At 42.0% G+C, this 72,089-nt stretch overlaps 2 long non-coding RNA genes and 1 pseudogene across 2 annotated transcripts; 1 reads left to right on the top strand and 2 right to left on the bottom strand.

Annotated features, from left to right (window-relative positions):
* Positions 1 to 19,356: 19,356 nt before the first annotated feature.
* On the top strand, positions 19,357 to 21,734 carry LOC128575828 (uncharacterized). Its single transcript, XR_008377178.1, has 3 exons — positions 19,357 to 19,379; positions 21,334 to 21,400; positions 21,536 to 21,734. It is a non-coding gene; the product is annotated as an uncharacterized LOC128575828 (long non-coding RNA).
* Positions 21,735 to 27,149: 5,415 nt separating this feature from the next.
* LOC128575846 (uncharacterized) lies at positions 27,150 to 29,831 on the bottom strand. Its single transcript, XR_008377184.1, has 2 exons — positions 29,735 to 29,831; positions 27,150 to 27,276 (listed from the first exon to the last, which is right to left on the bottom strand). It is a non-coding gene; the product is annotated as an uncharacterized LOC128575846 (long non-coding RNA).
* A 3,417-nt stretch (positions 29,832 to 33,248) lies between these two features.
* LOC128575876 (voltage-dependent anion-selective channel protein 3-like) lies at positions 33,249 to 41,007 on the bottom strand (annotated as a pseudogene).
* Positions 41,008 to 72,089: the final 31,082 nt, after the last annotated feature.

Here is a 72,089-nt window from a genome sequence, read left to right as displayed (position 1 = left end):
TAACTGGAACTGTGGAAAGAGAAACCATAGATAAATATGGTATTTAGGAACTATGGTATTTGGGAAGACATTAGACTGGTCCGTGTCATCAACAGATGCCATTGAACTAGATATTGTCAAAGATTTGCTTGGAACAAATGACAACTATATTAACTATTAAAGTTTAAAATGTGTACAGCATCACTCTGCTGCCAGTGTGATTAGGGCAACATGAACCACGTCTCACTGGCCTGGGCCACGAGCAGAGACAACCAACAGAAATTTACCAATCTAGATGCCACTTCCTGGACCCACTCTTCTGAAGGACTTTCCAGATAGGGGTTTAATTCTTCTGGAACCAGAATACTAGAAAAACAGACTAACCAACTTAAGTCAGGGCTACGTGCAGGGGCAACTTCATGGTCAACGTTTTGAAATTTTAAATAATTTTTTAATAAGGAGCCCTGCATTGTCATTTCACTGGGCCCTGCAAATTATGTAGCTAGTCCTATTAAGACATCTGATTAGAGTGTTGGGTGGGGGAAGACAAAAGAATAAAGAAACACAAACTGAAGTTGCCAGTTGAGATCTCTACAAGCCTCCTCTATTTCTCAAGTTCTCAAATTTAACATCCATGACCTTCAATGGACAGAATCGTCTTCTTAGGCTGTGTCACCATCTTGAAAGAATTAAGAGTGTGAACTCAGCCGAGGGCAGTGGCTCACACCTGTAATCCTGGCACTCTGGGAGGCCAAGACGGTGGATTGTGTGAGCTCAGGAGATGGAGAACAGCCTGACCCCATCTCTACTAAAAATAGAAAAAGTAGCCGTGCGGCATAGTGGTGCACACCTATAGTCCCAGCTGCTTGGGAGGCTGAGGCAAGAGGATTGCTCAAGCCCAAGAGTTTGAGGTTGCTGTGAGCTAGAACACCACAACAGCCTGTACTCAGGGCGACAGAGTAAGACTCTGTCTCCAAACAAACAAAGAGAGTGTGAATTCAGAGAGGCCTAGAGCCAGAAGATCTCAGTAAAACCTAAGTCTATGGTGGAAAAGCCTGGTGACTCTGGCCACATTTCCCAACTGCTTTATGCCTCTACTTGCTCATCTATAAAATGGTAAAACAAGACACATGCCTCTTACCAGGCTCCAGAAGGCTAGTATAAAAATTAAGCAAGGAAGTGAGTAAACAGTGCTCAGCTGAACATCCTGTATGCTGTCAGTACTTGGTGAAAGACAACTTGAAATATGTAAGATTAATTACTCTTTTTGCTGGAGGGTCTTTGAATAGAATATGACAAGTGCAGAAAACTTGTTTCAAATTATAAAAAAGACCCTGGTGGCTTTGACTTTTCCATCCCAGAGAAGGATCTGTGAGGGGTGGACTGACCTTCTTCTGACCTCAGATGCTACTGCCCCTTTCAACGTTTTGTTGTTGTTTTATATTGTGAATCTGAGCTTTTGATCTTTCATTCAAAATGACCAGAAAGGGCAGGTAGGGCTGCTGGAAAGGATCTACAAAGGGAGCCAGGTAGGCCCAGCTCTGCCCCGACTTAGTTGTGCAGGATCTGGGCCCACAGTTTTGTCCATCTTTATCGTTTCTATTGTCTTTCTAGGGAGACAATTCTGGGGAGAGGTTGGAGTGTATATCTTTGTTTGCTCTGTAAAGTTTGCAGTGGATAGAGATTTGCCTTTTCTTGGACTGAGATGGCTGAGATGTCATGGGAGCCCAGCAGGTAGAAAAACGGATGGCATTTATTGTCATCTTCTGCCCCTACCATCACCAGCCATCACCTCCTCCTTTGCACCTGGAGGGAGAAAGGGATAGGCCAGCTGGAAGGATGCATGAGATCTTCTCCCAGGGAGATATTTATCTCCATTCATTAACAAATATCTATGTCAAATAACGTTTTTCAATTCTTCAATTTTAGGTGGGATGGAGGGATGAACAGTCAGAGCACAGAGGAATTTTAAGGCAGCAAAATTATTCCATATCATGCTGGGATAGAGGGTATGCATCATTACACATTAGTCAAAACCATTAGGGTACACACTCAGAGTCACCCTAAAGTAAACTATAAGCTTTGCGTGATAATGTGTCATCCTGGGTTGAGCAATGCAACAAGTGTACCCCTCTAGTGTGGGGTGTGGGTGGGAGGGGAGGCTGGACACACATCAGGATGAGGAAATATAAGAATGCTTTGTACCTTTTTTGTTTTGTTTTGTTTGAGATGGAGTCTTACTTTGTTGCCCTGGGTAGAGTGCCGTGGCATCATAGCTCATAGCAATCTTTGGGTACAAACTCTTGGGTGCAAACAATCCTCTTGCCTCAGCCTTCTAAGTTGCTGGAACTACAAGTGCAAGTCACAACGCCCAGCTACTTTTTCTATACTTACTATAGATCAGGTCTTTCTCTTGCTTAGACTGGTCTTGAACTCCTGAATTCAAGGGACCCTCCTGCCTTGGCCTCCCAAAGTGCTGTGATTACAGGCACGAACCACCAGGCCCAGCCCTTCTCTGTGCTTTTTTGTTCTACTTTGCTGTGAATCTAAAACTACTTTAAAGAAATAGTTGATTAACTAAAAATAATAATCCTCCACTCCCCCGGCATAGTAGGGCTTAAGTTCTGAGGATCCCTTGGTGTCATCCTCTTTGGCAGGGAAAATTCTCAGGCAGTTCACCGGCCATTGGAGGGTATTAATGCTGCTCTCTCCCCGAAAGTCGTCTGAAGAGTCAGGCTGATGAAGCTCCAGATGAGCTGGGAGGCCGCACGTTGAGCTTGTTAATCGTGTTATTCATGGTGAGACTCCAAGGATATTCGTGTGGATGACATGCCTAATACTGATACCATCTGGAGAGATTTGTTGAGAACATTTTAAAAAGCACCATAAAGCTTTTTAGACATAATTATAGCCAGTTCCTTAGAGCACCCAAACTGCTAACTAGTACTCTGACAGTGGAGGTTTCAAAGGTATCCAAATTAAAAGATCCAAGTGATCATTAATTGGTGCTAAAGGGAAAAATGACCAGTTAACACCCTGATTCTGACAGTTGGAAATTTTAGTGATGTAGCTTCCTCGTCCCTGGGCACCCCGGGCACTATCTACAGAAGATGTGACTCAGAGCCTGTTCTGCCAAATCCTGATTCATGGCCCTCCTTCTCCGACTCCATCCATAGGCCCCCAAAAGACAAAAACTCAAAATGTCCCTAAGCAGCATAACCATAGCCCAACCCCTGGGGAACAAAAAACGTCAGCCCTGTCTAAATAAGCCATGGCTTATTTCCAGCCCCATTGGAGCTAATGGGTCTCCCAGATGAGCTTAGATAGTTCCCTGAGACATGCTGTGAAAAAAGGAACCAGTGAACACAAAGTCACTTGGAGACATCTATGCCAGACAGGAGAAAAAATACATACACAGACACACATTCAGTCCCACACTGAGAGTTGCATCTTATCCTCAACCCAAATCAGGTGGACCTCACTGGTCAGTTGGTTGTATTTTTTTCCGTATTTTATATTTTTAATAACCATTATTGCACAAATACAGCACATACTTTATACACATATTGTAAACTTCATTTTCAATTTTTCAGCATTTAAATTTCTGGACTTTGGCATTATATTATGGACTTGGCAGCTTGAATGGGCATGGTTTAAGATAGACATGGGTTCAAAACTTGGCTCTGCCATTTACCAGCTATAAAGACCTTGGGCAAACTTCTAATTCTCTAACCTCAATTTGCATATCTTCCACTAACCCATGCTTCATATTGATTTTGTGAAAATTAGATGACGAAATGAATATAAAGTGATAAATACAATGCAGAGCCCCAAAATACATGAAGCAAACACTGATAGAACTGAAAGAAAAAAAAAGATGAATCTACTATTATAGTTGGAGACTTCAGCACCTCTCTGTCAGTAATTGACAGATCCAGCAGGCAGAAAAATCAGTAAGAATAGAGTTGGCCTGAACAGAACTATCAATCAACTTGATCTAATTGACATTTATAGAATATTCTATTCAACAGCTGCAGGATACACATTCTTCTCATGGAACATGTGCTAAGATGGACCACATTCTGGGCCATAAAGAGATGATTATGATACCTATTGCATAGTAAGTGCTTGAACATTTTTGGCCCAAACTACAGTAGAACCTCTCTAGTTGACCACCCTCCTATACTGACTACCTCCTTAAATTGACCTAATTTTCATAGACTGAACATGCACCACATGGACATGTCAGTCCAGTAGTCCTAGTTTCTTATGTTGACCACCTCCATATGTTAAACAGTTATGGCCCCTTGGGCGGTCAATTTACAGAGATTCTACTGCACTTGGTCACTGAAATATTCTGTGCTGGTCATTGTTGTTGAGTGAGAGAACAGAAAAAATACTTGGAGGGTTTTTTTCCCACTCACAGGTAGTACATATGAACAACGGACCATTACTCAGCCATAAATGAGAATGAAAGTCTGTTATTTGTACAGAAAATACAACCTCTATGGTACTGTATAGTACAGTGAAACCCTTGTAAGTTGACCCCCAAGCGACTCTAACAAACTGGTTGACATACAGAGATGGTCAGCATGAGGAACTAGACCTCCTGTACTGGTAAGTACAGGTGGTGATGTCCAGTCTATGAAAATTAGGTCAACTTAGGGTGTGGTCAGTGTAGGGAAGTGTTCAACTGTGGAGGTTCTACTGTATATATAAAATTATATCAAGTATTTTTCAAAATCTATAGAGACTCTTCTCTGCATTTGACATAGATTAGCTCTGGTCCTTTAAACAGCCCTTGTAAGGTAAATATTACATGTCCTCCTTGTTTCCCATATTCAATATTAAGGATTTAGCTGCAGTGGACTGTGACAACATTTCAATAAGCTATATTTGGTAATGACTATAATAACAATAACAACATTATTGTTACAATAAATACATTAATAAATGTTAAGATTTAGTTACCACTTATTATGTGCCAGGCACTATTATATTATAAGAACTTACATAAATTAGTCCTTTAATCCTCACACTACCTCTATGAATTAAGTACTATTATTATCCCCATCTCACCAATGAGGAAACTGAGGCTCAGAGAGATTAATTAGCTGGTAAATGGCAATGCTGGATTCCAACCCAGGAAGTCTGACTCCTGACTCGGTGCCCTTCATCTGAATGGAGGAAAACCAGAAGCATATTTTCGTTTCCTTTGGCCACAATGCTGCTTTGCTGGATGAAAATTTTACTCACATGTTGGGGAAAAACAGATCTTTCCTGGATCTTTTGCTTCTGAAAGCCAAGATTCCTCAAGGATAGGCTCTATTTATTTATTCTCAGATTGCTTTCTAATGTTTTCATTACTGCTTTTCAGCCTGTGTGTGTGTGTGTGTGTGTATTCCTACAGAAAAACATGGAAACTTCAGAAAAATGTAACAAATAAGTTCCTACTCCATATCCCACTCATAGCTAACATTTCGGTGAGCCTCTTCATTCTATGCATGTTGTTTTACCAAGTTGGCGTCATGTATAATATTCTATACGTTTAAAGCCAGACCTGTGACCAGTAGCCATTCCTGATTTACATCCGTATTCACAGCACTTGGCTTGCAGACACTTTCCTAAGTTGGCACGGAGAACATTAGGAGTGGGTGAAGTCCCATGAGACCCACCCAAATTGTCCTGCTCCCCTCCCTCCCTTTTCAACTGACAGCCATTTCTGTTTGCTCACTTTCTGTGGTGACATGTTTAATGGGAGCTGAATGGCTGTGCCTTGCAGTGCCGAGTCAGAGCAGACAGACTCCATCTAGAAAGAAATGGCACAAAGAAAACCTGTTAAAACCAACCTCCCAGGGCAGCAGGTGCCCTCCCAGCCCCTCCCCTCCCTCGGGGCTTGGCACACATTGTAAATTGCTGAAATCTCAATCTCTATTTCTCTTGAGTTCCTACACTGCCTCGGGACCTTGGCTACATTTGTTTACATTTACCGAGAGGCAGGTTATAAAGTGATGAACACTTATTTTTTATTTTGGGCATTTGTTTGGCACGGGATCACCCCCAATCTTGTTTTTCCACAAACACGTAGTAGAATCACTAATTAATTATCCCACTGAGGCAAGAATAATATGAGAAAGATGTATTTAGATTCAGCAGATAATCAAACCAGATTAGATTTAATGCTGCCTAGATTTCTTTTCATACAGTGCTTGAGTCTAATTCAGGCCTCAGAACAAGCCATAAAACAGGTCACGTAAACACGTTTTAAAAAAAGAGAGAACAATTAATATATTACACACCGTTTGTGTGGCATGATGTGAGTAGTAAAATGTTGATTCAATTTGGGGCAGACCAGGGTCACAATTTTCAGCAAAGTCAAACGTGCCAGCTCTTGGTCTCCCATGGAAGGGCTGCAGCCACCCCTGGCTGGTGGCGGTGACAAGGAGCAGGTAAGCACCTTTCATAAATGCTGACTGATGGCCCTGAGTCCTACTCTTGTAAATTGGAAGCTAATTGTCAGGTACCCTGTATGTGGCTCCCAGACTGCTTCACTTTGCTCAAAGTTGAGTCACCCAGCCAGAGTAATTGAGTGGTGTGCAGCCAAGCCAATGGAAAACCTTGCATTGAAGAAGAGATGGTTACCACGAGGCCAGCCCGGCCCCCACCCCAGCTCCAGGCCAGGGTTGGTCTCAGCCCCACCTAATCAAGCTACTGAGTGTCTTCAGGGAGGGACTCCAAGAACGCTGTGCCAAGGTGTCCTGTCAGGACTTGTCACTCCTGGAACGAAGCTGGCACTGCCGGGGCTTGTCTCTTGAGGCTAAAGGGTACAATTAATTGCAACAGCCGTGCCTTAATGTGCCCCTAAGCACCTGGTTGATCTTGATGGTAATGATAACAATGGAAAAAAATAATATCAATATACCTGAAATGTTCAAGGATGTTTCCCTAAGGTTCAGCAGGGTGTGATTTTTACCTGCTGGGATCACAGGAAAACCATGGCGGTTAATTTTTAAACATCAACAAGGACAGTTGATAATAATAAGTGTCTATCAGGAACTATATGTGTTTCTGAGCATTATTTACTTATTCTTTTTAAAATTAAGCTTATAATTTCTACAACTCCTAATGTTGAATGCAAGTGACAGCCTTGAACTTCAAATATTACATTGATATGTTTCTTACAGTTGTATGTATTTCTGAGGTCTTATTTGATGAGTCAGATAATCCAGAGGAGTTTTGAATGTTTGAACAGTTATCACAAAATTTAAAAGTAGCTGGCTCATCGGTAAAACCTCTAAAAGCACCCAGGAAAAAAAAAAAAAAGAAAGAAAGAAAGAAAACTCGTGCTGAGACATTAGAGGAAAGAGCAAATGGATTCTGACTGAAATGCAAGTCTGCAAAGTGGAGGCAGAGAACTAGGAAGAAAAGATGGAGTAACTAGAAATAACAATGGGAGAGAAGGATTCTGATTAAATAGGAATAAGAAACACTAATACTTCACTAATCAGTGAGGAAGAACATACCATAAGCAAAGTCTTTTATAAACAGTGACAAGATATTGGATAGTCACCAAAAAAAGAACATTCAGTTCTGACATGATGGAAAAGTTCCTCTCAATCCACTATATGTCAGAAACCAGTCAGACGCCCACTGACCTGTTTTATTCTTCCTCCTAGACCAGTGTTTTTCAATCTTTTTTTTTTTATCTCATGGCACACCGAATTATGTTGATCCAAAAAAAAAAAAGAATATACTTCACTGTGCTTTGATCTTCTTTTGAAAATGATTTAATTGATGATCTTTATATTTTTTCACGGCACACCTAAGATCCTTTCACAGCACACAGGTTTAAAATCACTGTCCCAGATGAGATCAGGTATGTTCAGGGTGGTTTGGCCAAAGACAAATCACTGTCCCAGACTCCTTTACAGCTAGCCACTGGTGTGCCTAAGTTCTAGTAAGGAGATGTGGGTCAGAAGCAATGTTGGCACCTCTACACCTGGCCCAGCAGCTTCCCATCCAATGCTCCATGATCTTTCTCTCTTCTCTTATCTGCTAGCCAAATGCTGACCCTCTAGTGCAGGGTTTCAAGGCTTAAAGGTATGTTGGAGTTGCCATAGAAGGAGTATGCCTCCCTGCCATGCTGGACTGCAGTATAAATGAGATAATTCTCTAACTCTACTGACAGATGGGGCTTATTGATTAACCTGGCTAAGAGTCACCTCTTAGATTGCAAGTATGGGGCACACCAAAGCAACTCAATAGTGTCTGTATAACAGGGTACAACTCTGTCACCATCCACGGTTCAGGATGACTTCCTCTGTTATATTTATGCACCCAGGAACAATTTTAGGTTATTCTTTTAGAGGTTTAGTTACTGGGCCCTTTAACATCTTGTACTGCCAAAGAACAAGAGTATGGTGTTTAGAATAAACTGTATAAACAAATGAACAAATAGATGTGTGGCCATTTTATTGATAAGAGTTAACACATACTAAGTAAAGTTGTAAGTTTTTGTTTTAAGTTCCAAGAAAACATTTTATCTCATATCCAGCAAGACAGAAACACCACATGTTGTGGTACAACATCTTTTTTGCCAACCTCTACATTATCTTCTATGGAAATTATCTGCATAGCTCTTGACTTCAATTACAGTCTATGTGTTGGTGACACTCAAATCTCTACTTCCAGCCCAGATCTTTATCTCTAGCCCAGACTCTTTTCAAGATTTGAAACATGTATCTAACTGCTTCCTGGGAATTTTCACTTGGGTGCAGCAGCTTAAGAGGGACCCAGATAAATGACTCATTGAGATACAAGGGACTAGCAGAAATTACCTTTCCTGGATACTGTAGGTGACTTTCTTAGAATCAACTCCCCTTCCATCCCTTTTCCTTCCAAAGAAGACCAGATTTGGTTCATGTGTCTATGCTTCCCCACCCAAGCAATGTCCTAATGGAAGCTGACCCACTCTTGACCCAGGGGTGTTCAGAAGCAGGCATGTGCCAAAGATTGTCTTATCTGCTCTCAAGGTTCTGGGAAACAATTCTGTAGTCCTTAGAGAGAACTATAAGAAAATACAGAAAGGTGAGGGAAAGGCCATGAGGAAAAGCAGGTATAGAATGTGGCTCTCAGAGATTCAGCACACAGATTTCTGTGCCAGATGGCCTGGATTTGAATCTATCACTTACGAATGATGCAACCTTCAGCAAACGGCTTCCTCTTCCAGCGCCTTGGTTTTCTCTTTTGTAAAAAGAGTTAGAGGGAGGAAAACGAGCTAATATATAAAAAATGCTGCCACACAGCAAGTACTTTAGAACTATTGCTTATTATTATGTTGCTTTAGATGCTGTTTGCTTGCACCTGCTAAGACCACCTTGCTATCAGCCTGAGCATTAAATGAACTTCAAGAATGCAAAGGAATCTGAAGCACAGTTCTTCAAAATCCATTGAAGTAAAGAAATCAAAAGAACCAGAGTCTTCTGTGACATGTTTGAACTTTGGAATCATTCAACCCTCTGCTCTCTGAATATCCTGTTAGATGAGATAATAAACTCCCCTGCTGTTTAGGCCTTATCGTTTGGATCAGGTTTTCTGTTATTTCCAATCAAATTCATCAATTTGACACATTAGCCAGCACAGGGCTCTCCGCGCTTTCTGCTGAAATCATAAAACCTTTAAACAAATTGATAACGTGAGCGATTAAAACTAAAATTTTCTTCTTTTTTTTCTCCTACTGACCTTTCAGGTCTCCCCCTAAAGACAGATAACGTTATCCATACATGCCATCAGGGTTAAAACCAGATGAGATAGGATTCTGTAGAATACAAAGATTACTGGGGAGCTGCCAGGATGAACCAGGTCGCTAAAATTCTCTTCTTAAAGAAAGAAATCATTTTAGATGAGGTTAAAGTCCTTTCTGATCAACCATCTCCCAGCCCCACCCGCCTTTTCCCCAGGTAGCCACAGTTATGCCTTTCGTAGCTGCTCCCTTCTAAATTTTTCTCATCTATTTATATAAAGATACCTGCATCCAAAGAAAACACACAGCACTGTTTTCTATGTGTGCCAGTGTAGGGGGTTTATACCATTGAACTCATCTTTCTGCAAAGTGGCTTCTTCAATCCGCAGTGTATTTTAGACAACTATTTATATTACTCTCTGTACTGACTTCTGTAGTTCCATGGTGAGCCCTCAGGACTCTGAATACCGCTGTGTATTAATTTCATTCTTTGTAACTGTTACAAAGTATTAATATTCCCCCATTTATTTAGCCAACCCCCAGTGGATGAGCTCTTAGGGTCTTTTCATTTTATTGTATGTTTTGTAACCACCGACAATGCTACAAGACCTACCTGCTTGTCAAAGCTGTATCATTGGGTGGCACCTGTGGCTCAGTCAGTAGGGCGTCGGCCCCATATACCGAGGGTGGCAGGTTCAAACCCAGCCCCGGCTGAACTGCAACAAAAAATAGCCGGGCGTTGTGGCGGGCGCCTGTAGTCCCAGCTACTCGGGAGGCTGAGGCAAGAGAATCACTTAAGCCCAGGAGTTGGAGGTTGCTGTGAGCTGTGTGAGGCCACGGCACTCTACCGAGGGCAGTACAGTGAGACTCTGTCTCTACAAAAAATAAAAAATAAAAAACGTACTTTAAAAAAAGAAAAAGCTGTATCGTCAGGTGTACAGAAGCTCATGATGTCGTGTACTTTTCAGTGAACTGTTACTTGTCAGTCTGAAACGCCCCTTTAATCCCTCACTACAGCTTGCATTTGTCTGATATTAACATCACCATACTCTTTTTTTTTTAGCATTTGCTTAGTCAGATTTTTCCAGCCCTATATGTTCAACATTTCTGTGTGATTTTGCTTTTAGAGTTATTATAAAAATCAATAGCTGAATTGTTTTAATCCAATCTGACTGTATCTGATGTTCAATGCAGTTATGTCCGTCTTTAAAATACACTTGTACCAATTATATGGGCTTGGGATGAAAGAGGAAGATGCTGCAGGCCTCAGTTCACCATCTTGAAACTAGAAATTTGTTTAAAATGTTTCTGTAAACTTGATTTAGTGTTATAATAGTAGGTGTGTGTATTAAAATGGATTATTAATGAAACTATCCAGATGGTGACATCGGTGTGACAGCCTTGGTGGTTATAGTAAGATTGCCTCTTTTTTAGGTTAGTAAATTAAACCCTTAATTTCATAGATTTTAATGAAATGAAACCACTAGTGAAGGAAAATTATTAATTTACCACAGATGAAATTTAACAAAAGATTAAAAAAAATGAATCTTCACTTTCCTCATACTTTAGAACTCTTAGTAACACATGTACAACTAACAAGTGAATATAACAATGCTATTGGACAATACGAAAAAAGATAGAACTTGAGTTCAGAAATAACACAAGCTCACAAACTTGAACCAGGAAAAGAATTCAGCAATTTCACAAAACCTGCAAGGCCTAACTTCAATTTGAAAAAACCTCCACGTGTGGCTGGGCATGGTGGCTCATGCCTATAGTACTCTGGGAGGCCAAGGAGGTTAGATTGCTTGAGCTCAGGGCGTCTCGGGAGGCTGAGAGGCAGGAGGATCACTTGAGCCCAAGAGTTTGAGGTTGCTGTGACTGTGAAGCAAGGCACAGAGTGAGATTCTATCGAAGAAGGAAGGGAAGGGAGGGGAGGGAAGGGGAGGGGAAACCTTTAAGCATTCACAGCTTTGATGGAACAATTAGGAAACTATTGGTTTTAATTATTTTCAAACTACTTTTCGCAGGGTCTCTTATATTTGGGGCCGCTTTGGAAGACAGCTCTCACTTCAACCCAAACGTCCCATTTCATGTGGTTTATGAAGTTTCACTTGAAAAAATAGTTCTGCTAACCCAAAACAGACGTGATCTGATGTGCCATTTCTCTCTCCTAAGTCCTTCACAGGCAGGCATATAAAATGTGTCCTCTTTCAAACAGCTTCAGAAAGGGGGGTTTTCAGGTCTCAGAGATGCTCACATCCTAATGAGGAAATCTTCAGTGTCTCCAGCCCACTCCCTTTAAGCTCACTTTCCACGGCCCGGCATCTATTTCATAACAGATGATTATTCAGCTATCTCTCACTTAGCTGTCCCTACTTCAGGTCAAATTAATTCTCCTTCTTTTTTTTTTTTTTTGTAGAGACAGAGTCTCACTTTATCAGCCACAGTAGACTGCTGTTGTGTCACAGCTCAGGGCAACCTCCAACTCCTGGGCTTAGGCCATTCTCTTGCCTCAGCCTCCCAAGTAGCTGGGACTACAGGCGTCTGCCAGAATGCCCGGCTATTTTTTTGTTGCAGTTTGGCCAGGGCTGGATTCAAACCCGCCACCCTCGGTATATGGGGCCAGAGCCCTACTGACTGAGCCACAGGCGCTGCCCTAATTCTCCTTCTTTTAATCCTCCTATACAGATCCTACTTCCCAACATTTAAATCATCTCTCCAAAGTCCTCTCTCCTCTCTTTGAAACCTCTCCAAACTTCTCATATCCCTCTCCAGTTACTGAAGCAAAAACTAAATACCATAAAGCTGAGCACTGTAAAAGAAAACCATCCCTTTTCATCATTCCTTTGGGTTTAATTTGGTTCTTCTTCTGTCCATCGAGATAACGTTGATGATGGTGGTGGATTAAAGATGGCAACCAACTCTGACATTCTTCCCATCAAGAAGTGTGGTTAATTTCACCTCCTCTGAAATCTGGGCTGGCCCGTGACCAAGGCAGAATGGCAGAAATGATAACAGGGCTGGAACTTCCACCTTGGCTTCTTAGAACACTTGCTCTGGCAGAAGCTGGTCACCATGTAAAACTCAGGCTACTCTGAGTTCTCCATGCTGTGAGGAAGCCCAAGCTAGCTGTGTGGCAAAGCCATGTGGAGAAAGATGCCCCCCAGCTCCTAGATATTCCAGCTGTGTTAACATAACTATCATGAGATAATACTGAATTAGAGTGTTGCATCCCAACTTTTCAGGTGGTTTACTATACAGGTGTTTTGTTTCGTTGTGTTGTGTTGTGTTTTTGACTCTGTGATTTGTTCTCCTTTCTCCCTCCCAGGGATCTTTCTGGACACTGACACTAAGTCAGGGCCCTACATCAAAAGGGGAGCAGCCTAAGTGCTCCAACATGAGTTGACCCTTCCTTATCTATCAACAAAATGAAGATTTGTCTGCCAGTTTTTTTTGCCTCATGTCTTTTTAAAAAATCTCTTTTCGGGCGGTGCCTGTGGCTCAGCGGGTAGGGCGCCGGTCCCATATGCCGGAGGTGGCGGGTTCAAACCCAGCCCCGGCCAAATTAAAAAAAAAAAAAAAAATCTCTTTTCAAGACTATCTCAATAGACAGTCCCCATCAGTGAGAATTTCTCTGTGAGTATATAATTATATATTCTGTTTTGCTTAAAACAGTAGCTCCATTATCCAGTTCACAGCTTATTTCCCAAGGTTATTCAAGGTCTGTGGCATTGTGGATGCAGTTGCAAAGCATTGGGCTTGTATTATTAGGTATTAACAAGGATTTTTAACTCTGTGAGGTGGATCTATAACTTAGGGATTTCCTGGGTCACAAAAAATTTCACAGCTCACAAATGATGTTGACAGTTTAAAACCTAAGTGTTTTAATTAATTTTCACAGGTTAGAAAAATCGTATCAACAAGAAAAGGGAATTTGAGGCTGGGCACAGTAGCTCACACCTGTAATCCTGTAAAACCTCAAAAATAATTATAAGGCTGGGCATGGTGGTTCACGCCTGTAATCCTAGCACTGTGGGAGGCCGAGGCAGGTGTATTACCTGAGTTCACAGGTTCGAGACCAGCCTGATCTAGAGTGAGACTATCTCTAAAAATAGCCAGGTGTTGTGGCAGGTGCCTATAGTCCCAGCTACTAAGGAGGCTAAGGCAAGAGGATGTCTTGAGCCCAAGGGTTTGAGGTTGCTGTGAGCTCTGATGCCATGGCACTCTACCAAGGGTGACAAAATGAGACTCTGTCAAAAAGAAAGAAAGAGAGAAAGAAAGAAAGAAAAGAGAATTTGAGCATTTTCTTTGAACTGAGCTCATTTAAAGTACATTCATTGCAAAGATATAAAATAGTCCTTCCAACTGTATGACTTGGAGCTAGGAACATACGGGATAGGAAGTCATCATCCCCTAATGGGCAGGGGCATTTTTTTTGTACCTCCAGAAAGGCAAATAACAAAAAACATATTTATGCTTCAAAGTTCTTCTCCATATACATTAACTGAGGGTCCGATTTAGAGATAATAGATTCTAGAAAGAACAATTTAAAAGTTCACAAATCAAATACTTAACTTCCCACAGCAGTCCAATTCAGATTGATTTGGGGACTTGGTTGCTCATATGAAATGGAACATAAGATCCAGATTAATTGCTAACTTTTCACCTCATGGGAAAAGGTGTCTACATCTACCTACCTGAATAAATCACTACAGAAGGAAGGAAAAATGGTAGTGTCCCTGCTCCACTACAGCTAGAAATATCAAAACTATCTATTGCAAGCACTTTTTAAAATTTATCCTTACACTTATTATTTATTTATATATGTCTATTCATATGTCACACATTCTTTGTTATATGTTACATTAATGTGTACATATATTTGTTTGCAATTTTTTTCCTTTTTTTTTTTTGAGACAGAATCTCATTTTATCACCCTAAGTAGAGTGCCATGGCGTCGTAACTCACAGCAACCTCAAACTCTTGGGCTGAAGTGATTCTCTTGCCACAGCCTCCCAAGTAGCTGGGACTACCACCACAATGCCCGGATATTTTTTTAGAGACAGAGTCTCACTCCAGCTCAGGCTGGTCTCAAACCTGTGAGCTCAGGGCAATCCACCTGCCTCGACCTCCCAGAGTGCTAGGATTACAGGCGTGAACCACCATGCCCAGCCTTATAATTATTTTTGAGGTTATAGAAGTTTTATCTTTCTTTCATTCAGTCAAATATACCCATCTTTTTCTTTACGGTTTCCATCATTAATATCATTTAGGCAGTCACCTAATATAAAGTCACCCTCTATGCCTGTGGCCACGGTTTCTCTTCCCAGAGAAAGTTCACCTAGGGGGTGAGTGAATGAGGCTGAGGCATTTAAATTGATGTTATCTGGAGCAGTAAACCCTCAGTGCCCAGTGAGGTCTACATTAAAACCTCATTGCTTTTATTAGCCAAGACAGGTATAAGTCCTCCATTAATTCGATTGCCTTTGGCCAACATGCTTTCTCCTTGGTCATAGACCCTGCCCAGCCCTGTGATTTTTGCACCTGGCCACTTGCCACTGAAGTTACCTGCCTGACCCCTGCAGGCATGTGCCCGTGGAACCCAGTTCCATGGAGCCTCCTGCCCAGAAAAGAAAAAGAATCCAACCAGAAAAATCTGAGAAAAGGACTTTGACCCAGCTTCAGTAGCTATTACTAGAAGGTTAGGGTCTGTTTCTAGAAGAAAGTGGGTAGAGGGAAAGGAGGCGGGCTGACAAGAGCCACAGCCATGCGTGACTCTGCTGCTCTCTGACTCAGTCTCTGCTGCTCTTGTTGAAGGGTCTCCAAGTGTATCATAAGTTCCTGGCTGAGTAAGCGAGACAGGTGTAGCTTTATACCTATGCTCACCCTATAGAATGACTATCCTCAGTGCAGGGCCCTGCCCAGGTCCAATTCTCAGTAGTTAAGGGGGCAGGCCTGGGGGTATAGGCCTGGCACCCTGCACACAGGAAGTGCTGGGAAGGGGCCGTGCGTCTGTAAGTATCCCCTGGCTTCAGCTAAGTGAGGGCTGTAACCGGCTTCACAGATCCAACCCAGTGCTAGCTCCCTGCCAAACACCATGCTAGTCACTTCACATGCTTCACTTAACTCTGTGAATCACTTTTGAAGTCATTATTTATTGACCCCATTTTTTAGGTGAGAGTATGTGGAACTATGAAATGATTATGCATGAGACCAATATTAATAAAGTATATATTGGCTATTAGGACACGATTTTAAAATGTAGATAGTATCAGAAGATGGCAAAAAGTACTGCTATCAACTCAACTCAGTAAGACAAACAGATACCTTAACTGTCTAGCAATGCACAATAACTACAGCCCCAACCGACCCTGAACGTGGCCCCCACCAACAGCAGCACAAACATTGGGCAGATTCAGGACCAAAAGCAACATTATGAGCATAAATATTCAAAGGTCCCTGTGGATATTATGTTTGTCTGTTTAGGTTGCTAAAACAAAATGCCATAAACTGGGTGGTTTATCAACAATTCACTCCTTACAGTTCTGGAGACTAGAAAGTTCAAGATCAAGGTGCCAGCAGATTTGGTATTTGGTGAGGACCCATTTTCTGGCTCAGAGACAGCACTTTCTCACAGTCCTCAAATGGCAGAAGAGAAGAACTCTGGTCTCTTTAGCCTCTTACAGGACCCACTGCCATGACCGAGTCACATTCAAAAGGCCCATCCCCTTGGGGTTCAGATTTCTACGTATGAATTTTGGGGTGAGGCAGACACACAAACACTCTGACTATAGCAGATTTTATGTTGAAAAATTCAAAAATTTATAGAGGGAAGTATAGATTTTATTTTAAGGTAATAGATCACCTTCATTAAATAAAAATCTTTACAAAATAAAGATTTCACTACCAAATCGCCTACATTTGTCTCATTAGTAAGAATAATTCATCACCACCTCCAGCTAACTACCCTAAACTCCACAGCTGGGCCAGCCAGGATTTAGTAAAATAAGGAGTCCATTTCATTTTGATAGTGTTATGTTCACAGCTAAATCTAAAACTAGGAGACTTGGAAAAGACACATAGCTAGGAGAGGTTCTATAAATCTACGACTGAGTATGGTAGACACTGATTATATTATAAAGGACAACACTATAGCCAAAAAACTGCTGTCTCTGAAAACATCTCTTGAACTTTCAGAAAAGCAGAGCCAGGGAGATTCATATGCACATACGCTCTAAATTTCATAAAGGAAATATTTCCATCCTAAAGAGGGCTGCCAGGACCGCTAACAACTTCTGCAGTAAATATAACCTACCCAAATTTCATGCCCATCACCATCAGTCAAAGAGTTAACATTCTGTCAGCCCTCTGCTGTCTATTCTGGAGAAAAATTATAATACACCAATTACACTACATGTTTTCTATTATGAAAATCATTCATGTTAACATATGAAAATTTAGAAAATAATAGTACAGAGAAGAATTTTAAAAATCACCTACAGTCCCACTATGAGGATAACTATAACTACTATTTATCTTTTTTTTGCAGTTTTTGGCCAGGGCTGGGTTTGAACCCGCCACCCTTGGTATATGGGGCCAGCGCCCTACACACTGAGCCACAGGCGCCACCCTACTATTTTTCTTTTTAATGAAGGTTGAGCCCCCTAAATTCCAAAATCCCAAATCTGAAACTTTCAGAGCACTGATGTGACTTTCAAAGGACAGGCTCATTTGGAGTATTTCATATTTTGGAGTTTGGGATTTGGGATGCTCAACTGGTAAAAATAACGCAAATATTTCAAAATTTTAAAAAATTCCAAATCCAAAACATTTCCGGTCCCCAGCATTTTGGACTCAACCTGTAGTAGGTTTCCTTCTGGTCTTTCTTCCACATATGTAAAATTTGGGATTGTTATAAATTTTGTTTGTTTTATACATTGCTTAGCAAAGTGAATATTTTCTTTATTTTTTTTCACTTAAAAAAATCATGTCACAAGTGTCTCCCTCTGTGGTTACGCAAGTTTCCCAAATGTCGCCTTTGGTGGCTGCACAAATTCTTAATCCCAGGCCAGCTTCACCCAGAGTCAGCTGGTCTGAGCTTAGCAAAGACAGGCTCATTTGATCATAAAACAGCCCTGTCTGGTAAGGGAAATCTGCTGCCCCCAATCTCCTAACGCAATTCATTACCTTTGAATTATCAGTTTGGAATTATTCACATCACCGCCCTTAATTTTCCACCTCACTGCCTTCTTCATTAGCATGGAGGGCGGAACCCGGCCACACTGTATTCCCTTCAGAGCCTCAGTCACTTCTGATTAGTGAGTTGCTTATAAAATGGCCTCAGTTCACACAGGCCACTGCCAGTTAGTGTCCTGCGCTGGCAAAGCGTTTCATTTATATTCTGTCTCTGGGTCAGTGAGAAGGTGATGGGTTCGTGGGGTGGGGGAGGAGGGAGCAGGAAACAGGCCAGCGCTGCCCCTCTCTCCCTTTTACTCCTTTTTCTCCCTGCCTCCTTCCCTCCATCCTACCTTTGGAGCTAGTTCTCTCCTTCCCTCCCTCCCTCTCTCTCAACAGCTTTCCCCTTTACAGAAGAAAATAGCTGATCTCTGAGAGCTGAAATGTGAGACAATAACAAACCAGGATCCTATGAGACTTGTCATTCCTCCATCTCCCTGGCCCTCCTGCCACTCAAGATGACCCCTAACAAAAGGCCCCAATTTGACCCCCAAGACAGGGATTTGAATCCGTTTAAGCTAAGCAACCCGGTGACCACAAGCCAGCCACACTCAGTTTACTAACCTCTAAGGCAAGCAGAAACATTACTCTTCTTTTCCTCCTTCTTTTTTTAAAAATAGGAGTTAAGCAAACCAGTATCTCAAATGTACATACAGTGTTATTAAAGGCTCGAAGCAGGACCAAAATATAACCTCCAAAGTAAAACAGGACCATAGCAATACTTCACCATCGTCCAGCATGAGCTCCCACTGAAGAAGTAGTTTATTTAGAAAGGACACACCTTTGCAAGCCCTCATCTCTTTGAAGGAATTCCTGCTAGGTAGACATGATTTGCTGCCTTAAACATCCACGTGTAAGCACCGTTGCTGAGTGCTGCTTTTTAAAAGGCAGGCAACATCACAACCCATTGGTTTGCTTCCCACCCGTTGCTCAAAAATATAACTGTAAAGTATCCTGTCCCAGAGCTGGGGCTTGGTGCTCACCAGCTGGGACAGGCGGAGGCTGTTTCCTCCTCCCAACCACCCCCCGCCAAATCCCAAGCGAACAGAGGCTCCTTGTGTGGAAGGAGCCAGCCAGGAAGTGCCCGCTGCTCTGGTGTAAACGTGGACATTCCCTTAAGAAGCCGGGCTGTCTAGGAGGCACACAGCTTGGCCAGGCTGCGCAGCTGGGACGGGGAGGAGCAGCAGTGACGCACAGGGAAGTGTAGGTGGTACCTGAGCTGTAGGCTGCTTCTCGGGCCATTATTTGCCTCAAACTCCAGCAGGATTGTTTGAGGAGATTAAAAGAAGTGGCTAATTGGTATAGCAGAATATTGCTGTTCAGGAAGAAATTTTCTCAACTTTCCCGAATCACTCTTTACTAAAAGAAACTGCTGCAAAACTCTTCTGTGGCCATTTCACAGCTCCCATTGATCCTACTGGTAAATACGTTTTTTCCAGTCATCTCGCTTAGATACTGTATTTACAAACTTACTTTTTTTTTTAGCAAATATTTACTAAGTATAAACTCTGTGTTGGGTATCTTGTTAAACTGTAAATACCTTGGGGAGCCCAGGGATTATGTCTGGTGATCCTGGCAGAGCTCTGGGGTTCTCTCTCTCTCTCTCTCTCTCACACACACACACACACACACACACACTTATTATATGTTCTATAACTTCTAAATCTTTTTTTTTTTTTTTTAAACAGAGTCTCACTATGTCGCCTCGGTAGAGTGCTGTAGCATCACAGCTCACAGCAACCTCAAACTCCTGAGCTTACGCGATTCTCTTGCCTCAGCCTCCCAAGTAGCTGGGACTACAGGCACCCACCGCAATGCCCGGCTATTTTTTGTTGCAGTTGCCATTGTTGTTTAGCTGGCCCAGGCTGGGCTCGAACCCACCAGCCTCGGTGTATGTGGCTGCTGCTGTAACCGCCGTGCTAGGGGCACCGAGCCTGTTCTGTAACTTCTTCCAGCCCGTTATCTAGGTGGCAGACATGTTGCTAAGTACTTTAGATGCATTATCTTTTCTACTCCTCGTGGCAACCATATGCAGTAGAAATTGTCTTTCCCATTTTCTAGATGAGGAAATTCAAGTTTCAAAAGATTATAAACTTTGCCCGGATCACACAGCTTACAGGTGGCAAAGTTAGGATGCCAAACAAAGTTTGAATCCAAAATCTGTGCCTTCAGCCACAGCAGAATATGACCTCTCCATACTCACTAAACACAGAGATGGCTCACGCCTGTAATCCCAGCAGTTTGGGAGGCCCAGGCAGGAGGATTGCTTGAGAACAAGAACTCAAGACCAGCCAAAGCAACACAGCAAGACATGGGGGATGGAGGGAGAAGAAAGAAAGAAACAACCTAAAATTCATCAGCAGAACAACGGCTGCGTCGGATGGTATCTCCATTCAGAAGGACATTATACAGATGGAACCAGAGCCCTGGGCATCAACAGAAATTAAACTTGAATACACAAGATTACATTTCAAAAAAGATAAACTGAAGAACAAGAAGAATGGTCAGACCATTCATTTCAAGTGTAAAAATCAATAAAACAATCAGTATTGTTTTATCCATCTTAACTTGGTCCACAATATTATCAGACATGGAGAATGACCAATTTAAGACTCGGGCCTGATGTATTATATTGTACGTTTACATATAAGGTATTGACCAATCCTCAAGTCCATGGTGCATAGGTCTGGGCTCCCAGGTTTCAATCCCCATAGCAAGAAATCTGTACACATTTCAACGTCAGGAGTCCTGAAATTGACACTAACAGGCATGAGGTTTCACCAGCCAAATAGGTAAGGTAATCGAAAGCTATAGAACTTCTAGAAGTGCGCCATGATATCCATAAGTTTTTTTTTGAACTTACTGATAAAAAATATAGTAGTTATAATTATCACAATGAATGCTGCCATTTATTGAGCACCTCCTCATGTGTTAGCGCTAAATAACATGATGAATAGTTGAATCATACCCATTTTACAGGTGAGAAATCTGAGGTCACATAACTTAATAAATGCCACAATTAGTGCGGATCTTAAGCTGTACCTCTCTGATTTACAAATCCTATATTTTACTTGTTATATAGCAGAAATGCTCATTCACACCAACACACACACACTCCTATTTTTCTTCTTGACTAAGTTTTGCTAAATGTTAAAGATTCCAGAAAATAAGAGGTTCATTAAAGGTGGAAGAGTAAAATAGAAGTATCTTACTTTAAAAGGAAAACAAATGTCCCTGGAAAAAACTGTAAAATCAATTTCTGCAAAACAAGTAAAATGTTTCCATTTATGATTCCAGAAATATATGCTGACAAAATGTTTGACCTCAAGAAAAACTGCACAGTTTAAAATTAAAATGTTCTTTATTTCTGACAGGGAGTGAGAAGGGTTGCCCTCTGTCAGCCATCAAGAGACTGTGCTCAGACTGCAAGGGGACAACCGTGTAAGCATTCTTAGCATCACCTATGCCCACCACCAACAGTTCACACTCCCCAAAAGCCATATCCTGGAGGGGCCTTGGGACTACATGCATTTCTTCAACTAAAGTAATTACTTATAGCTCTTTCTGGTTTAATAGGGAATAAAGCAGCAGATCTGTCAAATAGGACACTCATGACGTTTCCGGTTCTCTGGGGCACTGGAGTCGCACTACAATCCAAATGTCTTGCTGGGGTAATGTCTTGATGAACTTCTAGGATGTGCAGACAGATCCAGTCCCAGTGGCTGTTCGGAGGTCACCTGCAGAGGTGCCATAATACAAACCACTACAGGACCTAGGCTCTGAAGTCCACCCACAGCAAAGGAGTCGGATTTTTCTCCTTACATTCAGATCCTTTCAAGCTATTCCTCTGTACAGTGGGACTTTACCAAATAAAATATCAAATCTGTTGACATGCTTTTTTTTCTTCAAACATAGACTATTAAGAAACCTTTCCTTACACAAATATAGAGTCCTATTGTAATATAATGTCACCTGAATAAAGTCCCTTTCTAATAAGCAAAATTTTGAGTTTGCGTTAAGTTGTAAAACATTAAAAGAAAATGTTTTCCGTACTCTATTCTGATTTCCCCTCGGCCCTGGAAGCATGCCGTGTCTGTCTAATCACAGGCAGAGATAGAAACAAAATAGAACAGGGGCTGTGGAGATCCGGAACGTGATAGGTATTTAATAAGTGCCTTGTTATTGATTTGTTGGTTGGTTATGTGAAGTACACTTCTGGCTTCCTTAATCCATCCTCTGTGCTGGAGTGATGGGGTTTATATCTTCTACAACCATGCCCCTTCCCCAGAAACCCCCTGCCTAATCTCCGCAGTCACTGTGAAATTCTCAAGATGGGTTTTTAACAAACATGTTTACTAATGAGCTAGGTAATGAAGCAGTTAAAGACCAGTGGGGGAGGAAGTCTTTAGAAACAAAACAAAAACAACAATAACAAAGAACTCCAGGAAAAAGCAAGACTTCAACAAAACAGTCTATTAATACATACAAAAAACAAGCAGGGTCTAACTCTCCTCCCTCCCACCCAGAATCTCTGCAGCTTACAGCAGTCCCTCAGACGCACCACGAGATTACTAACATCCAACCGCAACGGGCTCTAGCTTCCTACACCCCATTCTGCTATGAACAGCATCCTCTTTGAACCAGTGAGATTCAAGTGTGTTGTTACTCTGGAGTCATACCAGGGGCCAACAACCTCCAGGTCAGCCCTTGTGGTGACCAGGGGAGAATCATTGCTTCCTCCACACTGAGGTCTTGATGAAGCCTCAGAAAATGTCACTGAAACAGTTGCCAGATGCCAGGAACAAGTGGCTACTGATGGCTCTGACACCCTGGGTTTGCTTGGAAAGCCTCCTTTTCCTTCATCAGCTTGACTGGAGTCCTAACCTAGGGTAGACCTTGACCCCACAGATCTGGAATTTCAGAGCACCAGAACCAAACTTGGTTTCTACTCTGAATTGAATGAATTTTTGTGATCTGAGTGACCCGAGTATATGCACTCATTTTAAAGGAGGGTTTTCTTGATGTTATTACAATTATTAAAGTTGAATTTTAAAAAACCTGGAAAACAGTTCATGTATCTCTATTTTTTTTTTTTTTTTTTTTTGAGACAGAGCCTCAAGCTGTCACCCTGGGTAGAGTGTCATGGCATCACAGCTCACAGCAACCTCTAACTCCTGGGCTCAAGCGATTCTTCTGCCTCCACCTCTCAAGTAGCTGGGACTACAGGTGCCCGCCACAACGCCCGGCTATTTTTTGGTTGCAGCTGTCATTGTTGTTTGGCGGGCCTGGGCTGGATTCAAACCCACCAGCTTAGGTGTATGTGGCTGGCGCCTTAGCCGCTTGAGCCACGGGCGCAGAGCCATGTATCTCTATTTTTTTAATTTTCCAGAAAATGCAGAATAATAGAGTGGGGGTTGGAAAACCATGGCCTGGGGTTCAAATCTAACGTGCAATGTTGTTTTTCATTTGTTTTGTTGGGTTTGGTTTTTTTCTAGAGAAAGAGTCTTGCTCTGTCACCAAGGCTGGAGTGCAGGAGACTGATCACAGCTCACTGCAGTCTCAAACTCCTGGGCTCAAGCAATCTTTCTGCCTTAGCCTCCCAAGCAGTAGCTGCAATTTCAGGCCTGCATCACCACACCTGCATACAAGGTGTTTTTACGAGCACATTATCCTACAAGCTATGACTAGTTTTTACGGTTTTTGCTTTGTTTTGCTTTGTTTTTTGAGACAAGATTCTCACTTTGTCACCCTTGGTAGAGTACCGTGGCATCTTATCTCAGAGCAACCTCAAACTCCTGGGCTCAAGGGATTCTCTTGCCTCAGTCTCCCAAGTAGCTGGGACTACTGGTGCCTGCCACAAAGCCCGGCTATTTTTTTAGAGACAAGGTCTCGCTCTAGCTCAGGCTGGTCTCAAACCTGTGAGCTCAGGCAATCTACCTGCCTTGGCCTCCCAGAGTGCTAGGATTACAGGCATGAGCCACCGTACCTGGCCTTAGTTTTTACGTTTTAAATAGCAGGGGGTAAAGTCAAATGAAGAATAACATTTTATAATATATAAAATTATATGGAATTTACATTTCACTGTCAATAAAGTTTTATTAAAATGGCTATTTCTATTTATTTATGTATTATCTATAATTGTTTTTGCATTACAATGATGGAGTACAATTGTTGCAACAGACATTGAATGGCTCACAAAGCACAAAATATTTTATTATCTGGCTCTTTACAGAAAGTTTGCTAATCCCCTAGAATAAAGAAAGAAGAAAAAAAAACGAAGTTACATTTTCTCAAAACGACGTTTAAAATATTTTTCTGTTTTATTTCTGTTGGTAGAGAAGGACATGTATTATTTTAATTTGTGTTTGGGTTTGTTTGTTTGTTTGTTTTTTGTGAGACAGAGTCTCACTCTGTCACCCTGGGTAGATTTCGCTGGTGTCATAGCTCACAGCAACCTCAAACTCTTGGGCTTGAGTAATCTTCTTGCCTGAGCCTCCTGAGTAGCAAGGACTATAGGTGCCTTCCACAACACCCATATAATTTTTCTATTTTTAGTTGAGACAGGGTCTAGCTAGATCTTGCTCAGGCTGGTCTTGAACTCCGGAGCTCAGGCGATCCACCTGCCTAGGCCTCCCAGAATAGTAGGATTGCAGGCGCGAACCTAATTTGTGTTTCCTTAGAGTGATACCATTCATTTAAAAGAACATAACCTAATCACTGTAGAAATAGAAAGTGGCTCAGATGGATAAAGAATGTAAACATCACAATAAATAATCTCAACAGCCAGAGAAAACGAATGATCACATTTTAGTATACAGCCTTTCCTTCTTTTTCATATGTATTTATTTCAGATGCTATAAAACCGAGCTCATAATATTTTACATTTTGCTTTCTTTCACTTAAATTTCAATGATGGACATTTCCTGCAAACTTTTTGATATTTAAATCAACGAACGTGAAATGTTTCTCCCCATTCCTTGAATAATGTCTTGTAAACTATTTTACTCCATCATTGAAAATGGCCTTTTTTTTCTAGAATAAAAAAGAAAATAATTAAAGCAAACTTCCATGAGTTTAGAAAATAAGACTTGCAGTTCTTTCAAATTACTGGAATCTTTATGTTCTGTTTTTGTTCTTCTTTGAAAAAATATGACATTTTTCCTTAGGAGGCAAACCATTTAAAATACGTAGTGCCATAGTTCTCTAGGCTTTTGTTTTTTCAATCTAACAAGATGATGCAAAGCTTTCCAATTGGAGTTTTATTGGTTTCTATGTCATTAAGTATAATATTTCTGCGTGTCTGTGATATCTTCCCTGTATCTATGTACTGACGTTAATACGAAACACAAGCACAGTGCAGGGTTATGCCAATTCCTTCTGTGAGAGCAATTGTTGGAAACGTTACTAATTTCTGGAAGGGTCATGTTATTTCATTATCAAAGGGCATTTATTGGAAATAAAAACTGTTTTGAAACCACACCTAGCAACAGGCTATGGTTATGCGTAACTATTATATTTAATCTGAGTTACTTCCTTAGGTTTAAGTGGCAAAGATTCAACATAGAAAGATTAAAGGGTTTGTAGCGGTGGAGGGGGGATGCTTCCTTGGCCTAGCTCTTCTTTCTATCACAGAAAGAGATTCCCAAAGCTGATGTTGGAAAACAAGCGACATTGAAAAGGAATGGTTTCAATTCCCCACATGGCGCCCGCTCTATGCAGAACCAGAGATGCCTTTGTTTTGCATTATAGCTTTTCTTCTCCAGATGGAATTGAGGGCTATTGAATCAATTTGAGAAACCAAAGCTTTTACTGAAAGTGATGCATATCAAGGCACAGGACCGCACTGTGGATAACCAGAGTGTGGAGTTGAATTCATTTTGGTCCCCTTTACTGTGCAGAGGGTACTAAGTCAGTTTACTGTGATGACAATAAACTAGTGATTAGCTGGGATCTGTAAATCTTAGTTCACTAAAAACCCCAAACCTTTAGGCCAGGCGTCCTCAAACTTTTTAAACAGGGGACCAATTCACTGTCCCTCAGACCGCTGGAGGGCCGGACTATAGTTTAAAAAAAAAAAAACGATGAACAAATTCCTATGCACACTGCACATCTCTTATTTTGAAGTAAAAAACAAAACGGGAACAAATACAATTCACACCGCTTCATGTGGCCCGTGGGCCGCAGTTTGAGGACCCCTGGTTTAGGCTGTTTACTGCAATCACAGTGATTTACGGAGACCCAAGAAAGAAGGAAGGCAAAGAAAGAGCAAGGGAGGGAAGGAAGAAGAAGGAAGGGAGGGAGAGAGGGGGCAAAATAGAAAGGTTAAAAGGAAGAAAGAAAAGCAATTGTTGTATAACAGCTTTTATTAGCATCTTTCTGTGTTAATAATGAAACTCTTACAGCTGAGGAATTCTTTGATGATTTATGGCCCAAAAGAACATTGAACCCCTGTTGATTTAAAATATATGCATGTTTCCAACTGCCACGGGTTCTCTCTGCTTTTGCTGCCAGATGTAGTGATGAAGTTAAGGAGATAATTCTTTCCATGAGGAGGAATCAGAGTGAGGAAACAGTGTCTGGCAGCGCAGTGAGAAGCGCCACGGAACTCCAGGGTTAGACCATGCTGGGTCTCAGACTGTACATCTAGGAATCGGGCAGATAATGCCACCTTGGGGGTGGGAGAGCTAAGGTCTACAAAAGTGCTTGGCATGCAGTAGGCCTTCAACAAATGAATGCTGACCTGGAATCAAGGGGGTTCAGCAAATCTGTGGCTCTCTGAACAAAGGTATGAATGCCTTTCAGCCACAGCTATGGAAGAGCCAATATTTATCACAAGGCGCAGCACAAATTACCACCCCCACCCCCAGAGTCTCAGGTAATGTATTTTATAGGATCTTTTAAAATGAATTAGCCACAGTACAGTGCAAATGCATTCTGTAAGACAGTTGGGAGCTATGCTTCTGGAAGGAAGAAGCTTCTCCCTCTTAGCTGATTTAGCGCCTGCATTATTACCCAACCTCTGGAAACAAAACCAGTAAGAGGCAAACAGAGCAATTATAAAAATTATTTTTTAATAATTATCCTTTGCTAACTTCAGTCTAATTGTCACTGGTCTCTAGGGTGGACTCTAGAGGGGCCAGGCTGTGGGGAGTGGAAGCAAGAGCGCCCAGTGGAGACGAGGCACCCCCTACCTTGACACTGGAGGGCGGGGATTTAGAGATGAAAGGTGAGCCTTGGACGTGACTGGGCAGCACAGGATGGAGCCAAACTCTCCTCCTCATCTTCATCGGTCACCTCTGTCCTCCAGGAGCTGGTGCCTAGGGAGAGAAACCAGAGCCACTGCCAACTCCTTTTCTCCTAGGAACAATGTGGGATGCCCCTTTTGCTTTTGTTATTGGTCAGTAAAATGTGGGTCACTAAATCCTAGCCAGAAAGGCCTATATGGGATTCAAACATGAGCCTGCATGGAAAGAGAGTGGCAGGTTCAAGGTCCTCGGATGCTGGGTAGCGGTGCCTCGCTGCTCCCAGCTTCAATAAATGGGTAGTAATCTCAGCCGTCTCTGCTGCATGCTCACTGCTGGTGCATCACACCAACTCTGTGAGGTAGACTTTCATGACGTCCATGTTGCAAATGCAGAAATGGAAGCACAGAAGTTAATTAACGAGCCCAAAGTCACACAGCTTATCCCAGAGTGCTAGAACCTCTGCTTTCGGACAGGGCACATGGCCTGTTAAAGACTATACTTCTCAGCTTTCCCTGCAGCCAGCTACAAACTGGAGACTAAGACCTGACCAAGGGGCTATGAGGGGCAATGACACATATGGGGGACTTCCTGGGCTTGCCTTTAAGACCAGGGGGAAGTGCTCCCCCACCACTACCACGTTCCTTCTTGGAATGTTGAGAAAGCAATGGGACATCTTGGACCTGACATGTGAAGGCATCAACTTGTGAATGGTTCAACCTTGAGATTGAGGATCCTGACTCCTGGACAGCTGCGCCGGGGAAAACAGCTACCCTCGTCCTGGAGCACCAATCTCAGACTGTTCCATAAGAAAAAAAATAGCCTTCTATGTTGTTCAAACCTCTGTTATTCAGGTTTCTTTTATACAGGCAACCTGTACCCTAACTTAGATCATAGCTGAGCTAGAATTTGAACCCAGTTCTGCCTGATTCCAACACCAAGCTACTGTGTAGTTACAGTGCCAGGGGCTATCACCAGAACAGTCTGAACCTGCAAGGGAGGAAGCACTACCTGTAACTCCTTCTTCAGAACATGAGACCACTGTTCAACCCTGGAGCTAGAGGATGATGGTGTCCCAATTAAAGAACCCTGTTCGTATGACACCACCATAAAATCAAGTGTGCACGGCATTCACAGGCATCAAGAAGGCTGGCTGGTGGTCTCTTTGAGCTAGTCACATTCATGGTTTCCATTAAACACAAGGATCAGAAAGCCTTGCCTCTTATTTTTTTTAAATACAATTCAGCATAAGCAGAGCAAGCCTCGAAAAAACTTTACATAGATGTGTTTCAGATTAGCATTCCATACTTTCCAACTTTTGCACTGTCCCAGACCTCTAAAGGTGATCTCCCCCCTAATACTGGTACCCTGGCCCCTTCTCACTGTCTCACCTTCTGCCAAAATAGAAATGGCCTGACATCTGGAGTCCACCATTATGTGTGACATCCCAGTTTCCCCTTTCCTACAACTTTTTCTCCTATTTCAACAGTTCCAGGGAGGTCCTAGGAGGCACCTGGGGCAGAAACACCAATTTTTGCCCCCTCCAGTCTCTACCTTTTAGCTAGCATGCTTACTTGCTGTATAACCACAGTCATGTCCGTAATCTCTATAAGAATAACAGATCTCACAGACTGTTGGTTGAATAACACAAGATGATATATGCAAATGGATTTGGTTCATAATAGATGTTCAATAAATGATCCTTCTTTGCACTTAATTGGCTCTCCCTTCCTTTCTTCCAAGCACCTGAAGTACCATCTCTACATCTCAAGCCATAATTCCTCTTATTCCACCTTTTGCAACAACCTAGGTAGTTCTGAAATGATACATTATGCCCCATAATTGTAATCTTACATTTTAAATATTTCAGCACAACTCACGAGCCTGAAGGGATGAGGGAGGGACTGGTTACAGGCATCCAGACAAGACTGCCACTCTCGTTCCAGGAGAGGCTGTCTGAGAAGAGCCATCATTCCTGGAGCCACTGAGACTTGCTACCTCTCAACCCAGCAGCAGGGCAGGTGAGGGGACAAATGCACCCCTGTCCACCTGCCCTCTGATCCCAACCAGAGCTGGAAGGCAAGAGGAGCGCTCACAGCTTGCGTCCCAGGGCACAGAGCAAGGTGAAGGAGGGAGAGTGGAGCTGGACAGTCCCGTTAGGAGCAGCCATCACAGTAATGCAGTGGGCGCAGCAAATGTGCTTCCATGCCAGGGGGGTCACATACTCAAACCGATTAATATTTCTGGGGTCAGACATATGAAGGTTTATACCATGTGGGTAAGTAAGGGATAATCAACTCTTTATCAGGTCAGATACTGTTGTCTAATAAAGATGAGCCACAGCCCATCTGAGGTGTAGGTCAGGACATGAGACCAGGGCATACTGGGAGAAGGAAGGCCTTCGGCTCTGCCAGGGACCACCACTTGCACTGCTGGTGGCCAAACCTAGAACTTCTGACAGTGCTCCCTGGAACACCAGTCCCAACATAGAGGCGAGGAATGGGCAGGCCATATCTGAGTTACTGGGACTTACCAAGAGGCAACATGAAGCTGGAGTTTCCAGAGTTGAAGGTCAGGGAAGCCTGTCCCCTTGGTGGAATGTTGCAGTGTCCTCCGCTTTGTAAATTTGTCTGGTGCAGATAGAATAGTAGGCAGTCCATAAATATTCATTGAATAAGTGAATAAATTGAGCGATAAGTCATATCCTTTCCCTACGTTGATCACCATCAGTCCCTACAATCACAGCTTAAAAATAAGTGCTCAAATCCAGATTTTAGATTAAAAAAAACATGTAACTGGGATATCCTCAACCTCTCCAATATTTAATGACCCCAAAATAGTCTGAGTCACCACCTTGCTGAAACAAGGTGTCTCACCACTGTCTCTCCTTCACCCACTTATTTCTGGGAATCCCTAGGATTCCATATTCTACAAGTCCAATTGATATTTGTCCCTTTGGTTGACCACATCCTTTTCTTCCTTTGAATAAATCATCTCAAAGGTAATCACAAAGTTAGGAGCATGGACTTTGGCATCAGACAACCTGGGTTTAAATCTGGCTCTACTATATGTTGGCAGTCAATGTATTTAATAATCCTGAGCCTCAGTCTTCTCATAATAAAATGGGGACATCATGGCACAGGGCCATTTGCCTCAGAAGAGTGCCTGGCACGTGGTGAGCACTACATGAATGTTCACTGTCATTATTGTTGGTACCCGGGACTTCCAAACAGTTCCACAAAGGAGCCCCTACCCAACCAATCTGGACTGAAAGCAAATCACAGGCTCCATCAAATTGGCATTAAGTACTTTCCACCCTTCACACTGCAGTTTTTTGGGTTGTAAGAGGTTAAGATCTGGTTCCCATCATGCATCTCACTATATCACAAGAACAGGAAAATGGTTCAAGAGGCTTACTGACTTTAGTGAATGATTAACATTTAGAGAATTTTAAAAAACAAAAGAAGAAATTGGCCATCTGGCAACATTACCCCCCTGGATGTATCAATCAAAGTCACTGTCCTGGACCCAGCTGAAGTCTAGCAATGATTAGCAAATCATAGATTGAGACCATGAAGATATTTGGAATTTTGTCCTATATCTTATTTATTCAATCACTGACTGCCCTCTTTCTGGGGAACTGAGAGAACATTAAAATAGCAGTTCTTGATCATGACAAAGTTTGCCAAAATTTGTTTTATTCTTCCTAAGTCTAATTCACATAGATTTGCTTTTTTATTAATAGCTTTCAGAAAGAAGCATCCTTGTCATTAGGCAAAATATTAATGCAAACAGACATGTCAGTAGGCATAATCCCCTATAATATCAAAAATAAATTCACATTGGGCTATTTACAGGTATACTCTACCAAACACCTCCACCCAACTACCACCAGCTGAGCACTGTACCATTAATATGGCATAGTGCACTAAAATAACACCTTTTGCAAGTTGAAAGCAAAGATGAACTTTGCAAACTAGGGTGAAAAACTGTAATAGTATATGATTACTTGTTTTGTTATAATTGCACTGGATTTTTTTTTTATTAAATCATAGCTGTGTGCATTAATGCAATCATGGGACATCATGCGCTGGTTTTATATACAATTTGAAATATTTTCACCAACCTGGTTAACATAGCCTTCCTGGCATTTTCTTAGTTGTTGTGTTAAGACATTTATATTCTACATTTAGTAAGTTTCACATGTACCCTTGTAAGATGCACCATAGGTGTGATCCCACCAATTACCCTCCCTTTCCCCTTTCCCCATATTCTTAGGCTATAATTGGGTTATAGCTTTCATATGAAAGCTATAAATTACTTTCATAGTAGGGCTGAGTACATTGGATACTTTTTCTTCCATTCTTGAGATACTTTGCTTAAAGAATATGTTCCAGCTTGTACTGGATATTTTATTTATTTATTTATTTATTCATTTATTTATATAGAGACAGTCTCACTTTGTCACCCTCAGTAGAGTAGGTGGGGTCATAGCTCGCAGCAACCTCAAACTCTTAGGCTCAAGCAATCCTCTTGTCTCAGCCTCCTGAGTAGTTGGCACTACAGGCACCCGCCACAATGCCCAGCTATTATTTTTAGAGATGAGGTCTCGTTCTGGCTCAGACTGGTCTTGAACATGTGAGCTCAGGCAATCCACCTGCCTCAGCCTCCCAGAGTGCTAGGATTACAGGCGGGAGCCACCATGCCCTTGCACTGGTTATTTTACATGGAAAGAGAACAGGCTTGGATTGAGAATCATTTGTTAAATATATCTGGTCTTATCCTGTTTAATTCATAGGAAATAATATGAAACTAAATGAAGACATATTATCTACTAACTGGTAAAATGTGTCATTCCAAGCAGCAGGTCACTGCTAGCATTATCCGTATCTCCACAATCTTCAAACTTCATTATCAATATTTTTTATATTAACAAACTTTCTAACCCAGCAGCAGTCTGTTGTGAAACACACACCTTCCCATGGGAAGCCAGCCAAATAAAATCCAAGATGAAGATGTCCCACGGAGACACACAAACTATGCCTGATTCATTGAATTGCCAGGTGTGAGAATCTCTGTGCCTTGTATCGCTAAGAACTTTCAGCACAACGAGATTCATAAAGGACACTCCCAAGTTAATACAGTCAGCAAAGATTTCACATTTAGTCAATTTCCCTTTGCTCTCAAAACCATATCTCCTCTCTGTACTTTTTTCTTATTTTTCTCAAATCAGGAAGTATTCAGGTTCTACCAAAACTTCCCTATCATTTCACTAATAAGGAGGATGGGGTAGCATGAAATTGAAAGTGGGGAGGGGAAAGTTGTAGCACTGTGGTGGGGGCGTCTCACCTGTCCTCTGGGGTGGACAACCACAGTTTCAGTTGTTCATTTGTGATTTTTACTTCTAGGAAGTCTCTATTTATAAATATTCTCTCTTTAATCCCCCAAATCCCAAGATCTCTAAGCAACCTCTACCTTTATCTCTCCCCCTTTCGGGTCCTTCTTCGCTTTCAATGAATTCAATACTTGTAAAGCAAAATGATTGAAAGAAAGTTTCTACGATTACTTTTTTTCTGAAAGAAAGACCAGTAGCTGTCAGGAAGCCCAATTGGGTAGTTTTGTTTCTCTTACTAAGATTAGGAACTGAGGGGTCAGATGTAGCAGCAGTGATGTTCTCTCTGAGAGCATTTCAGCTTCTCTGCAGACCACCTCACCTTCAAATGCAAATTCAAACGGTCCTCATTAGGAAGTATTAGTTCCCTTTTTAACCTCAAGCATCAATGCCATTTGTTATGGGCAATTGCTATAATTGGACCCTGGGCTGAGAATACACCAGTAAAGCAGGCTGTTGTTTCATGGGTGTGGTTGTAAGGGTATCCACCCCCTGAAATTCCCATCGGTGAGGTACTTTCCTTGCATTGAGACATATATGCAAACATACATGTCAGAAAGCCTCATGAACTACTGTTCATCTGATGGCTCTTCTTCAGTCCCTTAGCTAAGGATGGCAGCAATAAAGATGCTCCCATGGCTCCAGTCAGGCCTCGTTATCCCTGACTATTGCCATAGACACCTGACTGGTATCCCAGCAGCCAGGTCCCACTTTCTAAAGTTAAGAGTTGTCACTCAAAACAAAAGACGTGATCATGTCCCTGCTGGATAACACCTAGGTTCCATATCTTTGCACTCGAAGCCTCCCTTATCTGCCTCCTACCTATGCAGCCTTGTCCCCATGCCAAGCACTCTCCACTGACATTATAGAAAACCATTTAATCTAAACCCTTTCACTGCCATTTGCTAATGTGGTTTCTTTGACCCCAATCTTCTTCCCTACTATCTTTGTCTGTTTGTGTCCTATAAAGGAATACCAGAGGCTGGGTAAGTTACTGAGAAAAGAGATTTATTTCACCTGCAGTTCTGCAGGCTGCTTCCCTTCATGGTGGAAGAGGAAGGAAAGCTGACACATGCAGAGACCACACAGCAAGACCACAAATAAGAGAAGAGGAGAAGGTACGAGGCTCTTTTTAACAAGTTCTTGTGGGAACTAAGAATGAGAAGAACTCACTCAACCTGAGAGTATGGCACCAAGCCACCCCTGAGGGATGTGCCCCATAACTCCAACACCTCCCCTTAGGCAGCCCTCATCCCCAATATTGGGGATTAAATTTCAACATGAGACCTGCTGAAGCCAAACAAACCATAGCACCCACATTCTAATCCTCTAGCCAATCTTCCACCAGTCAAAACCAAACTCATTCTTCAAGACCAAGTCAAAATACCAATTACTTTACCAACCTGTCAAAGCCCCTTTTTCTCCTCTCTTCCCATCATTTACTGATGAATCTATTTTTCTAGACATTCAATAAAAAAATGACAGATTAAACCACTGGTTCTAAAGTTCTAATGATTTCTGCCTTCAAAGGACATTTCACAATGTTTAGAGACATTTTTGGTGTTACACTGCACATGGGAGGTACTGGCATCCAGGTGGTAGAGACCTGAAAGCTGCTAAACACTTTTTAATACACAGGACAGCTCCTTTCCCCTGACAAAGACCTATCAGCCCATAATCATGTCAAGGTTGAGGAACCCTGAGTTAAACAAGTGCATTTATTGTTGCGTCACCACTAAGCCCCACTAAACTGACAATCAAGGTCTTAGAAAAGATCAAAATGGAAAAAGACCAAAGTATAGGAGAATAGAAACAGTGGGCCAGAGATGTCCAAATTTTTGCCTATGAAAGCAGTTGGTTAAAGTTGGTAACTGACTTGGAGTGAAGAAACCATCTGACTTAAATTACAGCACTCCCCTTTTCTTATGTGGTCCCTTTGACCTAGAATTTCCTTCGGTATATTCTAATATTCCAGCTAATCTTCCAAGAGTCAAAATCCAACTGATTCTTCAAAACCCAGTCAAAAGCCCAACTCCTTTGTAAAACCTTTCAAAGCCCCCCTTTCTTCCCTCTATCATCCACTGCTACATTTATTTTTGCAGGCATTTGATAAAAAATGATGAAGAAGGTGAAAGTGAAGAAGAGAAGAAAGTGAAAGGATGAAGAAAGTAGAAACCTAAATCTCTTGGGGGCTGGGGAAGGAGCCAATAAACACAAGGCTTGGCAACCAGAAGCCCCAGTTGGCCCTCAAGCAGTAAGGCACTGGGCTGTATATCAGGACTGATTCAAAACCTCCAGGAAGAGCAGTTAGATGCTCAGAGTCCTGCCTTTACCCTAAATAGCCAGGCAGTTCTCCCACTGGGTCTATTCTCCAGAGAAACCAAAGCAGAAGTTTCTGTGAAGGACAAAAGAAGTCAAGCACGGTGTTCCCTGTTGAAATGAAGGCTATCAAGTGCATCCTGAACAAGAAGACCCACACTGCCTTCTACTTGACTCCCAGAGAATTCTCCTCCAGAGAAATAGAACTTTCAATTAAAAAGACATAGAAATGCTGGCACTGGGGTCCCACCTAATCACCTTTAAGTGTAGCCCACAAATCAGCAAAGCCTGTGAAGACACCCAGGGTTTTGTTCAGCTTTTTATTGCCTCACTTTTAACTATAAATGCACAACCAAGGATCATCAGACATTTGAGGGAGCTAACATGAAAGATAGAGACCCAAAACCAACAACCAAACACTGCAAAAAGGAATTCAGAAGAAATAGACAATGTATGTACGAGAAGCAAAAGAAAACTTGAAAATGACTCTAATTCATATTCTCAAAGAGAATTTGTATCCATTAAACAAGAAAAAAATTGTGTTTTTAAATAAAGGAAGAGAAATGGAGAACTTCCCAAAAGAGCACTTGGAAATTATACGTACATATGTATTTTAATATGCATATATATTAAAGCAAAAAATTAAATCCAAACACTTGGAAGATAAAGTTGAAAAGAAAAAGCCTTCCAATAAAGTAGACTAAAAATAAAAAGATATAAGCATAGGAGAGAAAAGCTGAGAGACCTGGAGGATCAAGAAAGAAAGCCCAATATCCAAATAATATTTGTTCTGCAAAAAAAGAATAGCAAAAAGGGAGGGGAGAAAATTATCAAGGCAATAATACAAGAGTATTTCATAGCACTTATAAAAGGGGTTCTCTAGTACCCAGTACAATAAATAACAATAGAACCCTCCCTATCAAGATTTGGAAATTTCAGAGTTCTGGAGATAATGAAAAGATGTTAGAAACTATCATAAAAGAAAAACTAGTGAAATACAAAAAAATAAAAAATTATTTGAAGGAGTTTTAGGTCTATAACAGTTATGATGTAGTGAAAAGCAAAGCATGGTTGCTCTTCTCCTAAGAAAAAGACAGGAAAGCTACCAGGTGACAGTTTGTTAGCCTCCTCTTAGAGCTGAGATTGCAAAGAAATCTAAATGAACTAAATTTTCAAAAGCTCTAAGTCTTTCCTAGTTTGCTTTCACCCCTGGGGATTGGGACCTTTCTTTGTCCAGTTGGGTTACTTTCACAACATTCCTTAGACTGGATAATGTGTGGACAGAAATGTGTTGGTCACAGTTCTAGAGGCTGGGCACCAGCAGATCTGTTGTCTGGTGAGAGTTTGCTCCTGGCAGATGGCACCTCTGTGTCCTCACAGGGTGGAAGGGTGAAAAGGGACTAACCAACTCCCTTAGGCCTGTTTCATAAGGACACTATCCCAGGCACAGGCTCTACCCTATTACCTAATCCCCCCCCCTAAATCTCACTTCTCACTCTTATCCCTTTAGGGTTAAGGTTTCAACACATGAATTTGAGGGACACAAACATGCAGACAGGATCAGTGGGAAGGGGCTACAGACAGGATTAAGAAGACTTCAGCTGGACTATTAACAAACCTGGAGCAGTTGCATGGGGGCTGCGGAGAGAGCAGCATCCCAGGGTCCCAGCCACAGAGTGTAGAACCAACCCAGCAAGAAGACCCCTAAAGGCCCCTAACTGTTTCAGCCTGAGACCCCGTCAGTCTCAAACCCCCCTTATTAGTTTAATTCTGAGAACAGGTTACAAGGAAATTCTCTCTGAGTTCCCTGGCTCCCTTGCCAAACAATAGTAAAAACTCACTCCAGCAGAGTTTCCCAGGTTCTGTAACCCCCCTGAACTTACCCAACCCCCCTAGCAAAGGCTAAACAATGGTGAAAAGCTTAGCCAAGTTTGTCCCCATGACAGCTGCCATTATGTAACCCCCTGACTCGCTGTAACCTTGCCCTCATGCCAACTGCCATGCTGTAGCCACCCTGAGCCAACTCTGTAACCCTGTCCCTGAGCTAACTAGCCACATTCTGCTTCTGTGTTTGTTCACTTGCTTGCCACACAGCAACAAAAAAAGGTATAAAAGACAGCCTGCTTTTCTCTTCAGGGCCGTTGGCCCTTTGAGTGGCAACCCACATGTGCAGGTGTAATAAATCACCATCTGATTTATACCTGAAGTGGGGTTCGAGTCTTTCTTTCAGGTGGCTTGAGTACAACAAGAGCAAATCTATGCCTAACTGCCACCTCCATCCATAGCCTTCCTCCACTAGATGCATGTGGGCAGCACACAGAAGTCTGGGGACAGGTGGAGGAGCTGGCAGAGATTATTCCCATGGAAAAGCAGGACAGGCAAATGGTGATAAACCTCTCCCAAGCACCCAGAGCCTTCACCAAATCCAAGGCAGCATCTGCAGCAGGCTGAGGTAGACCAGGAGAGCTAAAGATCTCTTCAAGACACTCTAGTCCTTTTCCCATGGTGGCATAGCAGCCCTTGGAGAGCTGGGATAAGATAAAAGGTGAGAAGAGACTTATCTGCAAAGAGAAATCTCCAGTAGCCCCCCAAGCTTGCAGCCAGGTTATAAAACAGAAAAAAAACACCTGCAATTTGAATAGCTGACTATTTGGCCACAAAACATAAAGGGACCCATAGAGTCTCATTGGTGTTTAGATTCAGAGACTTGCTGAAAGGAAAGTCCTCATCGTGTCTTAATGATCTTGGAAGCCAGTGCTGACCTAAGTCTGACTAAAGTTACAAGTGATCCCAGACCCTGGGCAACTACACATAAGATTGACTCAACCTCTCCACTCTAAACACACACCCACTATCAGCCTGGCAGGGATGTGCCCTTTGTGGGGAAGGTGATAAATGAAAGTTGCTGTTGTAAGATCCTTGCATTGTTGAAGTAACATAGTATTTGATTGTAAGCTATAAGAACCTAAAGATGTATATTCCAAATCCTAGAGCAACCACTAAAAAATAACACAAAGAGATTTACGGTAATAAAAAAAAAACACAAAGGAAATAAAGTGAACAATTTAAAAATAGTCGATTCGCTCAAAAGAAGACAGGAAATAAGAACTTGGGAGAAGAAAGACCAGAGGGGACAAATAGCAGGGCACAGACTTAAACCCAAAACCAATAATTAGAGCCAATGTAAAATAGTCTGGATAACAAGGCAGAACCCACCTATACATGGTTTACAAGATAAAATTTAAATATAAAGATGCATAAATATAGACAGAGGCTCCTGTCCAGGAGAGTTAAAGGATAGAAATTTAGCAAGTAAGCTGGTGGATTAGAGCTGTACCAAGAGAGAAGGTTGAATATTGCACATCAACCCCACTGAGGCGAGCTACAACCCCAAGGATACAAACAAAAGGTACAAAATCCATCACCAAGCAGACAGGAGTCCCCTCCCCCATGAGAACGGCTCGGAGTGCCTCACAAACAAATAAGCAGAGTTTAAAGGTCCTCCCACTACACTCCATGGGAGAGACCCTCTAAAAACTGGACCTACCTCCCCTACTAGGGTGCCATGGTGCTCTCCTGCCAGGCATAAAACTGTATATATTCTCTACCTGCAACTTTGAGCTCCCAGCACTCCCCTCCACTCTCACTCTGAGGTCTGGAGGCCTGTCCCCTAGGAGTCCAGATTCTTGGGTGATTTCTTGAACGGTGTGGACAGGGCCTGGACTGCAGCTGGTCAGTGCTGATTCTGCAACATGGGAGTGAGGAGAGGACGGTCGGCTGAGAGGGAACCACGACAAAGCGGCAGTGCCCCAAGGCACAGAGCAGCTGCCGTTTTTGGCAACAATAGGGCTCACCCCCAGATATTCCGAAGTTACACCCCCTGTCTCTCTGGGCAACCAGAAGAGGCCGGGCATCTTCTCAAGTGGCAACCACCGCAGAACATATCTGGGAAGAAAATGCAAGGATAAGAATGGTCACTTCATATTTGTTAAGGGTAATACTCAATGTGATGAGATTTCAATTATTAATATTCATGCACCCAACCATATGCGCCTCAATTTATAAGAGAAACTCTAACAGACATGAGCAACTTGATTTCCTCTAGCTCCATAATAGTCGGAGATTTCAACACTCCTTTGGCAGTGTTGGATCGATCCTCCAATAAGAAGCTGAGCAAAGAAATTTTAGATTTAAACCTAACCATCCAACATTTGGATTTAGCAGACATCTACGGAATATTTCATCCCAACAAAACTGAAAACACATACTTCTCATCAGCCCACGGAACTTACTCCAAATCAATCACATCTTAGGTCACAAGTATAACCTCAGTAAATTTAAAGGAATAAAATTATTCCTTGCATCTTCTCGGACCACCATGGAATACCCTGTTTCCCCCAAAATAAGACATCCTCCAAAAATAAGACCTACTTACAGGAAAGATAAGACGTCCCCTGAAAATAAGACCTAGCGCATCTTTGGGAGCACACCTTAAAATAAGACACTGTCTTATTTTCGGGGAAACAGGTAAAAGTTGAACTCAGTAACAACAGGAATCTGCATACTTATACAAAAACATGGAAGTTAAATAACCTTATGCTGAAGGATAGCTGGGTCATAGATGAGATTAAGAAGGAAATTGCCAAATTTTTGGAACAAAATGACAATGAAGACACGAATTATCAGAACCTCTGGGACACCTCAAAGGCAGTCCTAAGAGGGAAATTTATAGCACTGCAAGCCTTCCTCAAGAGAATGGAAAGAGAGGAAGTTAACAACTTAATGGGACATCTCAAGCAACTGGAAAAGGAAGAACATTCCAACCCCAAACCCAGTAGAAGAAAAGAAATAACCAAAATTAGAGCAGAATTAAATGAAATTGAAAACAAAAGAATTATACAACAGATCAATAAATCAAAAAGTTGGTTTTTTGAAAAGGTCAATAAAATAGATAAACCTTTGGCTAACCTAACAAGGAAAAAAAGAGTAAAATCTCTAATTTCATCAATCAGAAACGATAAAGACAAAATAACAACAGACTCCTCAGAAATTCAAAAAATCCTTAATGAATATTACAAGAAACTTTATTCTCAGAAATATGAAAATCTGAAAGAAATTGACCAATACTTGGAAGCACATCACCGTCCAAGACTTAGCCAGAATCAAGTGGAAATGTTGAACAGGCCAATATCAAGTTCTGAAATAGCATCAACCATAGGAAATCTCCCTAAAAAGAAAAGCCTAGGACCAGATGGCTTCACATCAGAATTCTACCAAACCTTTAAAGAGGAACTAGTACCTATATTACTCAACCTGTTCCAGGATATAGAGAATGAAGGAAAGGGCCAAGGAAGGGGAAGGGAGGGGGGAGGTTAGGGTGGAGGGAGTGTAATGGGTGGGGCCACACCTACGGTGCATCTTAGAATGGGTACAGGCGAAACTTACTAAAGGCAGAATACAAATGTCTACAATACAATAACTAAGAAAATGCCATGAAGGCTACGTTGAACAGTTTGATGAGAATATTTCAGATTGTATATGAAACCAGCACATGTACCCCTTGATTGCACTATTGTACACAGCTATGATTCAACAATAAAAAAAAAAAAAAAACTCATCTGATAGCCAGCAAGCCAACCTTCAAAGGCCAACACAGCCCAGCCAGCCATAGAGGCTTGGTCCATAAAAATCTATATCGACATTACTGCCAAGACTGAAACAATCCCATTTATAAGAAGCCTTTAATTCCCCACTCTTTTTTCCTGTGATGGGTACAAATATGGTATCAAGAGTCAATTTCAACCCTTCAGCCAACTTATTCTCCAAAGAGATTTCTGTCTCAAGAGTATTGTCTGTGTTCTGTTTTGGGGTGAAGGTAAGTCCATAGTCACAGACCTTATATTTGGTCTCTAGATTGCCTGACACTTTCCCTGTATCAGTGGGACCTGTATCAGCATGACCAGAAGCAGAAAATTCCACCCCACTACAAGACTTAGTTTTCAGATCGATTTTGACCATGCCAAACCCATATCCTTTATTTTGAAGACATCCTTGGCAGCCTTTCCTAGGTCACAGTAAGTCTGTGTGTTACACATATCTCCAACTAGAGGGGCCTATCTCGACTCCGTTGGGGCAACACTGAAGGTCTTCTCTGAACCAACCTTTTCTCTGGGTCTTGAGCTGCAGGTCTTTCAATGGGAATCACACCATTGGCTCTTTTGGTATTCAGCCCTTTGGCTCTCCTGGGTCTCCAGCTTGCTGTTTCACTCTGCAGATTCTGGGATTTTTTGGCCTCCAAATTGTGCGAGCCAATTTCTTACAATAAATCTCTTTTTTATACTACTTATAATAAATATATTATAAATGTTAAAAAAAAAGAAAATGAAGGAAGATTACCCAACACGTTCTATGAAGCAAACATCACCCTGATCCCCAAACCAGGAAAAGACCCAATAAGAAAAGAAAATTATAGACCAATATCACTAATGAATATAGATGCAAAAATATTCAACAAGATCCTAACAAACAGAATCCAGCAACACATCAAACAAATTATGCATCATGACCAAGTTGGTTTTATCCCAGGGTCTCAAGGCTGGTTCAATATACATAAATCTATAAGTATAATTCAGCACATAAACAAATTAAAAAACAAAGACCCTATTATTCTCTCAATCAATGCAGAAAAAGCTTTTGATAATATACAGCATCCCTTCGTGATCAGAACACTTAAGAAAATTGGTATAGAAGGGACATTTCTTAAACTGATAGAGGCCATCTACAGCAAACCCACAGCCAATACCGTATTGAATGGAGTTAAATTGAAATCATTTCCACTCAGATCAGGAACCAGACAAGACTTCCCATTGTCTCCACTGCTCTTTAACATTGTAATGAAAGTTTTAGCCATTGCAATTAGGGAAGAAAAGGCCATCAAGGGTATCCATATAGGGTCAGAAGAGATCAAACTTTCGTTCTTCGCAGATGATATGATTGTATATCTGGAAAACACCAGGGATTCTACTACAAAACTCTTAGAAGTGATCAAGGAATACAGCAGTGTCTCAGGTTACAAAATCAACATTCATAAATCAGTAGCCTTTAATACCAACAATAGTCAAGCTGAAAAAACAGTTAAGGACTCTATTCCATTCACAGTAGTGCCAAAGAAGATGAAATATTTGGGAGTTTATCTAACAAAGGACGTGAAAGATCTCTATAAAGAGAACTATGAAATTCTAAGAAAAGAAATAGCTGAAAATGTTAACAAATGGAAAAACATACCAAGCTGATGGCTGGAAAGAATCAACATTGTTAAAATGTCCATACTACCCAAAGCAATATACAATTTTAATGCAATCCCTATTAAAGCTCCACTGTCATACTTTAAAGATCTTGAAAAAATAATACTTCGTTTTATATGGAATCAGAAAAAACTTTGAATAGCCAAGACATTACTCAGAAATAAAAACAAAGCAGGAGGAATCACGCTACCGGACCTCAGACTATACTATAAATCGATAGTGATTAAAACAGTGTGATACTGGCACAAAAACAGAGAAGTAGATGTCTGAAACAGAATAGAGAACCAAGAGATGAACCCAGCTACTTACCGTTATTTGATCTTTGACAAGCCAATTAAAAACATTCAGTGGGGAAAAGATTCCCTATTTAACAAATGGTGCTGGGTGAACTGGCTGGCAACCTGTAGAAGACTCAAACTGGACCCACACCTTTCACCATTAACTAAGATAGACTCTCACTGGATTAAAGATTTAAACTTAAGACATGAAACTATAAAAATACTAGAAGAGAGTGCAGGGAAAACCCTTGAAGAAATCCATCTGGGTGAGTATTTTATGAGGAGGACCCCCTGGGCAATTGAAGCAGCTTCAAAAATACACTACTGGGACTTGATCAAACTAAAAAGCTTCTGCACAGACAAGAGCACAGTAAGTAAAGCAAGCAGACAGCCCTCAGAATGGGAGAAAATATTTGCAGATTATGTCTCCAACAAAGGTTTAATAAGCAGAATCCACAGAGAACTCAAAAGTATAAGCAAGAAAAGAACAAGTGATCCCATCACAGGCTGGGCAAGGGACTTGAAGAGAAACTTCTCTGAAGAAGACAGGCGCACGGCCTACAGACATATGAAAAAATGCTCATCATCCTTAAGCATCAGAGAAATGCAAATCAAAACTACTTTGAGATATTATCTAACTCCAGTAAGATTAGCCCATATCGCAAAATCCCAAGACCAGAGATGTTGGCGTGGATGTGGAGAAAAGGGAACACTTCTACACTGCTGGTGGGAATGCAAATTAATACATTCCTTTTGGAAAGATGTTTGGAGAACACTTAGAGATCTAAAAATAGATCTGCCATTCAATCCTATAATTCCTCTACTAGGTATATACCTAGAAGACCAAAAATCACATTATAACAAAGATATTTGTACCAGAATGTTTATTGCAGCCCAATTCATAATTGCTAAGTCATGGAAAAAGCCCAACTGCTCATCAATCCACGAATGGATTCATAAATTGTGGTATATGTACACCATGGAATATTATGCAACCTTAAAGAAAGATGGAGACTTTACCTCTTTCGTGTTTACATGGATGGAGCTGGAACATATTCTTCTTAGTAAAGTATCTGAAGAATGGAAGAAAAAGTATCCAATGTACTCAGCCCTACTATGAAACTAATTTATCGCTTTCACATGAAAGCTATAACCCAGTTATAACCTATGAATATGGGGAAGGGGGAGAGGGAGGTGGAGGATGGGCAGAGGGAGGGTGATTGGTGGGATTACACCTGTGGTGCATCTTACAAGGGTACATGTGAAACTTAGTAAGTGTAGAATATAAATGTCTTAACACAATAACTAAGAAAATGCCAGGAAGGCTATGTTAACCAGTGTGATAAAAATGTGTCAAATGGTCTATAAAACCAGTGTATGGTGCCCCATGATTGCATTAATGTACACAGCTATGATTTAATAAAAAAATAAAAATAATAAATTTTAGAATATAAAAAGCAAAAAACATGCATAAATATAAACACTAGTTATGAGAAAACTGATTTGCTATGTGTGTGTGTGTATATATATATATATATTTTTTTTTTTTTTTTTTTTTTTCCAGACACAGCTCACAGCAACCTCCAACTCTTGGGCTTAAGCGATTCTCTTGCCTCAGCCTCCAAAGTAGCTGGGACTACAGGCACCTGCCACAGTGCCCGGCTATTTTTTTGTTGTTGTTGCAGTTGTCATTGTTGTTCTAGCAGGCCCAGGTCAGGTTCGAACTTGACAGCCTCAGTGTTTATGGCCAGCAGCCTACCCACTGAGCTTCGGGTGCTGCCCTGGTTTGCTATGTTAATATCAGACAAAGTAGACTTCAGAGCAAAGAGCATTTCCAGAGACGAACAGAGACATTTCATCATGATAAAAGATCCATTCACCAAGAAGACCCTATATTCTAAACACGTGTGCACTTAATCACAGACCATCAAAATATATGAAGAAATGATTTAATGGAGAAAAGGGAGATCCATTACACAGTTGGGGATTTTAAGACTTGTGCATAAAACCGGTAGACCCAAAGCTAGAAAGACTATGGATTTGAACAGCACTACCATCAATTTGACCTTACCAATATGGAAGGAAAACTACACAAACAACTGCAGAACACACACAGGAAAAGGGGTTCAGAGAGAGCAAGGGGGGTTGGGCAGTGGAGACCAAGCAGTGGAGAGCTAAGAGGGAATTCATTGGCAGGAGGTGAGAGAAACCAAAGGGAGTGACAAAGAGTTTTACTAAGTTGTTTGCTACACACCGTGCCATGTAAGCCCTTTTCTCCTCTGCATTAAATGCTCCATGAAGGCTACGTTACTCTACATGCTTTATGAGGTAGATTCACTGTGGGGACGTGAAAAGGTATTGACTCCTATTTTGTGGTTGACTTTGGGGCAAAACTAGAGGCTTCCTGTGAGAAGTCAACCCTACTCATGCTCCGGTTCTGCATCCGGCCCAGGAAGTTCAAGGCAGAAGAGCCAGATGGGGCTCAGACGTGAGCCAGATGAGCACTTGATTGCAGCAGCAAGAGCGACGAGGCCACCCTAGCAGCGTGGCAGAGGTCCTCACATCTCCACCCCCAGCAGAGGAGAGTTGATAAACGGCCCTCGCTGTGGGAGGGCATCTGGAACTGAAGGAGAAATGCATGGAATATTAGGTGTACTTTCTCCAAGAAAATCTCTCATACAATCAAAGGCAGAAGGATGACATTCAAGCTAGTTCTGATGGAAACATCTTTGTTCCTGAGAGGCCAGATTCCTTTCCAGAAGGTGAAAAGTGGACCAGAGCCAGAGCAGAGATGCTGAGGGGAATTTTGCTCCCTGGCCCCGGCCTCGGTTGCTGCTGCAGGTGGGGCTGAGAGTCCAGCCAGCACTGTCCCATGCTGTAGACGCTTGAGGAAGGGGTGGGGTTGCAGAAAGCCAAGGGCCACAGAGGTGGCCTCGTTTTGTGGGTAGACTGGGCAGCACAGGACTGGGCCAGTACCACTGGAGAAGCAACAGTTTAGAGGAATGTTTGCAATGTTTTGGTCTTAGGAATTATACCAGGCCTCAGAGTCCCAGAGCCCATCTATGGCAGGATGCCTGCCAGCCCTCAAACAGGCACATGGTGGTGGTGAGCTGCTGGGGCCTGTGTGGCAAGATTCTGACCACACATCAACAGAGGGGCCAAGGAGCTTAAGACTTGAAGGACTCGCAGTGAGTCATGAACTGGGTAAACACAATTTTGAAAACTGGGCCTGAGAAAGCATTTAGAGCAAAATAGCAAAAGACAAAACAAAACAGAACACTTGGACTTCAGTGGGGACCAGAGAGGCGCCAAGATCCTGACTTCAGAAGAAAAGGTTGAGGGGGAAGCCCTAAAAAGGACAGAAGGCTGAGGGCTGAGGACGAAGATCCTTCAGGATCTACTGCCTGACATGTGATGGAACAACCTGTCCCATCTGCTCCTTCTTCGTCCTTAAAAAAGTCAATCAAGCTGTCCTGGAAATAGGTGGCTTTGGGGTGCTCACGACAGACAGATGAGAAAGAACAGGCAAAGGAAATACACCAAAAGCTGTCAGAAGCGGAGGCGACGACCCTCACTCGTCCTCTGTATTTGTTTGCTTAGCCTGCCTCGCGACAAAGTACCATGGCTTACGCAACAGAAATGAATTTTTCTCACTATTCTGGAGACTGGTTTGAGATTGAGTTTAAGTTTAAGTTTGAGATTAAGATGTCAACAAGGCTGGTCTCTTTGGAGGCCTCTGTCCATCTGGTAGGTGGCCATCCTCTCTCTGTGGGCCTCTCTCTGCACTTGTCCGTGCCCAGATTTCCTCCTCTTTACAAGGACAGCAGTTATATGAGATGGGGACCCACCCTGATGACCTTAACTTAATCACCTCTGTCAAGATTCTATCTTCACATGCAGTCACATTCTGAGGTACGTGATGGAGCCATCAGCATATGAGTTTCAGCCCATAGCACCCTCTATGCCCAGCTGCTGCTTTCTGCCTAAGTTCCTGGAAATCACTGCTGTTTTTCTCTATGCCATAATACTGTCTGTTTTCTTTCCTGCTGTGCTTTCCAGATATTTTCTCCCACGTAACTCCCACTTCTAGAAAAAAAATAAAAGCACGTCCTTCTAAATTTTCTATGGCCTGTGAGGACCGGTGTCTTTTCAGAAGCAGACCTCCTGAGGCGTGTATGCCTCCAGCACATGCTCCAGGATGTTTATTCTGATTTCCTTTAATCCTCTAGAAAAAGTCAAGAAACTGAAACAGGTCTGTCTCGGCAAACAAGCACTGCCTTTCTTGTCTTCCCCCAGACATTCTAATCTCTGTGACTCTCTTGCAGCCCCCCCCTAAATCTGGCCTGTCTGCTGAGATTTAGGGAATGTGTCTGAGGACACTCTGAAAGGGTTAGAACTGCCCAGTATCGTGGTTCCAGCACACGGCGCAGACGGGAAGGGAGATGAGAGAGCAATTCACAGAGCCGAGAAGATTTGCTCTGGAAGTAGCAAGCCCAGGTGAGGCAGTTCTCTTTTCTTTTCTTTTTTTTCTTTTTTTTTTTTTTTTTTTTTGAGACAAATCTCACTTTGTCACCCTGGATAGAGTGCCACGGTGTCATAGCTCATAGCAGCCTCCTCTTGGGCTCAAGCAATCCTCTTGTCTCAGCCTCCCAAGTATCTGAAACTATAGGCACCTGCCACAATGCCTCGCTATTTTTAGAGATAGGGTCTTGCTTTGCTCTGGCTGGTCTTGAACTTCTGAGCTCAAGCGGTCCACCCACCTCAGCCTCGCAGAGTGCTAGGATTACAGGTGAGGCAGTTCTTGATGTAGTTTAGTTGAGAACCCAGAAGAGAAAAGTCAGCCAGAGCAACACCTATGAAGCAAAGGTTCACATAAAGCTTCCTAGAAACATCATCGGAATTGCAAGGATTTTGCTGTCCTTACTAAAAACCTACACTCTGACCAATAGTAATTATCCTTCCCCAAACTCATTCCTCAATGCTTTTCTCATTCTCAGCCTCAGCTGAAAACTTCCCCTCTGCCTGGAATAGTCTCCCTGCCCCACCTCAACCTGTTGACATTCTGTCCATTCATGAAGATGAAGTTCCAGCATTCAAGAGGCCTTTACTCATCATCACAGACAGCAAGTCCACTCCACCTCTGCACTCCCCAGGTGTTGTTTCACTGATGCCTCTTCTCCTGAAAGATTGGTACTGAAATGCAAGAGGCCACCCAGTAGAGGGGAGCTACCTGGGTTTTGGTATGATGGTGATGATGATAAGTATTTATTGAGCCTTTATCACTACAGTCCCAAAACCTGGGCCTCAGACCAGTACTAGTTGGTGGCCTGTTGGGAACCAGCTGCACAGCAGGAGGTGAGCAGCAGGTGAGCCAGCAAAGCTTCATCTATATTTACAGCCACTCCCCGTCACTGGCATCACTGCCTGAGCTCCACCTCCTGTCACATCAGCAGCAACGTTAGATTCGCAGGAGCACAAACCCCATCTGCATTGTGCATGCACAGTAAGCAAAGCAAACAGACAACCTTCAGAATGGGAGAAGATTTTTGCAGGTTATGTTTCTAACAGAGGTCTGATAACTAGAATCTACAGAGAACTCAAACTAATCAATAAGAAAAGAATAAATAACCCTATTTCTATGAGACTTGAACAGAAACTTCTCTGATGAAACAGGCAGCCTACAAGTAACACATGAAAAAATGCTCATCATTCTTAATCATCAGAGACATGCAAATCAAAACCACTTTGAGATATCATCTAACTCCAATAAGATTAGCCCATATCACAAAATCCCCAAATTACAGATGTTGGCATGGATGTGGTGAGAAGGGAATGCTTCTACACTGCTGGTGGGAATGCAAGCTAATATGACCTTTTTGGAAAGAAGTTTGGAGAACACTCAAGGAACTAAAAGTAGACATACCGTTCAATCCTGCAATTCCTCTACTAGGTATATACCCAGATGATCAAAAATCATTTTACAACAAAGACATTTGCACCAGAATGTTTATTGCAGCCCAATTCATAATAGCCAAGACATATATTGACCATGAATGGATTAACAAATTGTGGTATATGTACACTATGGAATACTATGCAGCCATAAAAAAGATAGAGACTTCACATCTTTTATGTTTACCTGGATGGAGCTGGAACATATTCTTCTTAGTAAAGTATCTCAAGAATGGGGAAAAAAAGTATCCAATGTACTCAATACTACTATGAAATCAATATATAATCACCTTTTCATTCATATGAATGGCAAAACATAACTATAGTCCAGAAAGTAGAAAAGAAGAGGAGAGAGAGGGAGAGGAGAGGGGATATGGGAGGGGGAGGGCATTTGGGGGGATCTCACCTAATGTGCATGATGCAATGGTACATTTCAAAACTATTAAGAAATGAGTATAATTCTGATGGATGTGTTACCTAGTTCAATGTAAGCATTTCACATTGTATATGGAAACAGTACCCTGAACCCCATAAATGCATCAATGTACAAAGTTATGATTTAATAAAAAATAATTAAAAATAAATAAATCGTGCATGCAAGGCATCCAGATTGTGTGCCCCTTAAGAAAATCTGATTTATCCCCCACCCCTGTTTCACAGCAAAATTGTCTCCCAAGAAACTGGTCCCTGGTGCCTAAAAGGTTGGGGAACACTGATTTACCATACAGCAAGCGTGTGCCAGGTCCATTTCACATTTAATCTTCACAATTCTCAAGAATGTATGTTATTATTCATCTCATTTTACAGAGGAGGAAGCACAGCCCACAGACACTTATCACATAACAAGATAGTGGAAGGGTCAGGATTCAAACTTGCCTGACTTTAGAGCTCATTCTCTCAGCTACTACAGACCTACGTCCTAAGATCAATTGTACTAGTTACCAGTATTGTGACTTGACACAACTCAATCTCTCAGGATCTCAGTTTTCTCATTTGTAAAATGGAATAATAATACCTAGTTGGGGATAGCATGAAGATTAAATGGGATAAAAAGAGGTTTAAAGCACCGTGCATCTTAATTGGTGCTTTCTTGATAATTTATGGTACACATAACCGGTGGTCTCCCTTCCTAGAATGTAAGCTTCTATAAGGCAGGAAACAAGTCTCATTCACCTAGTATTTCTCTCAGCCTCTAGCAGAGTGCATGATACTTATCAAGTGAATATACCATCAATATTCTTCCTTGACAGGCTACAATAACAGAGTCTATTTGGGATGGACTACATGCTAGCCTGTGCTAGGTCGAAGTACAGGCCACAAAATCTCTTCTATCCCTAAAGTTCTACCCCAGAAACTATGCACTGAGAATTATCTGTCTTCTAAATAAAGTAAAACCCCTGTAAGTTGACCACCCAACTTTTTTTTGCAATATAAGGTCAAGTGCAATGGCTCACATCTGTAATGTCAGCACTCTGGGAGGCCGAGGCAGGTGGATTGGTTGAGCTCCGGAGTTCAAGACCAGCCTGAGCCAGAGCAAGACCCCCATCTCTAAAAATAGCCAGGCATTGTGGTGGGTGCCCATAGTCCCAGCTACTTGGATAGGCCAAGGCAGGAGGGTTACTTGAGCCCAAGAGTTTGAGGTTCCTGTGAGATATGACACCACAGCACTCTACGGAGGGTATCAAAATGAGACTGGGTCTCAAAAATATATATATATATTCTTGCAATAACTTTAATATCTTATCCAGTCCATAGTTAGAGAGTCAAATAGTGTGATCAGCCACCTTGGTTTGCCTGGGTCTGTTCAGTTTTAGCACAGAAAATGTGGAATTTTTCATGCTAAAACTCTTCAGTTCTAAGCAAACTGGGGCAGTCGGTCATCTCATAGTCAAAAAAGAAGAGTCATGATAATGATGGTAAGTATTGAATACTTCCTGTGTACCAGGTATCCTGCAACTAAATTCCGCCTGCAACTCTAGAAGCTGAGAATCTGCAGGAGCAGATGTAACAGTTCACAGCACAGACCTTAAAGAAATTCTTAGGAAAGGATTAAGCTTTCCAAAGAATCTAAATAGTTTTCCACGGGTTCCTCTCACATGTGGCTTTTGGAGGGTCACAGGTGTTCACATTTGCTTTCCCCACAAGTAACAGAGGGAGGAACCAAGCTTTCCACACGCCGCCTGTATTCTCACTCAACTACATGTCCTCCTTCAAACAACTTGGATGTGCAGCTGTTTGCTATAGTTAGTCATCAATTTGCACAGTAGTACAGGACCATAAAAATGACCATGCGGCCAGGCATGGGGACTCAGGTCTGAAGTCACAGCTATTTAGGAAGTGGGAGGATTGCTTGAGACCATGAGCTCGAGACCAGCCTGAACAACACAGCAAGAGCCCTGTCTCAAAAAAAAAGAAAAGTAAATAAAAAATGCCATCAACGAAACCATGCTAAACAATCTTAACTATCAATGAGAAAGATTATGTTTGTTTTGTGATATTTAAGAATTTTTTTAAAAATGTTAAAAACTCCTCTAGTAGCAATTATAAATGTATATGGAATGAAAAAGTAATAAAACTGATATTGATTTAGTAGATGGTAATTTAAGATATTAGAAACAGAGAGAATTAAAGTGTTGTATTTCTTTGTAAAAAATGTATGAAGTTATGTAAACAGTGCTTCGCTTTTCATCATAAAACTTATGATATGAAATAAGTATTTCTTCTACACCTTGGCAAACTGTCATTTCTTTTCTAAGTTGGGATGAGCTTCCAAGACTTTCCTTTTTGCACTTTCAATGTTGTAAGTATCGTGTCCCCTGGGGCATCTTCATTCATCTTATTATTTTTTTTTTTTAACACAAGTACTATTCTTATTTATGTTGATAATTTTACTTTCCCAGGTTTCTCTGGCTGCATAATTAGGTCTTCTCACGCTCAGGAGTTTCTTCTATTTATATTCAATTAGAAATCACGTCCAGGATTCTCTCTTTTTGTGTGCTTGCTTCACTTTTATTTTTGTTGATCAATTTCTTCTTTTGAGTCTCTATTTTTATAAAATGTCACGTGAGTTTATCACTAGAAGACAAGGAAGTAACACAACTACAGGCTTTGCAGTCTGTGTATGAACTTGATAACAGATGCATAGACCACACTTAGAAAGATGTCCCGTGATTAGTCATTATCACACTGCACATCTTTTATTTATGCAGGGATCTGTGCATGCAAAAGCTAGCAGCAATGTTTGTAATTGATTATTTATCCAGTTTTTTGTTGATATTTATCCAGTTTCTCACAGTTAATATGCCATGGTAACTGAAATCGAAACTGTGTTTAGGTTTGCTATTGAGGTCTGGGGCTATTTAACCACACTGTGGCAAACTTAAACTTGGACATATCAGAACCAAAGTGAGGACTGACAGTACCACAAATGCTTCCCCTCTACCTAATCCCTTCTGCTAACTTCTTTTTAAAAAGGTGTCTGTCCCTATGGATCATTTCACCTCTTTTGAAGTTGTGGAATACAAATGGGGGGAATCATATTCAAATTCTGTTTATATCACCAAACAATTGCATAGTGCATTATATTAAGTCCTTGACATGGAATACCAGATAACATTGGCTGAATGCTTACTACTACATATGTGCCACCCATGTAGTGCTTTGTATTAAAACTCCAGCAATCATCAGAATGTTTATATGAGGTGGGCAATATTATCTTCATTTTACCGATGAGGAAATTGGCTTGAAATGATGAAGCAGTCTGGTCAAGGTTGTAGATTAAGTGCGAAGCCAGTATTTGAACATGAGTCTGCCTAAATGTAAGCCCTGGGTTTTGCTTTTTGCATTCTGCTTCCTATAATGTCATAAAGCCCTAGCTCTTTATTCCATAGGTGAGCTGGGCCGCTACAATTCCATACTTTAGTGCTACTTGTGAAGCTTGCTATTGTCACCAACCCAGCACTTGTCCCAGAGTTCTAGAAAATGAACCTCTTGTGATAAATACATTTTAAAAGTAAATTTTTAAGTTAAAGCCTATTCCCTAAGGTTTTATGGATAGCTCAGAAGGAACCTGTTATGATATTTCTAGAATGTCAGAGAAGAGATCACAACAGCAAACTACTGTAGTATTTCCCAGATTTTCTCCCTGATGGTGAGAACGAAGAGCAGATTCCCCTGATCTTCCTGGGCAGACAAAGCTTCATCCCTGCAGAGCCTGAGGAATGACAAATTGAAAATTTCTCTTTATATGTGGATTTGAATGAGAAATCTCTGGGATTCAGACTTAAAGAAACAAGATCCAGTTACCTCCTAGGTCTCTGGTTTTCCAACTTGTCTACATGGTGGAATCACCGACCATCTTTTAAAACTACTGGTGCCTGGATGTGCCTCTCTTTCCCAAAATTCTGATTTCATTGGCCCAGGGTGAGTTCAGGGTATCAAGATTTTGAAAAGCTTCCTGGGGTGTCTAATATGTAGCAAAGTTTGGGAACCACTGACCTAGGCAATCCAACCAGAAGAGATTGCCACAGATATTAATGGTATTAATTACAAGTACTGCACGGGGTTATAGCTATGAGTGATAATGGGTAACATGTGAATCACCTGAATCAATATGAATGATGCGTTTTAAACAAAGACTATAACTGAAAAATGAATAGGCATGTAATTTATGCAAAAGCAAACACAAGCCGATGTCATGATGCACATATGTGTACATGTGCATGGGTGTGCGTGTAACTGTGCAAATGCTCACTTTTAAGCACCCCAAGGCAGGGATGATAGTCAATGATGACTTCAGCTTTATATGTAAGATAATACATTGACATGCTACTTTGTAATTAAGAATAAATTAGATTTCTAAAAATGTATTGCTTTGAGTTTATTTATTGTGATTATTCTTTGTGGGCTACACCTTCAGGTGGAGAAAGGTGGCCGTACTTGGAATGGGCAGTGTCATCAGGCAGTTGAAGATAATATAGGAAAAAGGAAATAAACAAGCAGTAACTTAATTTTATTCCAGACTTTGGCATAGTCACAAAACAAGAAGTCATTCTTTGTCCTAAAAGAAAGGACACTATTTGTACCTCTAGAGACTGTCTTGTTCAGAATCATTTCCCATCTGTTTTGTGCGAGAGATACAAGCTGATCTTTTTGCCAGCCCTCATGGAGATTTTATTTTAATTGAGGCACTATTTGAGTGACTAAAAAAGTACAGTCAAACCTTCTGAGGTTGCAGGAGTGAGCAAAAATAGGACAAAGGGGCTTTAATATGAACACATGTAAGATCATAAATTATGGGGAAACTATCTAAAAGTTTGCACAGGATGGCGGGTCTTGGGGTATTAGTTATGGCTAAGAAAGAGTACTTTGAAGACATTGTAGACTACAGAACTGGAAGTGCCCCCAAACACGCATAAGAAAGAAAAATAACAATAATAACAAACATCACTTATTGAGTTGTTAGACTATTCCTACTATTTTAAGTGCCTTGCTTTAATTACAGGTACCTCATTTCTTCTTAATAAGATAATGTACTAAGATCAGCCTGATTCTGCAGATGAAGATGAGACTAAGTAACTTACCCAAGGTCATATGCCTAATAAAAGACATCATGGCTCCCTGTCAAGGTCCTTACCAACTATGCTACGCTGCCTCTCGGGGGTAAGGGCAACATTTCCCAAAGCAGGCTCTGGAACATGGGACATGCTCCAGCAACAATGGCAAAAAAGATCCCACAGTCAGATTCATAGAGCAAAACTGGTGTCTTTTCTAAGGACATGTCTGAAATATGTTAATATAAATGATGAATCTAAAAGAAGTGGAGATCACGTGGCTTCATTCAGAGTTCTATTTTTACAGATCCTGGTGTGAATATGCTATGGAAAAAGCTGTCTCAGGAGGCCTCAGAGTTTCCTTCCTGGTAAAATGAGACCCCATAGGGAGAAATAAGGTTGAGGGGATCTGGTGGTGAAGAACTTTCCCCTCAAGAGACTCTGCTGGAGGTGGGGGTCCCAGGCTGGGTTTGGGGAGTCTGAGGGGCTGAGAGAGGAAGAAAGTACAGAAACAGAGACCAGGCTGGGGCCCACCTGGAAGGACTAACGCAGAACTGTGGTCAACATCAAGGAAACCTGTCCGTGGTCAGCTGGTGGACACAGGAACGGGGATGAACGAAGGCAACATGGAGTTTCCAGAACAAGAACAAAAGGTGGGGCTTGGCTGTCAGGAGCGAGTTAGAAGTTCACTCATGAAAACCTGAGCTCAGAGTCAGGACTGAGAAGAGGCAGACAGGCATCTTACAGCTCCAGAACATAAGGAAGCAAAACCAAAAACCCCCTACAGCAATGGCTCAAAAGGTCACAGGAGCCAACTGAAAGAGCTCCAGGGGACAAAGCTGGAACAATGTGAGCAGCAAAATAAAATTAGCCATGAATTATTACCCAACATATAAAGCAAATAATCCATGCATCCAAACTGATATTAGCCAATGAGTGGAGAAATAAGAAACAGGAAGAAGAGACCAATCTCCTGTGCTGAATTCTAAATAATTTAAGGATTAAATTCTCTGCTTCTTTAGTGTAAATTGCATATAGTAACTTCTTTCTCAAGAGTGCAGTTGGGAGATGGAGAGTAAAACAGTCACTTTAAAGTGAGGAAATCTGACTAGCACATACACCAGCAAGGCTATCATGGCCAGTGTGATTTCCTACAAACCTAAGTTGTTTATGGGAGGGAAAAAATCTGAGATTTCACTTGTCTTCCCCACCCCCATCTGTGGATTTAGGGCCTGTTAAGGGTTGAACTGTTTACTTCCAAAATTCATACGTCGAAGTCCTAACTGCCGGTACCTCCAAATGTGACTGTATTTGAAGATGAGGTCTTTACAGAGGCCATAGAGTTACAATGGACCCTACCCTCAGATGAATGGTGTCCCTATAACAAAGGGGAATTTGGACACAGGGCTCTGTACAGAGGGAAGACAGCCATCTACAAGCCGAGGAGAGGTGGGGAACCGATCCTTCCCTCACCGCCCTCAGAGGGAGCCAGCTCTGGCTGACAGCCTTACCTCAGCCTTCCAGACACCAGAACTGTGACAGGCTGACATTGCTGTTGTTTCAGCCCACTCTTTAGTGGTATGTTATTGTGGCCGTCCTTGCAAACTAATGTAAGTCCCCAAAGGAAGGAGTTACACTGGATTGTCCCAGAGCGGAGGAGACAGGAACAGGTACTTTGAGTTGGAGGTGGCAAGGACCTAAGCCTGGGAGGCTGGTTTCCCAGGTTACCAAGGGGAATGGAGGTTTGGAGTTTCTTGAAATCCTTGCCCTACTTATACACAGCATCTGGGACCTGGAGATGCTATAATAATTAGCTCCTGCAAGCCACAGCTTCAAACCCAAAAGGATCTCTGTCACAAAACCAGCAGATAGCAAAGCCACTGCAAGGGGACCCTCCTGGATTTCACTGTCCAGAGGACAGCAAGAAGGATGTGACCACCACGGATTGAGAAGAGGCCTCCTGCTTCCTGTTTGAAGCACTACATAAGCCCCTCGGATTATTGTAGAAGCTTCTGGAAGAGAAGAGTCTCCCCCAAAAATAATTTTGATAAGATCTTTCAACTCTTAAGAGCAAAAGTCCAGATCCATAGTTAATTGGATTCAGAAGTGTGACACTTTTGATCCAGTGGTTTGCGGGCAAACTCAAACCTGGTAAGCAAGTTAAGAAAATGAAAATCGCCTGTAATCCCACCACTTTCTATGCCTCCACTTACTCTATATCTCTCTAGAAGACAGGTTGGTTCCTACAGATAATTTCACCCTGGGCAGAAGCTGGCACTATGTTACTTCTCTGATCACAGTATATATTCTGTAAGGCTCTTTGTACCTCTTTGTACCTACCAGGTACATTCACAGAAAACCCAAAACCAAGATTTGCATCAGGGGCTACTGCAGAAGGCTTGAGGCAGGGCTTGGGTCTCACCAGCCAGAATGCTATTCATTTCTGAGCTCTTCCCTTCTGTCTGCACCAGAGTTCAACATCCATCCTAGCAGGGCAAATGTAGAGGATGCCCCAGGATCACCTTGAGGCCACGTGAAAGTCTAAAGCATGACCCTATATGACATCTCCTGAGCCTGCCCCTCAAGACCCCTGGGCTATCACTGATTCCAGATTCTCGTTATTCTTGACTCCGTCCAAGCAATATCCTCCGTCTTCCAAAAAGGCAGATGCAGGGCACCCAGCCCTCATCCTTGTCCCTACGTCAGCACATCCTCCTTCTCACCATTGGAAATCAAAGCTGAAAAATCTGATTCGGTTCCACCTGGCTTACTGGCACCACGTACTGGTGTGCACAGCAGATTTGATTTACGATAACATGTCGAAAATGTCACTTTGGGGCTTTGAGGTGCGGTGGAGGTGACGAGGTAGATGCTGCATTTTGTTTTGGAGAAGAAGGCAGAACTTTTGCCTGTGCTTTTGACAGGGGAAAAAAATTAAGTTCATGGTTTGATTCCAAAAGAATCATAAAATGGAACCAAGTAAGAATCACACCTACAGGCATTGGGAGAGCCCAAGCCTTTTTTTTGTTTGTTTGTTTTTCTTTTTCAGGAAAATGTTGAGTTTGAGTTTGGGAAATAAACAAAATATTTCCAAGGAAGCAAAAGTGAGCCTTCTTTGCTGGCCAGCGCTCTTCCCCAAACCCTCTTCTTCTTTTCTCCTCTCTTCCTTCCCTTTCTTGGTTTCGTCTGCCCTTTTGCTGCCATTGTAGAAAAGAGGAGAACAACCTTAGCTAAATAAGCCCTCTAAGCTACCCCTTATAAACTTGGGGAAAATCCATTTTTAAAAAAGTTTCAAATTAAGGTACACCTATCCAGACTTGTGTTTCAACAAAGGCTCTCACTTCTGATAAAGGCAACAGTTTTGCAAGATCACAGACAGCCCAAGTGAGGAGCTTTAAAACCCCTGACAAGCGCTGATCTTGTTCGGGTCATGAGTGCACCACTGGTTACCCTGATGTTGAATCAGCATTCCACAGACCACATAAAGGTCAGGTCTATCTTTGCAAAGTGAAAGTGCTGAATTATAGTGAAACTGTAGAAAAAAAAAAAAAAAGAACCTTCAACTCTGCTTCAAGCCTCTTAGGCTCAGTTCCAAAAGCTTTGTTTTTATCTGGAATTACAGTAAATTCATTTCAGTATGGTTGAGGCCTGTGGTATTCTGAGTAATTGACGCTTCTTCCAAATTGCACGTTGCCACACTTACTCTCGGGCCTTCCTCCTTCCCCTGGGCTAGATCTCCTGTCAGCACCACCCACTTGCAAGCCCAGACTTGCCTCTCTTTCTAACTGGGGCAAGAGGCCAGTGGCCTTGGATACACCACAGTGGGCAGGACTTCATAATTAAGTCACAAAGTTGAGAAGATCTGGCTTTGTGCACCCTGGGGGTCTTGCAGCACCTTAAAGATCTCCTCCCCATTGTGTGTCCAGGGCAGATGGTCAGGCAGGTCTGTTTTAGATTCAGTCTCAGCTGTGGCCTCTGATTACTCTGTGACCTCTGGCGAATTGTGACCTTCCCTATAAAGTGAGGATACTACATACCCTCTCAGGAATGTTGACAGAACTGGAGATGATGCGTGTAAAATCACACATCATCTTCACCAAATGTTGGTTCTTTTCTTGTGCCTTCAATCTGCACATCACAACCTGATCAATAATCTACACCCATGTCCCAATGTCTCTTTCTCCCTCTAGGATGCTCTCCGCCTGCCTTGTGCTTATCTTTTATCTGGAGGGGAAGCTCTGCTCCCACTGGGCTGCTGTGCTCCCCCAGCTGCACCTGGCTGCTGAGCGCTGCACCGTGAATTCATACCTGGGCTGAGTCTCAACTGCTGGGTTACACACACTAATGCCATCACTGCCAGCTCTGGCTTGCACCTGGCCTGAGTATGCACCATCCTTTGACGGCAATGCCTAGGGCCACCCAGCCTCCTTCCCCAGCCTGGCCCCAGGTCACTCCCCATACTTGGAGGAGCCCCATGTCTCATCTTACTTCCCGCGCCCCACCCAGGCTGAGTACCCCCTCCCCGCCTTGTGCCCAGACCTGCTCCTATTATGTCGAATGCCCTCCATGCATGGCTAATCTTCAAAGGATCAAAACTCAAAAAACACATTTATGATTTAAATATATTGAGTCTAAACATCTCTTTGATCATTTCAAAGGCACTTCAAGACCTTAGAGAGCCTTAGAATAGTCTTCCTAAGTGCCAAGGCTTCTGGAAGGTAGAAAACACAGAATGAGAGTTAGGAGAATGACCCAAATGATCACAAGACTCCCCCCAAAATGGAATGGCTTCAAGCAAAGTGTTTCACTTCCCTGACTCTCAGTTTTCTTACCTGAAAACGGGACAATTATACTTAACTCATTCTATTTCTATGGGGTCTAAAAATAATGTACAGAAAAGGGCTTAGCTAATTTTAAAATTCCTAATATCAGCTTGACATTTTGATTTCCATAAAAGCAGTAATTTGGGCTTATTTAGCTGTGTAGATACTGGAGGGAGACAGGAAATAAGGTTTTTCAGCTCTACAAATAGACTATTAGCTTCATGAGGCCAAGTATCTATCGTGCTGATTGCTCTGTGTATCTGGTGCAAAGTAGGCACTCCATGAATGCTGCTGGATACCGGATTCCTTCATGGAGGTCACCCTCCTCACCAAGCCTGATGATTCTGTCCCTGTTGAACCTCTTGGGTCTCTTCTCAGAAGGAATCATGCCAACCTGGCAGGATTGACATTGAGTGGGGAGAACTGCTCCTTCCCCCACTTCCCACTCCCAAAACCATTAAGTCAGGGTAAGGACATCCCAGCAAATGCAGACAAGATAAATAAAACCCAAGGAGCTTCCCAGTGCCTCCTATTGCTGCTTCCACAATTGCTCTGCAAGCTGGGCTAGCTGGCCAAGGTCAAGCAGAACAGCCAGTCAAGCAGCAGAAAAACCCTTTCTACCACCAGCCCTAACCTCCACCCCTTGTCCTCCTCTGTACCCCCAGGAGGCCCAGTTAAGTGGAATACTGCCTTTGAAAAGACAACGGATGAGAATGAGGCCCCCATTCATTTGTTCCTTCATTCATTCATTTATTCTACAAACATTAATTGAACACCTGCTGTCCCAGTGACTATGCTTAATGTTGAAAAGGTGGAGTCTAGGTCCTCAAAGCACCCCAGGACTCGCAAGGGAAACGAACAAGGAAATAGACAGTGATAATACAGTGGGATGAGAGCTAGGACAGAGAAAAACACAGGCTGCGAGACCACACGAGAGTCAGATGCGCAACTGTGGAAGGTGGGGTGGAGGGTGCAGCTCCAGAGAATCTGGATAGGGTAGAATTTAAAGTCTTAAAGGATGAGAGGGATTTAGGTATGGAAATCAAGAAAGCTTAGAAAATGAGGGGAAAGTATTCAGTAGGATATAGGGACAAAGGTAATAGCACATGCTGGAAAGAATGGGTCTAGGAAGTGGCAAGAGGGAATCTGGGGAGAATAAATCTAGAGGATGAGTTCAGGATGTGGGTTCCACACCCCCAGGGAAGAGACTTGGCTATGGGAAAGAGAGGTGGGAGTTGATGTGAGGCCTTTATCCATCTTGCTTTGCAGGTAAGGAAACTGAAGTCTGGGGGAGGGAGTCACCCAGCAAGTGATCAGCATAGCCAGATTTGGATCTGGTCCTCTTGACAAGTGTCAAAAAAAGTCACTTTCTCAAGTGGTGTAGAGACTCTAGGCCCCACTGTGTTGAAACCCACCCTCCTCCCTGCAAAAGTTGACTCTCCACAATCTATCAAAGAGAATAAAGATGGCCATAACATCACACACTCATACGCTAGAGACAGCGGTGGGGCTCAGAGAGACCCTTAAAAAGTAATTATATGACACCCTGTTTTTTTCTTTCCAAAATTCACATGCTGAAATCCTAACCCTCAAAGTGATGGTATTAGGAGGTGAGGTTTTTGGGAAGAAGGTCAAGTTGTAAGGATGGAGTTTTCATGAATGGCATCAGTACCCTTGGAAAAGAGCTCTGAGAAGGCTCTGTCATCCCTTCTACCATGTGAGGACACAGTGAGAAGTTGCCATCTATGAGGAACGTGCCCTCACCAGCCACCAAATCTACCAATGCCTTGATCTTGGACTTCCCGGCCTCCAGAACCACAAGAAATAAATTTCTGTTGTTTATAAGTCTATGGTATTTTGTTAGACCAACTCCGACTTACTGAGACACTCTCTGACCACTTTCACAAGGCTTAACAGGAGGTTATTCTCAGGTTTTAAAAGCTCAAAGCCCAGAAATGGTCTCTCTTAAATAGTATCCTTGATTGTATAAATAGAATATTCATACTTTGCATCTTTTTCCTTTGAGATTCATTCTTTTCTAATATTGCTTTTCCTACTCAAACAGATATATCCCCCAAAGAGGTAGAAATCTAGGTAACATTTATTATTTGCAGAATTCTTCCTTCTGCTTTTTCCTGTTTAAGAAGTTATAACTTTCTTTCCAATTATAATAAATCTGGCACAAGATAAAGTAAATCATCTGAATTCATGTTTTTTTAATTCATAAAGGATGTGGTTGAATAAAACACAATGTTTAATGAAAATACATCTCCAAATACAGATAATACATATCTTTTTTTTTTTTTTTTTTGTAGAGACAAAGTCTCACTTTATTGCCCTCAGTAGAGTGCCATGGAGTCATGCAGCTCACAGCAACCTCCAACTACTGACCTTAGGCAATGCTCTTGACTCAGCCTCCCGAGTAGCTGGGACTACAGGCATCCACCACAATACCCATCTATTTTTTTGTTGCAGTTCAGCCGGGGCTGGGTTTGAACCCGCCACCCTCAGTATATGGGGCTGGCACCCTACTCACTGAGCCACAGGCGCCGCCCCAGGTAATACATATCTTTTAGGTATTGTTTCTCTTTTCTCCTGTGAACAAACATGTAGTATGTGAAAAATGGCAAAATAGATTATAAAGAAGTCTGCATATACACTGAAATTTTTTTCTAAATTATTTTACATTGTTCAAAATTAGGACTTTAAAAGCCTTAATTTCCTTGATGCAACATCATGTAAGGATTAATATATATCCATGCATTTCCTTATTCATCCACATAGGATTAGTTTCATATGTGAGGCCCTTTACACAATGAAAACATGGGACCCCTTGTTCAAAAATTAGGAATTTTCTAAATAGCAATAGCATTAAACCATGCATTAAACCCACCTTTCTGAGCATGAGTCCCTGGGTGACAACACAGATCACCCACCCATGAAGCCAACCCTGCGTCCAACAAATCATGGGCTGGGCCCTGAAAATACCATGGAGAGCCAGAGAGATGTGTTCAGCCTACAGAAGAAAGGCATGAAGGAAGCAATCACTATGCAGTTTGATGAGAACTAAGATAAGGCAAGTTGTACCTCATCTCAGAGATCTACAAAGACCTTCACACATGAGCTGAAACTGAAGAATGACTAGGCTCCAGCAGGCCAAGAAGAGAAGGGAAAGTACTTTTGGCCAAAGGAAGAGTAAGTACAGGAGATTGGAGGAAAGCTGGAGAGTGTGGTGTGTTTGAGGAATCACAAGGAGAGGGGCATGGCTGTAGCCAAAAAAAAACACACATGGTAGGGCATGGCCAAGGGGATGATGGAGAGGAAGATTAGGACCAGCTCTGAAGGGAGGCTACATTTTATCCTGAAAGCAATAGGAAGACCTTACTTGGGTTTCTTGGGCCACTCTCAGTCATCCACACAATGGACCAGGAAAGGAAAGAAATCAATGATGCCCTCAATGGAAGAAAACCAAGCTACCCTTCTTGGTTCCTGATAAAAAGTAAGAAAAAAAAAAAGAAAACCAGGAAGTTGGCCTGCAGAGTTGCACTGGCAGGAAATCCTGGTTTGACAAGTCATTCAGCCTTTGCTCTGGGCCATAGTAACCACGGAGGAGCTGGTGCTACTCCACACCTGATCAGCAGATTGGAAGAGTCAGATCCTTCCTCTCTGCTTCCAGAGCTTAGTAGAAATGTGTTCCAGCCCTCCTTGGTCTGTCCCTTAGCAACAGCACCTGTGCACTTGGTGGATAGGTAATCAGTGCTCTCCATGAAGCTTTCTGAACTTACGCGGCACCGATTGTACCTCCTGACAATTGCTGTGTTTCCTGGTGTGCCTTGCCTACCAGGCAGTGCCAAATAGATTCAGAAAGCTTCTTGACAGCAAGAAACAGGTCTTGTTTGCTTTTGAATTCTAGTTCCTCACCAGGCAAACCAGAAATGTATTGGTAAATTAAATTACAGTAAATATAGTAACACCCAGGACAGATTGCCCATTCAGTCATTTTGAAATAAACTTAAACATATATAATTTCTATAAGAAAAAAATTTTTGTTCTGTCCATTGGCTTTAAAATATATTTTTGAGACCCAATACTAATCTGGTTCTAGAGCCTACGTCTATTTGATTATAATGTCCTTAGCAGAGAGGACCCTGTGTTTTCAACTGAGGCCTCCCTCAAGGCATCATATACAAAATAGGTGGCTCATTATTCAACAAATGTGTAAATCATGCACACACACGTGCACACCGATGCATGCACACATTTGCATTATTAAAGGGTTTTACAGGTATGGATTCAGGTAGTTTGCTTAAACATACAATAAAAGCACAAGCAGAAAAGCACGCCATAGTACACAGGACACATATCAAAGACATGTGAATGCGTAGTTATTATGCATCAAAAATCATAAAGCTGGATGATTATTTTGATTATTCAATAGAAGCATTTCTCCATGCAATGTTTAATAGAGAAAATATACAAGGAGGTAAAAGCATGAAATGCCATCTACCTCCAAACTTCAAAAAGAAATGTGAAATGATTTAGATAAAACGCTGAAACTGTAAAATCAATTCAGAGAGGAAATGTTCAGGAATAAGTGATTTTCAAGAAGTATGATTTTATGACCCGACATCTGAGAAATAGCTGAACAAATGGAAGAATTGTCCTACTCCGGAGTATTATTAAGAAGCCAATGGGAGGGTGTTTAGTGAAAGGCTTGTAACTAGAGACTCTGCCGGAAAAAGAGGGGGTGGAGTTTCGGAGGAACCAGACAGAGCTGGGATTTTCTCAGCTGTGTTTGCAGTTTCACTCAGGTTCTGTTCAAAGTCATTTTGAACATTTAATAAAAACAGATGTAATTTTTCTAATAGCCCTTCAGTGTCTGGAATACAAATTCCCCATCTTGTCAGGGACCAGCTTCTCCATCCTTGGGAATCCTTCTACCACGCCTTCTTCACCTCTGGGACTCCTGGTTGCCCCAGACCCCCACGACCTCCTACCCCATTTCCCCTGTGAACAGCCTACACTCCACTTGAAAATGAACAAAACAATTTAGGTTGGAAGTGACCTTGGGAATCATCTGACAAAAGAGGCCAGAAGACTTGGTGGGACTTCCACAAGCATACAGAGCTATTGTACTCAGAAAGCCAGCATAAGAACCTTATCCCCTATCTCTTGATGCCCCACTCTGTGATTTTTCTGTGTCAAGCCCACCAGCCCATGGGGACAACTGGCTTCCTGTGGAGAGTTTTCAAAAATAGCATGTATTAGTAATCCAACTCTAGACCACTCCAAAAGGTAACTCTTAAATCCACCTGGTGCATTGATATCCCCGGTGGAAATAATTTTAACACTTCCTGGTCTTGACTAATCTTTATCCACATATGCACGTAATTTTTACGTTGGTATTATCAGCATACATGCTGCTTTCCGTGGACTTTTTGTTTCCTTGGAACAGCCATGTGTAAACACTTTTGCAGTTTTCTAGAGCAGGGCCGTCCAAGAGAACGTTCTGTGATAATGAAAATGCTCGTTACCTTTGCTGTGATGGTAGCCACTCGTGGCTCTTAGGCACCTGAAGTGGGGCTAGTGTAAGTGAAGAACTGAATCTTTTATTTAATTTTAGCTCATTCAAATGCAAATTTAAACAGCGACCTGTGGCTTGTGACTACCCCATTGGACCACACAGTTCTAGAGAGTCGTGTTTCGCATAATGGACATGTTAAATTTCATTGTATTGACATTTTGGGTTTTTTTCTTGCTCCTCTGTCCTTGGACATTCCAAATGCTTTTCACTTTTTCTATCACAGCAAATACAGTATCATGCACAGCCATATAGACACTGCCATAAAAATTATGGCATGTATGGTTTTTCTTCTTTTGATTTATTTGCTTGATCAACTTCCTGCAAATGAAATTACAACCAGGTAGTGTTTTGAGGGACACATTCTTTAAGGTCCTCAGAGAGCTGCCGTCTGTCTCCCTTTCTGCCTCATCCGCCCAGTGCGTACAAACCCTCGGGAGCAAGAGGAACCCACACTGTCTGCGGCTACGTTCTCTGGCAGGGCTGCTCTTGGTCCCTTTGCTATGTTCCCCCATTTTTTCTGACTGTGTTTCAGGGCTCCTTTTTCTCCAAACAGCTTTATCTGTCTTCAAAGACACAAGTCATTTTTTTTTTTTTTGAGACAGAGCCTCAGGCTGTCACCCTGGGTAGAGTGCTGTGGCATCCCAGCTCACAGCAACCTCCAACTCCTAGGCCTCAAGTGATTCTCCTGCCTTGGCCTCCCAAGTCGCTGGGACTACAGGAGCCCACCACAATGCCCAGCTGCATATATATACATATATATATGTATGTGTATATATATATATATATATATTTTTTTTTTTTTTTTTTTTTGGTTGCAGCTGTCGTTGTTTGGCTGGCCCAGGCTGGATTCAAACCCACCAGCTCAGGTGTATGTGGCTGGTGCCTTAGCTGCTTGAGCCACAGGTGCTGAGCCAGGTCATTTTGATTTAAGGGATTTGCTACTAATCCAGACAAAATGGAAAGTACAAAGTGAGTCCGGACACATTCACAGCCCTGGTCTCGGTTTCTCCCACCTGGCTGAGAAAGTGGGGGGACCCCAAACACAGTGTTTGAAGTCAGAGAGATCATGTGACATTTGTTCCTCTGAGTAAGCCTGGCTCACTGTGGTGCGTTCCATATTTTCCTACATCCGGCCTCCCATGTCACAGTCATCTCCACAAAGAGGATGTTCAAGAAGTGCCTCCCGGGTGATAAAAACTCAGCTCCATCAATTAGGAAATATGAACAAATGGAAGAATTGTCCTACTCCGGAGTGTTACTTTGATGGTGAATGCTGTTTTGAGCAATTCTACCTATGTTTTCAAGTTGGACAAGGTCAAAAACAAAGCAGCATGAACAGGGCATAAAAGAAACCCTAGAATCACAGGGTGATAGGAAGAAACATCTCAGGTAATGGTTCACCAGAAAAGAAGGGAGAGAGACTGGGCATGGTGGCTCGTGCCTGCAATCCTAGCACTCTGAAGGCTGAGGTGGGCGGATTGCCTGAGGAGTTTGAGACCAGCCTGAGTAAAAGTAAGACCCCTGTCTTTATCCAAAAAATTGAAAAACTAGCCAGGCATAGTGGTAGGTGCCTGAAATCTCAGCTACTTGGGAGGCTGAGGCAAGAGGATCACTTCAGCCCAAGAGTTTGAGGTTGCTCTGAGCTGTGATGCCACAGCACTCTACTGAGGGTGACAAAGTGAGACTCTGTCTCAAAAAAAAAAAAAGAAAGAAAAGAGGGATAGAAGAAATAAGTAAATTTATCACTAGATTATAGGAGATCATTAAGTTAAAGAGATACATTTAAAAGTATTAATAAGCACAAGTATAATAAGGAGAATAAAGCAGGCAATGAGAACCCCTACTTGACAGTTGTCCTTAGAAACAAAGACAGCTTGCTATGGTTATTGGTTCATAGATGTGCCAGTCAAAGCAAAGGTTAAAATTATTTAACGATTTCAAGATCTTCATACTTATCCCCAAAGGCAACTATGTAGGGAGCCAAACTAAGTTTAGCCATAGAAGAGGACAAAGCTTACAGAACAAGACCCCTGATCAAGCCAAACGTGAAGCCTACATCTGAAATTTCAATTTTTATTATATCCTTTTTCTCTGTGGCTTGGGTTCAGAACCCCAAAGCCTTACTGCTGCAAGATTCCTATATGGTGAGCTATTCCAGAGAAATCCAGGTTTACAGCAATGAACATTTGGCAGAAATTTCTTCTTTCATAATCTAGAGAAATCGAGTATAAACCGTGATGTATAATAACAACATGGTGCGAACAGGAAGGGAGGGTACTAGAAAACTCAGTTGTACACACAGTCTGCCGTTTAATCAAATTATTTGAACTTTGCTAGGTGTCAGCTTCCTTATTTATAAAATAAAGATGCTGTAATAGATAATTGGTTTTAAAACTTAAGTTTTACTGTACGAGTAATTTTAAACTTAAGCCTTCCCCAACTTTTTCTCCTGAATTAATTATTGTAAGAGTAATAAGCTCAGCAGAGAGGGAAGAAAAGTGGAGGTGTTCTGGTTGAACAGGTGGGGCTGGAGCCATCCACTCAACTATCCTACATTCCCTCCAGCAAGGACCTCTAGGGAACATGTCTGAGAACCTCTGGATTAGAAGTTTCCTAGCCTGGACCATTAGGAATACTTAGTGCTGGGTGTAGAGGTTCGTTCTTCCAATTATTGTCAGTCTTCCAGGGTATAAGCCCCCTGTTCCCAGATGGCCTCTAAGCTGTATTAATACATGCTTGAAAAAAAATAAACCTAAGAAATTTTCAGGGAAGCTGAGGCAGGTGGATTGCCTGAGCTCACAATTGGGAGCCCAGCCTGAGCCAGAGCCAGACCCGATCTCTTAAAAATGGCCAGGCACTGTGGCAGGTGCCTGTAGTTCCAGCTATTAGGGATGCTGAGGCAAGAGGATCATTTGAGCCCAAGAGTTGAAGGTTGCTGTGTTTTATGATGCCACGCCCTCTATTTAGGGTGAGAGAGTAAGACTGTCTCAAAAAAAGTAAGAAATTTTCCATCCCTGAAACATTAGTTTGCCTTAGACAGCAGAACAGGATGAGTCAAATACTTACTTGCCTTTAAAAAAATATTTTAAAAATTAAGTATAGCCCTGATAATCCAAATTAAATACCCCTAGGTATTGATACAGAGGAAGCAACCAAATTAACCCAAATTAAATATTCCTGGTAACCAAAATTAAACATTCTTGATAACCAAAATGAAATACTCCTAGGTACTAATGCACAGGAAGCATCACAGCATTTGGGGACCTTTGAGACGCTGGCCCAAACCCCATACAGGCACTCAGTGTCGTGTGGACAATGTCAGCAGGGATCCAAGCTCCTGTTCTTAGCAAGACGCCCTTTTCCTCATCCTTGTGTCGTTGCCTTCTCCTCACGAGCTGGACCCCATCATCACACCCCAGGCCTAAACAGGAAAGAAGAGTGAAGGACTACAGGAACTTGGTCCTTCAGAAGGGATCTGCCTGTTAGATGGGAAATGGAACTCGCCCCAGAAACTTCCAAATGCGAGTCAGTCTCCAAAATCACAAATGTCACAAGGCCACCTCTCAGTGGAAGGCTATAGAGGCAGTGTGGTCCAAGAGTACTGGCCATCAGACCACAAGGACAGCCATGGAGCTGTACACTGAAAGCAGACGTGGGGGCCTCATCCTTAAGGAAGGCTCTGCCTCCATCAAATGAGCAGGAGGCTGGGGAAGGGGGTGTGTAGAGACAGGAAGCTGAGTTCCTCCCAGACTATGGGGCGCTCTCCCCCACGTTTCTGCGCTGACCTCTGTGAAGGCAGAGGTGGATGTGGCAGAGTAGACTGCTCACTCTTGGGGTCTCCTTCCATGGGGGGCACCTCCCATGGTTTAACTTTAGAATGAGGAAGTTAGAGCACTTTTCTCTCAGTCCTTCCCTCCTCCATTCCCATCCACTGGTTTCTCCATTGCCCATGGATTAAGGGGTCAGGCCCCATGCTGACCAGCTGCAATGGATGGAATGTTTGTTTACCCCTTAAATTCGTGTGTTGAAATCTAATCCCCAATGTGAGTATCAGGGGGTGGGCCTGTTGGGAAGTGATTCACTCACAAGAGCCTCATGAATGGGATTAGCTGCCCTTATAAAAAAAGACCCCAAAGAGCTCTCTTGCCCTCTTTCCACCATGCATGGCTGCAGCAAAGAAGTCTACAACCCAGAACAGGGCCCCACCAGGACCCAACCAGGCTGGCACCCTGATCTCGGACTCCAAGCCTCCAGAACAACAAAGTCCTGCTGTTTCTAAGCCACCCTGTCTATGGCACTTTGTTGTAACAGGCCAGACTGACTAAGACATCAGCCTGTGGTTGTTGGCACTGCCTGAAACTGATTGAGAAGCCTGCTGAACTCTTGCGCCCGGTATGAGGAAACTCACCACTGCCCCACACCTGAGCCACATCCTCACACAGCCTTTATCGGTAATAAAGACGATAGTTTCATCATCACCTGCCCTTCTCTTTTATTTTGTCTACCCATTGGTTCTGAACTCAGGCCTCGAACAGGGGGGTGATTTAATGCACCTCTTCTCTGTATATCTAAACAGTGCCTAGACTGGTAACTGCAAAACAAGGCCCAATCTTTCCTCTAGGACTTCAGAGTAAACGTATCCTCTGAGAGATGAGAAGTAAAGCAGGGGGCAGACATGTAAAACCTTTGACAAGTAAACAAGAACATAGAATTATACTAGCATCAGATTCACCAATGCGACGCCTAGCCCTGTACCTGGCATTTTTTACTGAATGAATAAATGTTCACAGTTATACACATTCCAGCTCAGATTTTGGCACAGTATAAAGGAGAGAAGTCGGCAGCTAAGAAAATTTTTCTCTAGTGGTTTCTATCTGGTCAAAATAGTTAAGCAGGAAAATAATCAGCAAGAGAGAATGAAAGCGTGCCTGTTAGAACATTCCTGAGTGGCAGAACCATATTATGCAGTCTTAAAGAAAGGTGGAGACTTTACCTCTTTCATGTTTACATGGATGGAGCTGGAACATATTCTTCTTAGCAAAGTATCTCAGGAATGGAAGAAAAAGTATCCAATGTACTCAGCCCTACTATGAAGCTAAATTATAGCTTTCACATGAAGGCTATAACCCAACTATAGCACAAGACTATGGGGAAAGGGCCAAGGAAGGGGAAGGGAGGGGGAGGTTAGAGTGGAGGGAGGGTAATGGGTGGGGCCACGCCTACGTGCATCTTAGAATGGGTACAGGCGAAACTTACTAAATGCAGAATATAATTGTCTACATACAATAACTAAGAAAAGGCCATGAAGGCTACGTTGAACTGTTCGATGAGAATATTTCAGATTGTATATGAAACCAGCACATTGTACCCCTTGATTGCACTAATGTACACAGCTATGATTTAACAATTAAAAAAAAAGATAAAACAAAATAAGGCAGAAAACATTCCTGAGTGACAGAACCACCTTTGCATGTTAGTATGAAATAGCAGGTCTGACTGTTATGTAGCAGGCAAATGATAATGTCAAGCTTTTGTTTTATGTCCTATTAGATTTGGGACTCTAATTTGTCCCATGAAATGTTCTAGTGAAGTTTTAAGCAATGTTTTGGTGAAGTTTTCCTGAGTTGATTTTTGTAGAACAAAGATACAAATATTATTGGATGCCAAAATATAAAATTCTGGTATTCACAAAAAGCACAGAAATAGCCGAGAATAGGACATCAGTGGAAACACTGATTTATACTACCCAGCACCATGAGAACATCCCAGTGGCTCTGGACTCGAGTCTCCCGACACTGGAGTACAATGGAAATGGATAAACTAGCCCATTACCAGTTTGAATTTTTCTGTTACTTGCATCTGATCTTAATGAATATACAAGCAAGTCTTTCATTTAAATAGGCTCCAGACTCATACCAATCTAGGTTTGAATGAGGCTGTACATTAAGTAATTAGTAGTTACAATACTGAGCAAGTTAATCTCTCCACATCTAAAGTATCTCATTTGTAAAATAGAGAGAATAAAATTATATACTTTTATGCCGGGATTAAATGTAATAATGCCGCTCAAACATTATTGGTACAGTGTCTGGCACAAGTAAATGCTAAACAAATGTCAGCTATTAGAATTGAAGTTGTTGATGATGAATAATAGTAACTACTGTAATTGGCCAAAGTAAATGCAATCTCAACTTTATCATTGGATGTTTCATGATGATTTTTCTGTTATATCATCATTGGGTGATTTCTATTTTTGTCCTAAGCCATCTTAAATTAAATCTATTTACTCTATCAATGAAGTGGCTATAATACTATTTCTATAACAATAACACAAAGGTCATTGCTTTTGTAATATTTAGTAGATTTTAAGGAGCTTTGGAAATAGAGGTTTAGACGATTTGGGGCTGTCCTGACTGATTGCTAAGGCCCATGGAACTCTTTACAAGTTCTCTTAGTAATTGCACTTAAATTACTTGAGTAGAACATCTGCTTGCTTGATTATGACTAAATGGTGGCACTTAAACATAAAAGGTTAAATGTAAACCTGCATATTAGACTATTATCATTGATTTTCAGATTGATAAGGCAGAAATTTAAGATGGTTAGCAAAAGAAAGCATTGTTCCACCCAGTAGGAAAACATGTAATTGCCAAGTGAAATGTCATCCCGTTGGCTTCAAGATCTCCTGGGCTTTCTCCATAAACAGAGAAACAACTTGCAAAACATTGAGTGCTTGACAATGCTCAAAACCAACTGGAAATTTCATTGCTCTGGAAAAACTAAGAGAAACAAAGACACCAGTGGAAGGATATGGGTTCAGGAACCAAATTTATACTGACATGTAGAATATTTAAAACATATAAAAAGATAACTCAATAATTTTTCATTATTCATATTCACAATATTTTTAATAATAATAAAATGACTAAGTATCCACAAAAAAGAAATCCGAGAAAAAACTGGGTTAACCTCCAAAGTAAACCCCAGTTCCTGGACAAATGTATCTTACTGTTTAGGCATTAATTCTAGGGTGAAAAATACACAACCTCAAATCAATGACAGTAACTCCCTGGAGCTCTATGTTAAGAAGAGCAAGGTTGCAATGACATGTCCCAACTCCAGAGAAAAAAAATGCTGTGATCAACTAGTGATGTCTGCTATGAGTGCAGAAGAGTGATGGTTAGTCTACGTGCTGACTATACCTCATGTTCTCATAGCCCAACCCTGTGCTTCTGGTTCTACTGGACTATATGACCCTGGCATCACAGCTGAGCATCTGCCTTCCCTCCCTGGGCCCAGTCACACCCGTCTTTTTAGAATGAAGAGAAATAGAGTGTTCATCATTTGCCGGTCGTACAAACCCAATTCAAACCAGGTGAAGCAGAAAAAATAGGAAGTGTCAGCTCACTTGACGATGACGTCCAGGGGTACAATGGGTGTCCAGCATAAGATTCAGAGGCTTCGTCATGTTGTCAGGGATAGGTCTCTCTCTTCCTTTCTTCATCTTTCAGAAAGGCAGGATAGTGACCAGCAAAGCCAGACTCACATTCCCCCCGCCCCAGCAACCATAGTGGAAGGTAGAAATCTTTTCCCATAGCCCTTGGAAAATTAAAAATCCCACATAGGACTCTGATTATCCCTGACCCGGTTATGTGGACATACTGAGACCAACCACTAAACCAGG

This window comes from Nycticebus coucang, chromosome 23, assembly GCF_027406575.1.
Source record: "Nycticebus coucang isolate mNycCou1 chromosome 23, mNycCou1.pri, whole genome shotgun sequence".
Lineage (NCBI taxonomy): Eukaryota > Metazoa > Chordata > Mammalia > Primates > Lorisidae > Nycticebus > Nycticebus coucang.
The sequence above is the reverse complement of the archived record's forward strand: the minus strand, read 5'-3'. Positions and strand labels throughout refer to the sequence as shown.